The sequence below is a fragment of the Bidens hawaiensis genome, unplaced genomic scaffold, assembly GCF_021521415.1.
Source record: "Bidens hawaiensis isolate Kalapana, Puna unplaced genomic scaffold, B.hawaiensis_p1.1 tig00035113_1, whole genome shotgun sequence".
NCBI classification, from domain to species: Eukaryota; Viridiplantae; Streptophyta; class Magnoliopsida; order Asterales; family Asteraceae; genus Bidens; species Bidens hawaiensis.
The window spans coordinates 140448-211189 of record NW_027496114.1 but is presented as its reverse complement, the minus strand read 5'-3'; the positions used below and the strand labels follow the sequence as shown (position 1 = coordinate 211189).

Genomic DNA, 70742 nt, shown 5'->3' with positions numbered 1-70742 from the left:
ATGCGAGCAACCGTCAACAATCAAGAAGTTCAGTTCTCTTCTGAACAAATACGGGTGGCTTTACGTTTCGGTAATGAGACTCGGGATGACCCGACAGGACTTTGTGGCTCCTTTCCGAGATGGAGCATTTCTACGAATGGGCTATTCTGGTCCATTGGGCGATACACAACGGAGGAAGGGTTTCCTACTTGATCAGTGGCGCTTCCTCATGCACGTAATGATTGTCTGCATGTCTGGGAGGAAGGCGGGCACTGATGGTATGGGTGCGACCATGCAGTCAGCAATGACTGCTCTGACTTATAACAAACGTTATAGCTTTAGTCAGATGGTCTTTTATGAGATCGATAGACAGAGGAGAGCGATGGCTCGTGAAAGGTTCATCATGTATCCAAGATTCATTCAGATGATCATGAATCATGTTGCTCCACGTTGCCTCAACGACGTCCAATAGGATACGTGGAGAGTGTGAGCAAACGTATCTTCGCTCAATGCCGAACATCCAGCGCGAGGAGCAAGCCTGAACTGCGTCCAAGGCATACTCCACTCTTTGGGTACTTAATAAACCCGGGGTATGTGTCAGCTCGTGGGGATGAGTTCAGAGACCCGGCACCACAACAGGCAGGAGCATCTCAAGCTATACGTGCTGCTCCTGTTGTGTCACCGGAGGAGGAAGTGGACCTTGATGCAGAATTCGGAGGTCAAGGATTCTTCGATATGGATCGGGTGGATCCAGAGGAGAACGTTCAGATCCCAGTTGACCGTTTGTCTCGACTGTGCGTGTTACTAGAGCAGCTACGACGGTGGCTGGCTCAGATCTTGATGATGTTATGGATGAGGCGAGAAGGAGGTTGGTGACTCAAGAGAGGATGTTTGGGAAGAGAAAGAGGACAGATGATGATAGTGAGTCAGAAGAAGAAGAGGATATTCACAAGTTGATTAGACGTTCAAGACGGGAAAGGACAGGTGCAGGTATGGGAGCTGGAGAGACTTCAAGATTTGTACGTTTCGCTCCGCCCGCACTGTCAGGTATGTCGATTGTTCCTACATCACTACAGGTCACAAGTTTAAGCGCCACCGATGTACCCGTGGTGGCTACAACATCATCTGTTGGCCTCCCGTCTATCACACTCCAGCTGACGACTCCAGATATCGTATCGTTGCCGCCTCCAACGCTTACTCCGTCGGAGGTTGTTGCACAATTTGTTGAGTCGACAGTCGTTGCAACTGCAGGGTTGTCGGTCACGATACTACCTGCGGTTACGTCCACAGCTGCTTCTGATGTCCCGGTTTCATTCGAAATCCCTGCTGAGTATACTCAAGACACATCTCACATGAGGTTTGATTTCGATGCAACCCTCTCAGACTCGGAGAGAATAGCTGCACTAGAGCGGGTCGTGGCAGAGCAAACAAAGATAAATCTTGTCCAGACCCAGGCTATTCAGCGCCTTGTAGCAGAGAATCAACAACAGTCGTCCCTCCTGGTTGAACATGGGAGAATTATGGATGCTATGAAGGAGTTCTTGGCATCTCAGGGGGAGACAAGCTGTGAAGGCGACGAGTTAAGGACAAAGAAGAGAAATGATAGAGACGATGATCCCAATGCATCGAAAGGTGCAGGTGGTGAGTTGCCAAGAACTACTCAAGCTCTTGGGACTTCCACAGCTCAGGGGGAGTCTGCAGGTGCGGCTGGCAGTTCTGGTGGTGATGAGGTGGTGATGGTTGATGATGAAGAAATGGGAGATGAGTGATTGATGCTTTGAAAGAATTAGATGATGATATGTTTAGTGATGATGTGTTGTTTGATGATGATGTGCTGCCAATTGAGGAGATTGAAAAGATTGGTGCTGAAATAGTGATTGAAGATGATGTTGAAGAGGGTGAAATAGTTGAGGAGAATGTTGAACACGAGATCCCTGAAGTTGAAAAGTCAGATGTATGTCAAGACACAGCAGGTGATGATACAGAATGGGAGGAGCAGCCTAGATGGAAGGAAGGCTATGCTCATTGGTTTATCAAAACTAAGAAGCCTGCTGTTCCAACCATGTTCAAGAAAAGTTATAATATCAAAGGCTATGCTGAATCAAAGAAAGGAATTATCTGTTGGCTATATGATGAACAGTTAAAGTGTTCGTGGTGAAAAGATATGATGGGATCCAATACTTTAAGAGGACGTTGAGATCTCTCAATACATTGCCTGAATGTGAGGTGAAGGATTTGGCTAGATTGGGGTTGATTAATAGAAGTGACGACAACATGGCCAGAGTTATTGGGAAGATCGTGTGGAAAGAAAGTATTAAGAAAAGAAGTTTGAGTTATTAAAGCATAGAAGGGAAAGCTAGTGGAAGATAAAGAAAGGGGAATGAGAGCAGATGGCAAGCCTTGGATGGTAATGAAGTACAAACCGATTCGGTGTCTTAAAGATGTGCCGATGAAGACAATGCCCAAAGATGTGTTAAAGAACCTTAAATGGTGGTATGTTGATTGCCAGACTGCTGAAGCCGTGATGGAAGACGAAGACGAACAAGAAGTGCTAAGAGTGTATGATCCGATGCATCTTGTTAATTTATCGAAAGCTGATCTGCAGGTGTTAAATGAAAAGAAGATATTTTATATTCCTGCTTGGAAAGACGAAGCGAGGAAATATCAGCGAGTAGTCACGGTATGTGTGAGAGAAGGAGTACATGCATGAAGACAAAGAGATTGAAGGTTACAAGACACGTGCTTGAAGATCAAGACATGAAGCTACTGCCAAGGGGGAGTCTGTTGGTGCATAATGTCAGTAGTTCATAGTCTAGTGTCTGTAATCGAGTCTGTAATGTTAATTATGTTTTATATATGTCATAAGCGAAGTTGTTAACAAGTTCGCCTATGCGAACTTGTTAGTCAAGCGAAGTTATGGACAACTTCGCCTGAACATGCCAGGCGAAGTTGTCGTGTATAAATAGTCCAAGGTTACGGCTATTTGAAATAGAATCGTTTGTTCGTGTTAGTTTGTTCGAGTTGTTACGAGAGCTGTAACGTGTGTCTGTAATAGTGAAATCGTATCACGTGTTTGAGTTATTATATAACGTGTGTTCGTTTCGTGTGTTCGTGTGATTCGTGTTCTATACTCGTAACGATCTACGCAGGGATTCCGCACCTGAGTAGATCGAGATATCTCGTGCGATCCATCCAGGGAACCTACATTATTGATCCGATTCTTTCTTATGGTCATAGAATATTGTATTGTAGTCTCCTAGACCAAATTTATGATCCGATTCAGTGGTTCGACCCATCCTCAGTTTTGCCTCCGGCTCGTGTACTACCCCATTTGGTAACACGACCAAAATTTCGAACTGGCCATGGGGTGGCGTGAGGGCATAATTATTGATCCGATTCTTTTTTATGGTCATAGAATATTGTATGGTAGTCTCCTAGACCGAATTTATGATCCGATTCAGTGGTTCGACCCATCCTCAGTTTTTCCTCCGGCTCGAGTACTACCCCCTTTGGCAATACGACCAAAATTTCGAACGAGCCACTGGGTGCCTTGAGGTCATAATTATTGATCAGATTCTTTTTTATGGTCATAAAATATTGTATGGCAGTCTTCTAAACCGAATTTATGATCCGATTCAGTGGTACGACCAATCCTTAGTTTTTCCTCCGGCTCGTGTACTACCCCCTTTGGAAATACGACCAAAATTTCGAAAGGGCCACGGGGTGGCGTGAGGGCATAATTATTGATCCGATTCTTTCTTATGGTCATAAAATATTGTATGGAAGTCTCCTAAACCGACTTTATGATTCGATTCAGTGTTTCGTCCCATACTCAGTTTTGCCTCCGGCTCGTGTACTACCCCATTTGGCAATACGACCAAAATTTCGAACGGGCCACGGGGTGGCGTGAGGGCATAATTATTGATCCGATTCTTTCTTATGGTCATAAAATATTGTATGGTAGTCTCCTAGACCGAATTTATGATCCGATTCAGTGGTTCGACCCATCCTCAGTTTTTCCTCCGGCTCGTGTACTACGCCTTTTGGCAATACGACCAAAATTTCGAACGGGCCACGGGGTGGCGTGAGGGAATAATTATTGATCCGATTCTTTCTTAGGGTCAAAAAATATTGTATGGCACTCTCCATGACCGATTTTTGTTCCAATTCAATGGTTCGACCCATCCTCAGTTTTTCCTCCAGCTCGTGTACTACCCCCTTTGGCAATACGACCAAAATTTTGAACGGGCCACGGTGTGGCGTGAGGAATAATTATTGATCCGATTCTATTTTATGGTCATAAAATATTGTATGACAGTCTCTTAGACCGAAATTATGATCCGATTCAGTGGTTCGACCCATCCTCAGTTTTTCCTTCGGCTCGTATACCATCCCTAATGGCAATACGACAAAAAAATTAGAACGGGCCACGGGGGTGGCGCGAGTGTATAATTATTGATCCGATTCTTTCTTAGGGTCATAAAATATAGTATGGCAGTCTCTTAGACCGAATTTATGATCCGATTCAGTGGTTCGACCCATCCTAAGTTTTTCCTCCGGCTCGAGTACTTCCACCTTTGGCAATACGACCAAAATATCGAACTGGCCACGGGGTGGCGCGAGGGCATAATTATTGATCTGATTCTTTCTTAGGGTCATAAAATATTGTATGGCAGTCTCTTCGACCGAAATTATTATCCGATTCAGTGGTTCGACCCATCCTCAGTTTTTCCTTCGTCTCGTATACCATCCCTATTGGCAATACGACAAAAATTTAGAACGGGCCACGGGGTGGCGCGAGTGTATAATTATTGATCCGATTCTTTCTTAGGGTCATAAAATATTGTATGGCAGTCTCTTAGACCGAATTTATGATCCGATTCAGTGGTTCGACCCATCCTCAGTTTTTCCTCCGGCTCGAGTACTACCCCCTTTTGCAATACGACCAAAATTTCGAACGAGCCACTGGGTGCCGTGAGGTCATAATTATTGATCCGATTCTTTCTTAGGGTTATAAAATATTGAATGGAAGTCTCTTAGACCGAATTTATGATCTGATTCAGTGGTTCGACCCATCCTCAGTTTTCCTCCGGCTCGTGTACTACCCCCTTTGGCAATACGACCAAAATTTCGAACGGGCCACGGGGTGGCGTGAGGGAATAATTATTGATCCGATTCTTTCTTAGGGTCAAAAAAATATTGTATGGCCCTCTCCTTGACCGATTTTTGATCCGATTCAATGGTTCCACCCATCCTCAGTTTTTCCTCCAGCTCGTGTACTACCCCCGTTGGCAATACGACCAAAATTTCGAACGGGCCACGGGGTGGCGTGAGGGAATAATTATTGATCCGATTATTTCTTAGGGTCAAAAAATATTGTATGGCACTCTCCTTGACCGATTTTTGATCCGATTCAATGGTTCGACCCATCCTCAGTTTTGCCTCCGGCTCGTGTACTACCCCATTTGGCAATACGACCAAAACTTCGAACGGGCCACGGGGGTGGCGTGGGGGCATAATTATTGATCCGATTCTTTCTTATGGTCATAGAATATTGTATGGTAGTCCCCTAGACCGAATTTATGATCCGATTCAGTGGTTCAACCCATCCTCAGTTTTGCCTCCGGCTCGTGTACTACCCCATTGGTAACACGACCCAAAATTTCGAACTGGCCACGGGGGGTGGCGTGAGGGCATAATTATTGATACGATTCTTTCTTATGGTCATAGAGTATTGTATGGTAGTCTCCTAGACCAAATTTATGATCCGATTCAGTGGTTCGACCCATCCTCAGTTTTCCTCCGGCTCGTGTTCTACCCCCTTTTGCAATACGACAAAAATTTCGAACGAGCCACTGGGTGCCGTGAGGTCATAATTATTGATCCGATTCTTTCTTAGGGTCATAAAATATTGTATGGAAGTCTCTCTATACCGAATTTATGATCTGATTCAGTGGTTCGACCCATCCTCAGTTTTTCCTCCGGCTCGTGTACTACCCCCTTTGGCAATACGACCAAAATTTCGAACGGGCCACGGGGGTGGCGTGAGGGAATAATTATTGATCAGATTCCTTCTTAGGGTCAAAAAATATGGTTATGGCACTCTCCTTGACCGATTTTTGATCCGATTCAATGGTTCGACCCATCCTCAGTTTTGCCTCCGGCTCGTGTACTACCCCATTTGGCAATACGACAAAAATTTCGAACGGGCCACGGGGTGGCGTGGGGGCATAATTATTGATCCGATTCTTTCTTATGGTCATAGAATATTGTATGGTAGTCTCCTAGACCGAATTTGTGATCCGATTCAGTGGTTCGACCCATCCTCAGTTTTGCCTCCGGCTCGTGTACTACCCCATTTGGTAACACGACCAAATTTCGAATTGGCCACGGGGTGGCGTGGGCATAATTATTGATGCGATTCTTTCTTATGGTCATAGAATATTGTATGGTAGTCTCTTAAACCGAATTTATGATCCGATTCAGTGGTTCGACCCATCCTCAGTTTTTCCTCCGGCTCGTGTACTACCCCATTTGGCATACGACCCAAATTTAGAACGGGCCACGAGGTGGCGTGAGGGCATAATTATTGATCTGATTCTTTCTTATGGTAATAGAATATTTTATGGTAGTCTCTAGACCGAATTTATGATCCGATTCAGTGGTTCGACCCATCCTCAGTTTTTCCTCCCGCTCGTGTACTACCCCCTTTGGCAATACGACCAAAATTTCGAACGGGCCACGGGGTGGCGCGAGTGTATAATTATTGATCCGATTCTTTCTTAGGGTCATAAAATACTGTATGGCAGTCTCTTAGACCGAATTTATGATCCGATTCAGTGCTTCGACCCATCCTCAGTTTTTCCTCCGGCTCGAGTACTACCCCCTTTTGCAATACGACCAAAATTTCGAACAAGCCACTGGGTGCCGTGAGGTCATAATTATTGATCCGATTCTTTTTTATGGTCATAAATATTGTATGGCAGTATTCTAAAACGAATTTATGATCCGATTCAGTGGTACGACCCATCCTTAGTTTTTCCTCCGGCTCATGTAATACCCCCTTTGTAAATACGACCAAAATTTCGAAAGGGCCACGGGGTGGTGTGAGGGCATAATTATTGATCCGATTATTCTTATTGTCATAAAATATTGTATGGAAGTCTCCTAAACCGACTTTATGAATCGATTCAGTGTTTCGACCCATACTCAGTTTTGCCTCAGGCTCGTGTACTTCCCCAATTGGCAAGACGACCAAATTTCGAACGGGCCACGGGGTGGCGTGAAGGCATAATTATTGATCCGATTCTTTCTTATGGTCATAGAATATTGTATGGTAGTCTCCTAGACCGAATTTATGATCCGATTCAGTGGTTCGACCCATCCTCAGTTTTTCCTCCGGCTCGTGTACTACCCCCTTTGGCAATACGACCAAAATTTCGAACGGGCCACGGGGTGGCGTGAGGGAATAATTATTGATCCGATTCTTTCTTAGGGTCAAAAAATATTGTATGGCCCTCTCCTTGACCGATTTTTGATCCGATTCAATGGTTCCACCCATCCTCAGTTTTTCCTCCAGCTCGTGTACTACCCCCGTTGGCAATACGACCAAAATTTCGAACGGGCCACGGGGTGGCGTGAGGAATAATTATTGATCCGATTATTTCTTAGGGTCAAAAAATATTGTATGGCACTCTCCTTGACCGATTTTTGATCCGATTCAATGGTTCGACCCATCCTCAGTTTTGCCTCCGCTCGTGTACTACCCCATTTGGCAATACGACCAAAACTTCGAACGGGCCACGGGGTGGCGTGGGGGCATAATTATTGATCCGATTCTTTCTTATGGTCATAGAATATTGTATGGTAGTCCCCTAGACCGAATTTATGATCCGATTCAGTGGTTCAACCCATCCTCAGTTTTGCCTCCGGCTCGTGTACTACCTCATTTGGTAACACGACCAAAATTTCGAACTGGCCACGGGGTGGCGTGAGGGCATAATTATTGATACGATTCTTTCTTATGGTCATAGAGTATTGTATGGTAGTCTCCTAGACCAATTTATGATCCGATTCAGTGGTTCGACCCATCCTCAGTTTTTCCTCCGGCTCGTGTTCTACCCCCTTTTGCAATACGACAAAAATTTCGAACGAGCCACTGGGTGCCGTGAGGTCATAATTATTGATCCGATTCTTTCTTAGGGTCATAAAATATTGTATGGAAGTCTCTTAGACCGAATTTATGATCTGATTCAGTGGTTCGACCCATCCTCAGTTTTTCCTCCGGCTCGTGTACTACCCCCTTTGGCAATACGACCAAAATTTCGAACGGGCCACGGGGTGGCGTGAGGGAATAATTATTGATCAGATTCCTTCTAGGGTCAAAAAATATGGTATGGCACTCTCCTTGACCGATTTTTGATCCGATTCAATGGTTCGACCCATCCTCAGTTTTGCCTCCGGCTCGTGTACTACCCCATTTGGCAATACGACAAAAATTTCCAACGGGCCACGGGGTGGCGTGGGGGCATAATTATTGATCCGATTCTTTCTTATGGTCATAGAATATTGTATGGTAGTCTCCTAGACCGAATTTGTGATCCGATTCAGTGGTTCGACCCATCCTCAGTTTTGCCTCCGGCTCGTGTACTACCCCATTTGGTAACACGACTAAAATTTCCAACTGGCCACGGGGTGGCGTGGGCATAATTATTGATGCGATTCTCTCTTATGGTCATAGAATATTGTATGGTAGTCCTCTTAGACCGAATTTATGATCCGATTCAGTGGTTCGACCCATCCTCAGTTTTTCCTCCGGCTCGTGTACTACCCCATTTGGCAATACGACCAAAATTTAGAACGGGCCACGAGGTGGCGTGAGGGCATAATTATTGATCTGATTCTTTCTTATGGTAATAGAATATTTTATGGTAGTCTCCTAGACCGAATTTATGATCCGATTCAGTGGTTCGACCCATCCTCAGTTTTTCCTCCGGCTCGTGTACTACCCCCTTTGGCAATACGACCAAAATTTCGAACGGGCCACGGGGTGGCGCGAGTGTATAATTATTGATCCGATTCTTTCTTAGGGTCATAAAATACTGTATGGCAGTCTCTTAGACCGAATTTATGATCCGATTCAGTGCTTCGACCCATCCTCAGTTTTTCCTCCGGCTCGAGTACTACCCCCTTTTGCAATACGACAAAAATTTCGAACAAGCCACTGGGTGCCGTGAGGTCATAATTATTGATCCGATTCTTTTTTATGGTCATAAAATATTGTATGGCAGTATTCTAAAACGAATTTATGATCCGATTCAGTGGTACGACCCATCCTTAGTTTTTCCTCCGGCTCATGTAATACCCCCTTTGTAAATACGACCAAAATTTCGAAAGGGCCACGGGGTGGTGTGAGGGCATAATTATTGATCCGATTATTTCTTATTGTCATAAAATATTGTATGGAAGTCTCCTAAACCGACTTTATGATTCGATTCAGTGTTTCGACCCATACTCAGTTTTGCCTCAGGCTCGTGTACTTCCCCAATTGGCAAGACGACCATAATTTCGAACGGGCCACGGGTGGCGTGAAGACATAATTATTGATCCGATTCTTTCTTATGGTCATAGAATATTGTATGGTAGTATCCTAGACCGAATTTTTGATCCGATTCAGTGGTTTTGACCCATCCTCAGTTTTTCCTCCGGCTCGTGAACTACCCCCTTTGGCAATACGACCAAAATTTCGAACGGGGCACGGGGTGGCGTGAGGGAATAATTATTGATCCGATTCTTTCTTAGGGTCAAAAAAATATTGTATGGCATTCTCCTTGACCAATTTTTGATCCGATTCAATGGTTCGACCCATCCTCAGTTTTGCCACCGGCTCGTGTACTACCCCTTTTTGGCAATACGACCAAAATTTCGAACGGGCCACGGGGTGGCGTGGGGGCATAATTATTGATCCGATTCTTTCTTATGGTCATAGAATATTGTATGGTAGTCTCCTAGACCGAATTTATGATCCGATTCAGTGGTTCGACCCATCCTCAGTTTTGCCTCCGGCTCGTGTACATTTGGTAACACGACCAAAATTTCGAACAGGCCACGGGGTGGCGTGAATGCATAATTATTGATGCGATTCTTTCTTATGGTCATTGAATATTGTATGGTAGTCTCCTAGACCGAATTTATGATCCGATTCAGTGGTTCGACCCATCCTCAGTTTTTCCTCCGGCTCGTGTACTACCCCATTTGGCAATACGACCATAATTTTGAACGGGCCACGGTGTGGCGTGAGGTCATAACTATTGATCCGATTTTTTTTTATGGTCATAAAATATTGTATGGCAGTCTCTTAGACCGAATTTATGATCCGATTCAGTGGTACGACCCATCCTTAGTTTTTCCTCCGGCTCGTGTACTACCCCTTTGGAAATACGACCAAAATTTCGAAAGGGCCACGGGGTGGCGTGAGGGCATAATTATTGATCCGATTCTTTCTTATGGTCATAAAATATTGTATGGAAGTCTCATAAACCGACTTTATGATTCGATTCAGTGTTTCGACCCATACTCAGTTTTGCCTCCGACTCGTGTACTACCCCATTTGGCAATACGACCGAAATTTCGAACGGGCCACGGGGTGGCGTGAGGGCATAATTATTGATCCGATTCTTTCTTATGGTCATAGAATATTGTATGGTAGTCTCCTAGATCGAATTTATGATCCGATTCAGTGGTTCGACCCATCCTCAGTTTTTCCTCCGGCTCGTGTACTACCACATTTGGCAATACGACCAAAATTTCGAACGGGCCATGGGGTGGCGTGAGGGAATAATTATTGATCCGATTCTTTCTTAGGGTCAAAAAATATTGTATGGCACTCTCCTTGACCGACTTTATGATTCGATTCAATGGTTCGACCCATCCTCAGTTTTGCCTCCGTCTCGTGTACTACCCCATTTGGCAATACGACCAAAATTTCGAACGGGCCACGGGGTGGCGTGAGGGCATAATTATTGATCCGATTCTTTCTTATGGTCATAGAATATTGTATGGTAGTCTCCTAGACCGAATTTATGATCCGATTCAGTGGTTCGACCCATCCTCAGTTTTTCCTCCGGCTCGTGAACTACCCCCTTTGGCAATACGACCAAAATTTCGAACGGGCCACGGGGTGGCGTGAGGGAATAATTATTGATCCGATTCTTTCTTAGGGTCAAAAAATATTGTATGGCACTCTCCTTGACCGATTTTTGATCCAATTCAATGGTTCGACCCATCCTCAGTTTTGCCTCCGGCTCGTGTACTACCCCATTTGGCAATACGACCAAAATTTCGAACGGGCCACGAGGTGGCGTGGGGGCATAATTATTGATCCGATTCTTTCTTATGGTCATAGAATATTGTATGGTAGTCTCCTAGACCGAATTTATGATCCGATTCAGTGGTTCGACCCATCCTCTGTTTTGCCTCCGGCTCGTGTACTACCCCATTCGGTAACACGACCAAAATTTCGAACTGGCCACGGGGTAGCGTGATTGCATAATTATTGTTCCGATTCTTTCTTATGGTCATAGAATATTGTATGGTAGTCTCCTAGACCGAATTTATGATCCGATTCAGTGGTTCGACCCATCCTCAGTTTTTCCTCCGGCTCGTGTACTACCCCCTTTGGCAATACGACCAAAATTTCGAACGGGCCACGGGGTGGCGCGAGGGAATAATTATTGATCCGATTCTTTCTTAGGGTCAAAAAATATTGTATGGCCCTCTCCTTGACAGATTTTTGATCCGATTCAATGGTTCCACCCATCCTCAGTTTTTCCACCAGCTCGTGTACTACCCCCTTTGGTAATACGACCAAAATTTTGAACGGGCCACGGTGTGGCGTGAGGGCATAATTATTGATCCGATTCTTTTTTATGGTCATAAAATATTGTATGGCAGTCTCTTAAACCTAAACTATGATTCGATTCAGTGGTTCGACCCATCCTCAGTTTTTCCTTCGGCTCGTATACCATCCCTAATGGCAATACGACAAAAATTTAGAACGGGCCACGGGGTGGCGCGAGTGTATAATTATTGATCCGATTCTTTCTTAGGGTCCTAAAATATTGTATGGCAGTCTCTTAGACCGAATTTATGATCCGATTCAGTGGTTCGACCCATCCTCAGTTTTTCCTCCGGCTCGAGTACTACCCCCTTTGGGAATACGACAAAAATTTAGAACGAGCCACTGGGTGCCGTGAGGTCATAACTATTGATCCGATTCTTTTTTATGGTCATAAAATATTGTATGGCAGTCTTCTAAACCGAATTTATGATCCGATTCAGTGGTACGACCCATCCTTAGTTTTTCCTCCGGCTCGTGTACTACCCCCTTTGGAAATACGACCAAAATTTCGAAAGGGCCACGGGGTGGCGTGAGGGCATAATTATTGATCCGATTCTTTCTTATGGTCATAAAATATTGTATGGAAGTCTCCTAAACCGACTTTATGATTCGATTCAGTGTTTCGACCCATACTCAGTTTTGCCTCCGGCTCGTGTACTACCCCATTTGGCAATACTACCGAAATTTCGAACGGGCCACGGGGTGGCGTGAGGGCATAATTACTGATCCGATTCTTTCTTAGGGTCATAAAATATTGTATGGAAGTCTCTTAGACCGAATTTATGATCTGATTCAGTGGTTCGACCCATCCTCAGTTTTTCCTCCGGCTCGTGTACTACCCCCTTTGGCAATACGACCAAAATTTCGAACGGGCCAAGGGGTGGCGTGAGGGAATAATTATTGATCTGATTCTTTCTTAGGGTCAAAAAATATTGTATGGCACTCTCCTTGACCGACTTTATGATTCGATTCAATGGTTCGACCCATCCTCAGTTTTGCCTCCGTCTCGTGTACTACCCCATTTGGCAATACGACCAAAATTTCGAACGGGCCACGGGGTGGCGTGAGGGCGTAATTATTTATCCGATTCTTTCTTATGGTCATAGAATATTGTATGGTAGTCTCCTAGACCAAATTTTTGATCCGATTCAGTGGTTCGACCCATCCTCAGTTTTTCCTCCGGCTCGTGTACTACGCCTTTTGGCAATACGACCAAAATTTCGAACGGGCCACGGGGTGGCGTGAGGGAATAATTATTGATCCGATTCTTTCTTAGGGTCAAAAAATATTGTATGGCACTCCCCTTGACCGATTTTTGTTCCAATTCAATGGTTCGACCCATCCTCAGTTTTTCCTCCAGCTCGTGTACTACCCCATTTGGTAACACGACCAAAATTTCGAACTGGCCACGGGGTGGCGTGAGGGCATAATTATTGATCCGATTCTTTCTTATGGTCATAGAATATTGTATGGTAGTCTCCTAGATCGAATTTATGATCCGATTCAGTGGTTCGACCCATCCTCAGTTTTGCCTCCGGCTGGTGTACTACCCCATTTGGTAACACGACCAAAATTTCGAACTGGCCACGGGGTGGCGTGAGGGCATAATTATTGATGCGATTCTTTCTTATGGTCATAGAATATTGTATGGTAGTCTCCTAGACCGAATTTATGATCCGATTCAGTGGTTCGACCCATCCTCAGTTTTTCCTCCGGCCCGTGTACTACCCCCTTTGGCATTACGACCAAAATTTCAAACGGGCCACGGGGTGGCGCGAGTGTATAATTATTGATCCGATTCTTTCTTAGTGTCATAAAATACTGTATGGCAGTCTCTTAGACCGAATTTATGATCCGATTCAGTGCTTCGACCCATCCTCAGTTTTTCCTCCGGCTCGAGTACTACCCCCTTTTGCAATACGACAAAAATTTCGAACTAGCCACTGGGTGCCGTGAGGTCATAATTATTGATCCGATTCTTTTTTATGGTCATAAAATATTGTATGGCAGTATTCTAAAACGAATTTATGATCCGATTCAGTGGTACGACCCATCCTTAGTTTTTCCTCCGGCTCGTGTACTACCCCCTTTGTAAATACGACCAAAATTTCGAACGGGCCACGGGGTGGCGTGAGGGCATAATTATTGAACCGATTCTTTCTTATTGTCATAAAATATTGTATGGTAGTCTCCTAGACCGAATTTATGATCCGATTCAGTGGTTCGACCCATCCTCCGTTTTTCCTCCGGCTCGTGAACTACCCCCTTTGGCAATACGACCAAAATTTCGAATGGGCCACGGGGTGGCGTGAGGGAATAATTATTGATCCGATTCTTTCTTAGGGTCAAAAAATATTGTATGGCAATCTATTTGACCGATTTTTGATCCGATTCAATGGTTCGACCCATCTTCAGTTTTGCCTCCGGCTCGTGTACTACCCCATTTGGCAATACGACTAAAATTTCGAACGGGCCACGGGGTGGCGTGGGGGCATAATTATTGATCCGATTCTTTCTTATGGTCATAGAATATTGTATGGTAGTCTCCTAGACTGAATTTATGATCCGATTCTGTGGTTAGACCCATCCTCAGTTTTGCCTCCGGCTCGTGTACTACCCCATTTGGTAACGCGACCAAAATTTCGAACTGGCCACGGGGTGGCGTGAGGGCATAATTATTGATGCGATTCTTTCTTATGGTCATAGAATATTGTATGGTAGTCTCCTATACCGAATTTATGATCCGATTCAGTGGTACGACCCATCCTTAGTTTTTCCTCCGGCTCGTGTACTACCCTCTTTGGAAATACGACCAAAATTTCGAAAGGGCCACGGGGTGACGTGAGGGCATAATTATTGATCTGATTCTTTCTTATGGTTATAAAATATTGTATGGAAGTCTCCTAGATCGACTTTATGATTCGATTCAGTGTTTCGACCCATACTCAGTTTTGCCTCCGGCTCGTGTACTACCACATCTGGCAATACGACCAAAATTTCGAACGGGCCACGGGGTGGCGTGGGGGCATAATTATTGATCCGATTCTTTTTTATGGTCATAGAATATTGTATGGTAGTCTCCTAGACCGAATTTATGATCCGATTCTGTGGTTCGACCCATCCTCAGTTTTGCCTCCGACTCGTGTACTACCCCATTTGGTAACACGACCAAAATTTCGAACTGGCCACGGGGTGGCGTGAGGGCATAATTATTGATGCGATTCTTTCTTATGGTCATAGAATATTGTATGGTAGTCTCCTATACCGAATTTATGATCCGATTCAGTGGTTCGACCCATCCTCAGTTTTTCCTCCGGCTCGTGTACTACCCCCTTTGGCATTACGACCAAAATTTCGAACGGGCCACGGGGTGGCGCGAGTGTATAATTATTGATCCGATTCTTTCTTAGGGTCATAAAATACTGTATGGCAGTCTCTTAGACCGAATTTATGATCCGATTCAGTGCTTCGACCCATCCTCAGTTTTTCCTCCGGCTCGAGTACTACCCCCTTTTGCAATACGACAAAAATTTCGAACTAGCCATTGGGTGCCGTGAGGTCATAATTATTGATCCGATTCTTTTTTATGGTCATAAAATATTGTATGGCAGTATTTTAAAACGAATTTATGATCCGATTCAGTGGTACGACCCATCCTTAGTTTTTCCTCCGGCTCGTGTACTACCCCCTTTGTAAATACGACCAAAATTTCGAAAGGGCCACGGGGTGGCGTGAGGGCATAATTATTGAACCGATTCTTTCTTATTGTCATAAAATATTGAATGGAAGTCTCCTAAACCGACTTTATGATTCGATTCAGTGTTTCGACCCATACTCAGTTTTGCCTCAGGCTCGTGTACTACCCCAATTGGCAATACGACCAAAATTTCGAACGGGCCACGGGGTGGCGTGAGGGCATAATTCTTGATCCGGTTCTTTCTTATGGTCATAGAATATTGTATGGTAGTCTCCTAGACCGAATTTATGATCCGATTCAGTGGTTCGACCCATCCTCCGTTTTTCCTCCGGCTCGTGAACTACCCCCTTTGGCAATACGACCAAAATTTCGAATGGGCCACGGGGTGGCGTGAGGGAATAATTATTGATCCGATTCTTTCTTAGGGTCAAAAAATATTGTATGGCACTCTCCTTGACCGATTTTTGATCCGATTCAATGGTTCGACCCATCCTCAGTTTTGCCTCCGGCTCGTGTACTACCCCATTTGGCAATACGACCAAAATTTCGAACGGGCCACGGGGTGGCGTGGGGGCATAATTATTGATCCTATTCTTTCTTATGGTCATAGAATATTGTATGGTAGTCTCCTAGATCGAATTTATGATCCGATTCAGTGGTTCGACCCATCCTCAGTTTTGCCTCCGGCTCGTGTACTACCCCATTTGGTAACACGACCAAAATTTCGAACTGGCCACGGGGTGGCGTGAGGGCATAATTATTGATCCGATTCTTTCTTATGATCATAGAATATTGTATGGTAGTCTCCTAGACTGAATTTATGATCCGATTCTGTGGTTCGACCCATCCTCAGTTTTTCCTCCGGCTCGTGTACTACCCCCTTTGGCAATACGACCAAAATTTCGAACGGGCCACGGGGTGGCGCGAGGGAATAATTATTGATCTGATTCTTTCTTCGGGTCAAAAAATATTGTATGGCCCTCTCCTTGACCGATTTTTTATCCGATTCAATGGTTCCACCCATCCTCAGTTTTTCCTCCAGCTCGTGTACTACCCCCTTTGGCAATACGACCAAAATTTTGAACGGGCCACGGTGTGGCGTGAGGGCATAATTATTGATCAGATTCTTTTTTATGGTCATAAAATATTGAATGGCAGTCTCTTAGACCGAAATTATGATCCGATTCAGTGGTTCGACCCATCCTCAGTTTTTCCTTCGGCTCGTATACCATCCTTAATGGTAATACGACAAAAATTTAGAACGGGCCACGGGGGGGCGCGAGTGTATAATTATTGATCCGATTCTTTCTTAGGGTCATAAAATATTGTATGGCAGTCTCTTAGACCGAATTTATGATCCGATTCAGTGGTTCGACCCATCCTCAGTTTTTCCTCCGGCTCGAGTACTACCCCCTTTGGGAATACGACAAATATTTCGAACGAGCCACTGGGTGCCGTGAGGTCATAACTATTGATCCGATTTTTTTTATGGTCATAAAATATTGTATGGCAGTCTTCTAAACCGAATTTATGATCCGATTCAGTGGTACGACCCATCCTTTGTTTTTCCTCCGGCTCGTGTACTACCCCCTTTGGAAATACGACCAAAATTTTGAAAGGGCCACGGGGTGGCGTGAGGGCATAATTATTGATCCGATTCTTTCTAATGGTCATAAAATATTGTATGGAAGTCTCCTAAACCGACTTTATGATTCGATTCAGTGTTTCGACCCATACTCAGTTTTGCCTCCGTTTCGTGTACTACCCCATTTGGCAATACGACCGAAATTTTGAACGGGCCACGGGGTGGCGTGTGGGCATAATTATTGATCCGATTCTTTCTTATGGTCATAGAATATTGTATGGTAGTCTCCTAGATCGAATTTATGATCCGATTCAGTGGTTCGACTCATCCTCAGTTTTTCCTCCGGCTCGTGTACTACCTCCTTTGGCAATACGACCAAAATTTCGAACGGGCCACGGGGTGGCGTGAGGGAATAATTATTGATCCGATTCTTTCTTAGGGTCAAAAAATATTGTATGGCACTCTCCTTGACCGACTTTATGATTCGATTCAATGGTTCGACCCATCCTCAGTTTTGCCTCCGTCTCGTGTACTACCCCATTTGGCAATACGACCAAAATTTCGAACGGGCCACGGGGTGGCGTGAGGGCATAATTATTGATCCGATTCTTTCTTATGGTCATAGAATATTGTATGGTAGTCTCCTAGACCGAATTTATGATCCGATTCAGTGGTTCGACCCATCCTCAGTTTTTCCTCCGGCTCGTGAACTACCCCCTTTGGCAATACGACCAAATTTTCGAACGGGCCACGGGGTGGCGTGAGGGAATAATTATTGATCCGATTCTTTCTTAGGGTCAAAAAATATTGTATGGCACTCTCCTTGACCGATTTTTGATCCGATTCAATGGTTCGACCCATCTCAGTTTTTCCTCTAGCTCGTGTACTACCCCCTTTGGCAATACGACCAAAATTTTGAACGGGCCACGGTGTGGCGTGAGGGCATAATTATTGATCCGATTCTTTTTTATGGTCATAAAATATTGTATGGCAGTCTCTTAGACCGAAATTATGATCCGATTCAGTGGTTCGACCCATCCTCAGTTTTTCCTTCGGCTCGTATACCATCCCTAATGGCAATACGACAAAAATTTAGAACGGGCCACGGGGTGGCGCGAGTGTATAATTATTGATCCGATTCTTTCTTAGGGTCATAAAATATTGTATGGCAGTCTCTTAGACCGAATTTATGATCCGATTCAGTGGTTCGACCCATCCTCAGTTTTTCCTCCGGCTTGAGTGCTACCCCCTTTGGCAATACGACAAAAATTTCGAACGAGCCATTGAGTGCCGTGAGGTCATAATTATTGATCTGATTCTTTTTTATGGTCATAAAATATTGTATGGCAGTCTAAACCGAATTTATGATCCGATTCAGTGGTACGACCCATCCTTAGTTTTTCCTCCGGCTCGTGTACTACCCTCTTTGGAAATACGACCAAAATTTCGAAAGGGCCACGGGGTGACGTGAGGGCATAATTATTGATCTGATTCTTTCTTATGGTTATAAAATATTGTATGGAAGTCTCCTAAATCGACTTTATGATTCGATTCAGTGTTTCGACCCATACTCAGTTTTGCCTCCGGCTCGTGTACTACCCCATTTGGCAATACGACCGAAATTTCGAACGGGCCACGGGGTGGCGTGAGGGCATAATTATTGATCCGATTCTTTCTTATGGTCATAGAATATTGTATGGTAGTCTCCTAGACCGAATTTATGATCCGATTCAGTGGTTCGACCCATCCTCAGTTTTTCCTCCGGCTCGTGTACTACCCCCTTTGGCAACACGACCAAAATTTCGAACGGGCCACGGGGTGGCGTGAGGGAATAATTATTGATCCGATTCTTTCTTAGGGTCAAAAAATATTGTATGGCACTCTCCTTGAACGATTTTTGATCCGATTCAATGGTTCGACCCATCCTCAGTTTTTACTCCAGCTCGTGTACTACCCCCTTTGGTAATACGACCAAAATTTTGAACGGGCCACGGTGTGGCGTGAGGGCATAATTATTGATCCGATTCTTTTTTATGGTCATAAAATATTGTATGGCAGTCTCTTAAACCTAAACTATGATTCGATTCAGTGGTTCGACCCATCCTCAGTTTTTCCTTCGGCTCGTATACCATCCCTAATGGCAATACGACAAAAATTTAGAACGGGCCACGGGGTGGCGCGAGTGTATAATTATTGATCCGATTCTTTCTTAGGGTCATAAAATATTGTATGGCAGTCTCTTAAACCGAATTTATGATCCGATTCAGTGGTTCGACCCATCCTCAGTTTTTCCTCTGGCTCGAGTACTACCCCCCTTTGGAAATACGACCAAAACATCGAACGGGCCACGGGGAGGCGCGAGGGCATAATTATTGATCCGATTCATTTGTTAGGGTCATAAAATATTGTATGGCAGTCTTCTAAATCGAATTTATGATCCGATTCAGTGGTTCGACCCATCCTTAGTTTTTCCTCCGGCTCGTGTACTACCCCCTTTGGCAATACGACCAAATTTTCGAACGGGCCACGGGGTGGCGTGAGGGAATAATTATTGATCCGATTCTTTCTTAGGGTCAAAAAATATTGTATGGCACTCTCCTTGACCGATTTTTGATCCGATTCAATGGTTCGACCCATCTCAGTTTTTCCTCTAGCTCGTGTACTACCCCCTTTGGCAATACGACCAAAATTTTGAACGGGCCACGGTGTGGCGTGAGGGCATAATTATTGATCCGATTCTTTTTTATGGTCATAAAATATTGTATGGCAGTCTCTTAAACCTAAACTATGATTCGATTCAGTGGTTCGACCCATCCTCAGTTTTTCCTTCGGCTCGTATACCATCCCTAATGGCAATACGACAAAAATTTAGAACGGGCCACGGGGTGGCGCGAGTGTATAATTATTGATCCGATTCTTTCTTAGGGTCATAAAATATTGTATGGCAGTCTCTTAAACCGAATTTATGATCCGATTCAGTGGTTCGACCCATCCTCAGTTTTTCCTCTGGCTCGAGTACTACCCCCCTTTGGAAATACGACCAAAACATCGAACGGGCCACGGGGAGGCGCGAGGGCATAATTATTGATCCGATTCATTTGTTAGGGTCATAGAATATTGTATGGTAGTCTCCTAGATCGAATTTATGATCCGATTCAGTGGTTCGACTCATCCTCAGTTTTTCCTCCGGCTCGTGTACTACCTCCTTTGGCAATACGACCAAAATTTCGAACGGGCCACGGGGTGGCGTGAGGGAATAATTATTGATCCGATTCTTTCTTAGGGTCAAAAAATATTGTATGGCACTCTCCTTGACCGACTTTATGATTCGATTCAATGGTTCGACCCATCCTCAGTTTTGCCTCCGTCTCGTGTACTACCCCATTTGGCAATACGACCAAAATTTCGAACGGGCCACGGGGTGGCGTGAGGGCATAATTATTGATCCGATTCTTTCTTATGGTCATAGAATATTGTATGGTAGTCTCCTAGACCGAATTTATGATCCGATTCAGTGGTTCGACCCATCCTCAGTTTTTCCTCCGGCTCGTGAACTACCCCCTTTGGCAATACGACCAAATTTTCGAACGGGCCACGGGGTGGCGTGAGGGAATAATTATTGATCCGATTCTTTCTTAGGGTCAAAAAATATTGTATGGCACTCTCCTTGACCGATTTTTGATCCGATTCAATGGTTCGACCCATCTCAGTTTTTCCTCTAGCTCGTGTACTACCCCCTTTGGCAATACGACCAAAATTTTGAACGGGCCACGGTGTGGCGTGAGGGCATAATTATTGATCCGATTCTTTTTTATGGTCATAAAATATTGTATGGCAGTCTCTTAGACCGAAATTATGATCCGATTCAGTGGTTCGACCCATCCTCAGTTTTTCCTTCGGCTCGTATACCATCCCTAATGGCAATACGACAAAAATTTAGAACGGGCCACGGGGTGGCGCGAGTGTATAATTATTGATCCGATTCTTTCTTAGGGTCATAAAATATTGTATGGCAGTCTCTTAGACCGAATTTATGATCCGATTCAGTGGTTCGACCCATCCTCAGTTTTTCCTCCGGCTTGAGTGCTACCCCCTTTGGCAATACGACAAAAATTTCGAACGAGCCATTGAGTGCCGTGAGGTCATAATTATTGATCTGATTCTTTTTTATGGTCATAAAATATTGTATGGCAGTCTAAACCGAATTTATGATCCGATTCAGTGGTACGACCCATCCTTAGTTTTTCCTCCGGCTCGTGTACTACCCTCTTTGGAAATACGACCAAAATTTCGAAAGGGCCACGGGGTGACGTGAGGGCATAATTATTGATCTGATTCTTTCTTATGGTTATAAAATATTGTATGGAAGTCTCCTAAATCGACTTTATGATTCGATTCAGTGTTTCGACCCATACTCAGTTTTGCCTCCGGCTCGTGTACTACCCCATTTGGCAATACGACCGAAATTTCGAACGGGCCACGGGGTGGCGTGAGGGCATAATTATTGATCCGATTCTTTCTTATGGTCATAGAATATTGTATGGTAGTCTCCTAGACCGAATTTATGATCCGATTCAGTGGTTCGACCCATCCTCAGTTTTTCCTCCGGCTCGTGTACTACCCCCTTTGGCAACACGACCAAAATTTCGAACGGGCCACGGGGTGGCGTGAGGGAATAATTATTGATCCGATTCTTTCTTAGGGTCAAAAAATATTGTATGGCACTCTCCTTGAACGATTTTTGATCCGATTCAATGGTTCGACCCATCCTCAGTTTTTACTCCAGCTCGTGTACTGCCCCCTTTGGTAATACGACCAAAATTTTGAACGGGCCACGGTGTGGCGTGAGGGCATAATTATTGATCCGATTCTTTTTTATGGTCATAAAATATTGTATGGCAGTCTCTTAAACCTAAACTATGATTCGATTCAGTGGTTCGACCCATCCTCAGTTTTTCCTTCGGCTCGTATACCATCCCTAATGGCAATACGACAAAAATTTAGAACGGGCCACGGGGTGGCGCGAGTGTATAATTATTGATCCGATTCTTTCTTAGGGTCATAAAATATTGTATGGCAGTCTCTTAAACCGAATTTATGATCCGATTCAGTGGTTCGACCCATCCTCAGTTTTTCCTCTGGCTCGAGTACTACCCCCCTTTGGAAATACGACCAAAACATCGAACGGGCCACGGGGAGGCGCGAGGGCATAATTATTGATCCGATTCATTTGTTAGGGTCATAAAATATTGTATGGCAGTCTTCTAAATCGAATTTATGATCCGATTCAGTGGTTCGACCCATCCTTAGTTTTTCCTCCGGCTCGTGTACTACCCCCTTTGGAAACACGACCAAAATTTTGAAAGGGCCACGGGGTGGCGTGTGGGCATAATTATTGATCCGATTCTTTCTTATGGTCATAAAATATTGTATGGAAGTCTCCTAAACCGACTTTATGAATCGATTCAGTGTTTCGACCCATACTCATTTTTGCCTCCGGCTCGTGTACTACCCCATTTGGCAATACGACCAAAATTTAGAACGGGCCACGGGGTGGCGTGAGGAAATAATTATTGATCTGATTCTTTCTTATGGTCATAGAATATTGTATGGTAGTCTCCTAGACCGAATTTATGATCCGATTCAGTCGTTCGACCCATCCTCAGTTTTTCCTCCGGCTCGTGTACTACCCCCTTTGGCAATACAACCAAAATTTCGAACGGGCCACGGGGTGGCGTGAGGGAATAATTATTGATCCGATTCTTTCTTAGGGTCAAAAAATATTGTATGGCACTCACCTTGACCGATTTTTGATCCGATTCAATGGTTCGACCCATCCTCGGTTTTGCCTCCGGCTCGTGTACTACCCCATTTGGCAATACGACCAAAATTTCGAACGGTCCACGGAGTGGCGTGAGGGCATAATTATTGATCCGATTCTTTCTTATGGTCATAGAATATTGTATGGTAGTCTCCTAAACCAAATTTATGATCCGATTCAGTGGTTCGACCCATCCTCAGTTTTTCCTTCGGCTCGTGTACTACCCCCTTTGGCAATACGACCAAAATTTCGAACGGGCCACAGGGTGGCGTGAGGGAATAATTATTGATCCGATTCTTTCTTAGGGTCAAAAAATATTGTATGACACTCTCCTTGACCGATTTTTGATCTGATTCAATGGTTCGACCCATCCTCAGTTTTTCCACCAGCTCGTGTACTACCCCCTTTGGCAATACGACCCAAATTTTGAACTGGCCACGGTGTGGCGTGAGGGCATAATTATTGATCCGATTCTTTTTTATGGTCATTAAATTTTGTATGGCAGTCTCTTAGACCGAAATTATGATCCGATTCAGTGGTTCGACCCATCCTCAGTTTTTCCTTCGGCTCGTATACCATCCCTAATGGCAATACGACAAAAATTTAGAACGGGTTACGGGGTGGCGCGAGTGTATAATTATTGATCCGTTTTTTCTTAGGGTCATAAAATATTGTATGGCAGTCTCTTAGACCAAATTTATGATCCGATTCAGTGGTTCGACCCATCCTCAGTTTTTCCTCCGGCTCGAGTACTACCCCCTTTGGCAATACGACAAAAATTTCGAACGAGCCACTGGGTGCCGTCAGGTCATAATTATTGATCCGATTCTTTTTAATGGTCATAAATTATTGTATGGCAGTCTTCTAAACCGAATTTATGATTCGATTCAGTGGTACGACCCATCCTTAGTTTTTCCTCCGGCTCGTGTACTACCCCCTTTGGAAATACGACCAAAAATTCGAAAGGGCCACGGGGTGGCGTGAGGGCATAATTATTGATCCGATTCTTTCTTATGGTCATAGAATATTGTATGGTAGTCTCCTACACCAAATTTATGATCCGATTCAGTGGTTCGACCCATCCTCAGTTTTTCCTCCGGCTCGTGTACTACCCCCTTTGGCAATACGACCAAAATTTCGAACGGGCCACGGGGTGGCGTGAGGGAATAATTATTGATCCGATTCTTTCTTAGGGTCAAAAAATATTGTATGGCACTCTCCTTGAACGATTTTTGATCCGATTCAATGGTTTGACCCATCCTCAGTTTTTCCTCCAGCTCGTGTACTACCCCCTTTGGCAATACGACCAAAATTTTGAACGGGCCACGGTGTGGCGTGAGGGCATAATTATTGATCCTATTCTTTTTTATGGTCATAAAATATTGTATGGCAGTCTCTTAAACCGAAACTATGATTGAATTCAGTGGTTCGACCCATACTCAGTTTTTCCTTCGGCTCGTATACCATCCCTAATGGCAATACGACAAAAATTTAGAACGGGCCACGGGGTGGCGCGAGTGTATAATTATTGATCCGATTCTTTCTTAGGGTCATAAAATATTGTATGGCAGTCTCTTAAACCGAATTTATGATCCGATTCAGTGGTTCGACCCATCCACAGTTTTTCCTCCGGCTCGAGTACTACCCCCCTTTGGCAATACGACCAAAACATCGAACGGGCCACGGGGTGGCGCGAGGGCATAATTATTGATCCGATTCATTTGTTAGGGTCATAAAATATTGTATGGCAGTCTTCTAAATCGAATTTATTATCCGATTCAGTGGTTCGACCCATCCTCAGTTTTTCCTCCGGCTCGTGTACTACCCCCTTTGGCAATACGACCAAAATTTCGAACGGGCCACGGGGTGGCGTGAGGGAATAATTATTGATCCGATTCTTTCTTAGGGTTAAAAAATATTGTATGACACTCTCCTTGACCGATTTTTGATCTGATTCAATGGTTCGACCCATCCTCAGTTTTTCCTCCAGCTCGTGTACTACCCCCTTTGGCAATACGACCAAAATTTTGAACGGGCCACGGTGTGGCGTGAGGGCATAATTATTGATCCGATTCTTTTTTATGGTCATTACATATTGTATGGCAGTCTCTTAGACCGAAATTATGATCCGATTCAGTGGTTCGACCCATCCTCAGTTTTTCCTTCGGCTCGTATACCATCCCTAATGGCAATACGACAAAACTTTAGAACGGGTTACGGGGTGGCGCGAGTGTATAATTATTGATCCGATTCTTTCTTAGGGTCATAAAATATTGTATGGCAGTCTCTTAGACCAAATTTATGATCCGATTCAGTGGTTCGACCCATCCTCAGTTTTTCCTCCGGCTCGAGTACTACCCCCTTTGGCAATACGACAAAAATTTCGAACGAGCCACTGGGTGCCGTCAGGTCATAATTATTGATCCGATTCTTTTTTATGGTCATAAATTATTGTATGGCAGTCTTCTAAACCGAATTTATGATCCGATTCAGTGGTACGACCCATCCTTAGTTTTTCCTCCGGCTCGTGTACTACCCCCTTTGGAAATACGACCAAAAATTCGAAAGGGCCACGGGGTGGCGTGAGGGCATAATTATTGATCCGATTCTTTCTTATGGTCATAGAATATTGTATGGTAGTCTCCTAAACCAAATTTATGATCCGATTCAGTGGTTCGACCCATCCTCAGTTTTTCCTCCGGCTCGTGTACTACCCCCTTTGGCAATACGACCAAAATTTCGAACGGGCCACGGGGTGGCGTGAGGGAATAATTATTGATCCGATTCTTTCTTAGGGTCAAAAAATATTGTATGGCACTCTCCTTGAACGATTTTTGATCCGATTCAATGGTTCGACCCATCCTCAGTTTTTCCTCCAGCTCGTGTACTACCCCCTTTGGCAATACGACCAAAATTTTGAACGGGCCACGGTGTGGCGTGAGGGCATAATTATTGATCCGATTCTTTTTTATGGTCATAAAATATTGTATGGCAGTCTCTTAAACCGAATCTATGATTCGATTCAGTGGTTCGACCCATACTCAGTTTTTCCTTCGGCTCTTATACCATCCCTAATGGCAATACGACAAAAATTTAGAACGGGCCACGGGGTGGCGCGAGTGTATAATTATTGATCCGATTCTTTCTTAGGGTCATAAAATATTGTATGGCAGTCTCTTAAACCGAATTTTTGATCCGATTCAGTGGTTCGACCCATCCACAGTTTTTCCTCCGGCTCGAGTACTACCCCCCTTTGGCAATACGACCAAAACATCGAACGGGCCACGGGGTGGCGCGAGGGCATAATTATTGATCCGATTCATTTGTTAGGGTCATAAAATATTGTATGGCAGTCTTCTAAATTGAATTTATGATCCGATTCAGTGGTTCGACCCATACTCAGTTTTTCCTCCGGCTCGTGTACTACCCCCTTTGGCAATACGACCAAAATTTCGAACGGGCCACGGGGTGGCGTGAGGGAATAATTATTGATCCGATTCTTTCTAAGGGTCAAAAAATATTGTATGACACTCTCCTTGACCGATTTTTGATCTGATTCAATGGTTCGACCCATCCTCAGTTTTTCCTCCAGCTCGTGTACTACCCCCTTTGGCAATACGACCAAAATTTTGAACGGGCCACGGTGTGGCGTGAAGGCATAATTATTGATCCGATTCTTTTTTTTGGACATTAAATATTGTATGGCAGTCTCTTAGACCGAAATTATGATCCGATTCAGTGGTTCGACCCATCCTCAGTTTTTCCTTCGGCTCGTATACCATCCCTAATGGCAATACAACAAAAATTTAGAACGGGTTACGGGGTGGCGCGAGTGTATAATTATTGATCCGATTCTTTCTTAGGGTCATAAAATATTGTATGGCAGTCTCTTAGACCAAATTTATGATCCGATTCAGTGGTTCGACCCATCCTCAGTTTTTCCTCCGGCTCGAGTATTACCCCCTTTGGCAATACGACAAAAATTTCGAACGAGCCACTGGGTGCCGTCAGGTCATAATTATTGATCCGATTCTTTTTTATGGTCATAAATTATTGTATGGCAGTCTTCTAAACCGAATTTATGATCCGATTCAGTGGTACGACCCATCCTTAGTTTTTCCTCCGGCTCGTGTAGTACCCCCTTTGGAAATACCACCAAAAATTCGAAAGGGCCACGGGGTGGCGTGAGGGCATAATTATTGATCCGATTCTTTCTTATGGTCATAGAATATTGTATGGTAGTCTCCTAAACCAAATTTATGATCCGATTCAGTGGTTCGACCCATCCTCAGTTTTTCCTCCGGCTCGTGTACTACCCCCTTTGGCAATACGACCAAAATTTCGAACGGGCCACGGGGTGGCGTGAGGGAATAATTATTGATCCGATTCTTTCTTAGGGTCAAAAAATATTGTATGGCACTCTCCTTGAACGATTTTTGATCCGATTCAATGGTTTGACCCATCCTCAGTTTTTCCTCCAGCTCGTGTACTACCCCCTTTGGCAATACGACCAAAATTTTGAACGGGCCACGGTGTGGCGTGAGGGCATAATTATTGATCCGATTCTTTTTTATGGTCATAAAATATTGTATGGCAGTCTCTTAAACCGAAACTATGATTCGATTCAGTGGTTCGACCCATACTCAGTTTTTCCTTCGGCTCTTATACCATCCCTAATGGCAATACGACAAAAATTTAGAACGGGCCACGGGGTGGCGCGAGTGTATAATTATTGATCCGATTCTTTCTTAGGGTCATAAAATATTGTATGGCAGTCTCTTAAACCGAATTTTTGATCCGATTCAGTGGTTCGACCCATCCACAGTTTTTCCTCCGGCTCGAGTACTACCCCCCTTTGGCAATACGACCAAAACATCGAACGGGCCACGAGGTGGCGCGAGGGCATAATTATTGATCCGATTCATTTGTTAGGGTCATAAAATATTGTATGGCAGTCTTCTAAATCGAATTTATGATCCGATTCAGTGGTTCGACCCATACTCAGTTTTTCCTCCGGCTCGTGTACTACCCCCTTTGGCAATACGACCAAAATTTCGAACGGGCCACGGGGTGGCGTGAGGGAATAATTATTGATCCGATTCTTTCTTAGGGTCAAAAAATATTGTATGACACTCTCCTTGACCGATTTTTGATCTGATTCAATGGTTCGACCCATCCTCAGTTTTTCCTCCAGCTCGTGTACTACCCCCTTTGGCAATACGACCAAAATTTTGAACGGGCCACGGTGTGGCGTGAGGGCATAATTATTGATCCGATTCTTTTTTATGGTCATTAAATATTGTATGGCAGTCTCTTAGACCGAAATTATGATCCGATTCAGTGGTTCGACCCATCCTCAGTTTTTCCTTCGGCTCGTATACCATCCCTAATGGCAATACAACAAAAATTTAGAACGGGTTACGGGGTGGCGCGAGTGTATAATTATTGATCCGATTCTTTCTTAGGGTCATAAAATATTGTATGGCAGTCTCTTAGACCAAATTTATGATCCGATTCAGTGGTTCGACCCATCCTCAGTTTTTCCTCCGGCTCGAGTACTACCCCCTTTTGGCAATACGACAAAAATTTCGAACGAGCCACTGAGTGCCGTCAGGTCATAATTATTGATCCGATTCTTTTTTATGGTCATAAATTATTGTATGGCAGTCTTCTAAACCGAATTTATGATCCGATTCAGTGGTACGACCCATCCTTAGTTTTTCCTCCGGCTCGTGTACTACCCCCTTTGGAAATACGACCAAAAATTCGAAAGGGCCACGGGGTGGCGTGAGGGCATAATTATTGATCCGATTCTTTCTTATGGTCATAGAATATTGTATGGTAGTCTCCTAAACCAAATTTATGATCCGATTCAGTGGTTCGACCCATCCTCAGTTTTTCCTCCGGCTAGTGTACTACCCCCTTTGGCAATACGACCAAAATTTCGAACGGGCCACGGGGTGGCGTGAGGGAATAATTATTGATCCGATTCTTTCTTAGGGTCAAAAAATATTGTATGGCACTCTCCTTGAACGATTTTTGATCCGATTCAATGGTTCGACCCATCCTCAGTTTTTCCTCCAGCTCGTGTACTACCCCCTTTGGCAATACGACCAAAATTTTGAACGGGCCACGGTGTGGCGTGAGGGCACATTTATTGATCCGATTCTTTTTTATGGTCATAAAATATTGTATGGCAGTCTCTTAAACCGAAACTATGATTCGATTCAGTGGTTCGACCCATCCTCAGTTTTTCCTTCGGCTCGTATACCATCCCTAATGGCAATACGACAAAAATTTAGAACGGGCCACGGGGTGGCGCGAGTGTATAATTATTGATCCGATTCTTTCTTAGGGTCATAAAATATTGTATGGCAGTCTCTTAAACCGAATTTATGATCCGATTCAGTGGTTCGACCCATCCTCAGTTTTTCCTCCGGCTCGAGTACTACCCCCCTTTGGCAATACGACCGAAACATTGAACGGGCCACGAGGGCATAATTATTGATCCGATTCATTTGTTAGGGTCATAAAATATTGTATGGCAGTCTTCTAAATCGAATTTATGATCCGATTCAGTGGTTCGACCCATCCTTAGTTTTTCCTCCGGCTCGTGTACTACCCCCTTTGGAAATACGACCAAAATTTTGAAAGGGCCACGGGGTGGCGTGTGGGCATAATTATTGATCCGATTCTTTCTTATGGTCATAAAATATTGTATGGAAGTCTCCTAAAACGACTTTATGATTCGATTCAGTGTTTCGACCCATACTCATTTTTGCCTCCGGCTCGTGTACTACCCCATTTGGCAATACGACCAAAATTTCGAACTGGCCACGGGGTGGCGTGAGGGCATAATTATTGATGCGATTCTTTCTTATGGTCATAGAATATTGTATGGTAGTCTCCTAGACCGAATTTATGATCCGATTCAGTGGTTCGACCCATCCTCAGTTTTTCCTCCAGCTCGTGTACTTCCCACTTTGGCAATACGACCAAAATTTCGAACGGGCCACGGGGTGGCGTGAGGGAATAATTATTGATCCGATTTTTTCTTAGGGTCAAAAAATATTGTATGGCATTCTCCTTGAACGATTTTTGATCCGACTCAATGGTTCGACCCATCCTCAGTTTGTCCTCCAGCTCGTGTACTACCCCCTTTGGCAATACGACCAAAATTTTGAACGGGCCACGGTGTGGCGTGAGGGCATACTTATTGATCCGATTCTTTTTTATGGTCATAAAATATTGTATGGCAGTCTCATAAACCGAAATTATGATTCGATTCAGTGGTTCGACCCATCCTCAGTTTTTCCTTCGGCTCGTATACCATCCCTAATGGCAATACGACAAAAATTTAGAACGGGCCACGGGGTGGCGCGAGTGTATAATTATTGATCCGATTCTTTCTTAGGGTCGTAAAATATTGTATGGCAGTCTCTTAGACCGAATTTATGATCCGATTCAGTGGTTCGACCCATCCTCAGTTTTTCCTCCGGCTCGAGTACTTCCACCTTTGGCAATACGACCAAAATATCGAACGGGCCACGGGGTGGCGCGAGGGCATAATGATTGATCCGATTCTTTCTTAGGGTCATAAAATATTCTATGGCAGTCTCTTAGACCGAAATTATGATCCGATTCAGTGGTTCGCCCCATCCTCAGTTTTTCCTTCGGCTCGTATACCATCCCTAATGGCGATACGAGAAAAATTTAGAACGGGCCACGGGGTGGCGCGAGTGTATAATTATTGATCCGATTCTTTCTTAGGGTCAAAAAATATTGTATGGCAGTCTCTTAGACCGAATTTATGATCCGATTCAGTGGTTCGACCATCCTCTGTTTTTCCTCCGGCTCGAGTACTAGCCCCTTTGGCAGTTCGACAAAAATTTCGAACGAGCCACTGGGTGCCGTGAGGTCATAATTATTGATCCGATTCTTTTTTATTGTCATAAAATATTGTATGGCAGTCTTCTAAACCGAATTTATGATCCGATTCGGTGGTACGACCCATCCTTAGTGTTTCCTCCGGCTCGTGTACTACCCCCTTTGGAAATACGACCAAAATTTCGAAAGGGCCACGGGGTGGCGTGAGGGCATAATTATTGATCCGATTCTTTCTTATGGTCATAAAATATTGTATGAAAGTCTCCTAAACCGACTTTATGATTCGATTCAGTGTTTCGACCCATACTCATTTTTGCCTCCGGCTCTTGTACTACCCCATTTGGCAATACGACCAAAATTTTGAACGGGCCACGGGGTAGCGTGAGGGCATAATTATTGATCCGATTCTTTCTTATGGTCATAGAATATTGTATGGTAGTCTCCTAGACCGAATTTATGATCCGATTCAGTGGTTCGACCCATCCTCAGTTTTTCTTCCGGCTCGTGTACTACCCCCTTTGGCAATACGACCAAAATTTCGAACTGGCCACGGGGTGGCGTGAGTGAATAATTATTGATCCGATTCTTTCTTATGGTCATAGAATATTGTATGGTAGTCTCCTAGACCGAATTTATGATCCGATTCAGTGGTTCGACCCATCCTCAGTTTTTCCTCCGGCTCGTGTACTACCCCCTTTGGCAATACGACCAAAATTTCGAACTGGCCACGGGGTGGCGTGAGTGAATAATTATTGATCCGATTCTTTCTTAGGGTCAAAAAATATTGTATGGCAGTCTATTAGACCGAAATTATGATCCGATTCAGTGGTTCGACCCATCCTCAGTTTTTCCTTCGGCTCGTATACCATCCCTAATGGCAATACGACAAAAATTTAGAACGGGCCACGGGGTGGCGCGAATGTATAATTATTGATCCGATTCTTTCTTAGGGTCAAAAAATATTGTATGGCAGTCTCTTAGACCGAATTTATGATCCGATTCAGTGGTTCGACCCATCCTCTGTTTTTCCTCCGGCTCGAGTACTAGCCCCTTTGGCAATACGACAAAAATTTCGAACGAGCCACGGTGTGGCGTGAGGGCATAATTATTGATCCGATTCTTTTTTATGGTCATAAAATATTGTATGGCAGTCTCTTAGACCGAAATTATGATTCGATTCAGTGGTTCGAACCATCCTCAGTTTTTCCTTCGGCTCGTATACCATCCCTAATGGCAATACGAAAAAAATTTAAAACGGGCCACGGGGTGGCGCGAGTGTATAATTATTGATCCGATTCTTTCTTAGGGTCGTAAAATATTGTATGGCAGTCTCTTAGACTGAATTTATGATCCGATTCAGTGGTTCGACCCATCCTCAGTTTTTCCTCCGGCTCGAGTACTTCCACTATTGGCAATACGACCAAAATATCGAACGGGCCACGGGGTGGCGCGAGGGCATAATTACTGATCCGATTCTTTCTTAGGGTCATAAAATATTGTATGGCAGTCTCATAGACCGAAATTATGATCCGATTTAGTGGTTCGACCCATCCTCTGTTTTTCCTCCGGCTCGAGTACTAGCCCCTTTGGCAATACGACAAAAATTTCGAACGAGCCACGGTGTGGCGGGAAGGCATAATTATTGATCCGATTCTTTCTTAGGGTCAAAAAATATTGTATGGCAGTCTCTTAGACCGAATTTATGATCCGATTCAGTGGTTCGACCCATCCTCTGTTTTTCCTCCGGCTCGAGTACTAGCCCCTTTGGCAGTTCGACAAAAATTTCGAACGAGCCACTGGGTGCCGTGAAGTCATAATTATTGATCCGATTCTTTTTTATTGTCATAAAATATTGTATGGCAGTCTTATAAACCGAATTTATGATCCGATTCAGTGGTACGACCCATCCTTAGTTTTTCCTCCGGCTCGTGTACCACCCCCTTGGGAAATACGACCAAAATTTCGAAAGGGCCACGGGGTGGCGTGAGGGCATAATTATTGATCCGATTCTCTCTTATGGTCATAAAATATTGTATGGAAGTCTCCTAAACCGACTTTATGATTCGATTCAGTGTTTCGACCCATACTCAGTTTTGCCTCCGGCTCGTGTACTACCACATCTGGCAATACGACCAAAATTTCGAACGGGCCACGGGGTGGCGTGAGGGCATAATTATTGATCCGATTCTTTCTTATGGTCATAGAATATTGTATGGTAGTCTCCTAGACCGAATTTATGATCCGATTCAGTGGTTCGACCCATCCTCAGTTTTTCTTCCTACTCGTGTACTACCCCCTTTTGGAAATACGACAAAAATTTCGAACGGGCCTAGGGGTGGCGCGAGGGAATAATTATTGATCCGATTCTTTCTTAGGGTCAAAAAATATTGTATGGCACTCTCCTTGACCGATTTTTGATCCGATTCAATGGTTCGACCCATCCTCAGTTTTTCCTCCAGCTCGTGTACTACCCCCTTTGGCAATACGACTAAAATTTTGAACGGGCCACGGTGGCGTGAGGGCATAATTATAGATCCGATTCTTTTTTATGGTCATAAAATATTGTATGGCAGTCTCTTAAACCGAAATTATGATCCGATTCAGTGGTTCGACACATCCTTAGTTTTTCCTTCGGCTCGTATACCATCCCTAATGGCAATACGACAAAAATTTAAAACGGGCCACGGGGTGGCGCGAGTGTATAATTATTGATCCGATTCTATCTTAGGGTCATAAAATATTGTATGGCAGTCTCTTAGACCGAATTTATGATCCGATTCAGTGGTTCGACCAATCCTCAGTTTTTCCTCCGACTCAAGTACTACTCCCTTTGGCAATACGACCAAAATATCGAACAAGGCCACAGGGTGGCGCGAGGGCATAATTATTGATCCGATTCTTTTGTTAGGGTCATAAAATATTGTACGGCAGTCTTCTAAACCGAATTTATGATCCGATTCAGTGGTTCGACCCATCCTTAGTTTTTCCTCCGGCTCGTGAACTACCCCCTTTGCAAATACGACCAGAATTTTGAAAGGGCCACGGGGTGGCGTGAGGGCATAATTATTGATCCGATTCTTTCTTATGGTCATAAAATATTTTATGGAAGTCTCCTAAACCGACTTTATGATTCGATTCAGTGTTTCGACCCATACTCAGTTTTGCCTCCGGCTCGTGTACTACCCCATTTGGCAATACGACCAAAATTTCAAACGGGCCACGGGGTGGCGTGAGGGCATAATTATTGATCCGATTCTTTCTTATGGTCATAGAATATTGTATGGTAGTCTCCTAGACCGAATTTATGATCCTATTCAGTGGTTCGACCCATCCTCAGTTTTTCCTCCGGCTCGTGTACTACCCCCTTTGGCAATACGACCAAATTTCGAACGGGCAACGGGGTGGCGTGAGGGAATAATTATTGATCCGATTTTTCTTAGGGTCAAAAAATATTGTATGGCACTCTCCTTGACCGATTTTTGATCCGATTCAATGGTTCGACCCATCCTCAGTTTTTCCTCCAGCTCGTGTACTACCCCCTTTGGCAATACAACCAAAATTTTGAACGGGCCACGGTGTGGCCTGAGGGCATAATTATTGATCCGATTCTTTTTTATGGTCATAAAATATTGTATGGCAGTCTCTTAGACCGAATTATGATCTGATTCAGTGGTTCGACGCATCCTCAGTTTTTCCTTCGGCTCGTATACCATCCCTAATGGCAATACGACAAAAATTTAGAACGGGCCACGGGGTGGCGCGAGTGTATAATTATTGATCCGATTCTTTCTTAGGGTCATAAAATATTGTATGGCAGTCTCTTAGACCGAATTTATGATCCGATTCAGTGGTTCGACCCATCCTCAGTTTTTCCTCCGGCTCGAGTACTACCCCCTTTGGCAATACGACAAAAATTTCGAATGAGCCACTAGGTGCCGTGAGGTCATAATTATTGATCCGATTCTTTCTTAGGGTCATAAAATATTGTATGTAAGTCTCTTAGACCGAATTTATGATCCGATTCAGTGGTTCGACCCATCCTCCGTTTTTCCTCAGACTCGTGTACTACCACCTTTGGCAATACGACCAAAATATCGAACGGGCCACGGGGTGGCGCGAGTGTATAATTATTGATCCGATTCTTTCTTAGGGTCATAAAATATTGTATGGTTGTCTCCTAGACCGAATTTATTATCCGATTCAGTGGTTCGACCCATCCTCAGTTTTTCCTCCGGCTCGTGTAATATCACTAACGGCAATACGACAAAAATTTAGAACGGGCCACGGGGTGACGCGAGTGCATAATTATTGATCCGATTCTTTCTTAGGGTCATAAAATATTGTATTGAAGTCTCTTAGACCGAATTTATCATCCGATTCAGTGGTTCGACCCATCCTCCGTTTTTCCTCTGGCTCGTGTACTACCACCTTTGGCAATACGACCAAAATATCGAACGGGCCACGGGGTGGCGCGAGGGCATAATTATTGATCCGATTCTTTTTTATGTTCATAAAATATTGTATGGCAGTCCCTTAGACCGAAAATATGATCCGATTCAGTGGTTCGACCAATCCTCAGTTTTTCTTTCGGCTCGTATACCATCCCTAATGGCAATACGACAAAAATTTAGAACGGGCCACGGGGTGGCGCGAGTGTATAATTATTGATCCGATTCTTTCTTAGGGTCATAAAATATTGTATGGCAGTCTCTTAGAGCGAATTTATGATCCGATTCAGTGGTTCGACCCATCCTTAGTTTTTCCTCCGGCTCGAGTACCACCCCCTTTGGCAATACGACAAAAATTTCGAACGAGCCACTAGGTGCCGAGAGGTCATAATTATTGATCCAATTCTTTTTTATGGTCATAAAATATTGTATGGTAGTCATCTAAACCGAATTTATGATCCGATTCAGTGGTACGACCCATCCTTAGTTTTTCCTCCGGCTCGTGTACTACCCCTTTTGGAAATACGACCAAAGTTTCGAAAGGGCCACGGGGTGGCGTGAAGGCATAATTATTGATCCGATTCTTTCTTATGGTCATAAAATATTGTATGGAAGTCTCCTAAACCGACTTTATGATTCGATTCAGTGTTTCGACCCACACTCAGTTTTGCCTCCGGCTCGTGTACTACCCCATTTGGCAATACGACCAAAATTTCGAACCGGCCAAGGGGTGGCGTGAGGGCATAATTATTGATCTGATTCTTTCTTAGGGTCATAGAATATTGTATGGTAGTCACCTAGACCGAATTTATGATCTGATTCAGTGGTTCGACCCATCCTCAGTTTTTCCTCCGGCTCGTGTACTACCCCCTTTGGCAATACGACCAAATTTCGAACGGGCCACGGGGTGGCGTGAGGGAATAATTATTGATCCGATTCTTTCTTAAAGTCAAAAAATATTGTATGGCACTCTCCTTGACCGATTTTTGTTCCGATTCAAAGGTTCGACCCATCCTCAGTTTTTCCTCCAGCTCGTGTACTACGCACTTTGGCAATACGACCAAAATTTTGAACGGGCCACGGTGTGGTGTGAGGGCATTATTATTGATCCGATTCTTTTTTATGGTCATAAAATATTGTATGGCAGTCTCTTAGACCGAAATTATGATCCGATTCAGTGGTTCGACCCATCCTCAGTTTTTCCTTCGGCTCGTATACCATCCCTAATGGCAATACGACAAAAATTTAGAACGGGCCACGGGGTGGCGCGAGTGTATAATTATTGATCCGATTCTTTCTTAGGGTCATAAAATATTGTATGGCTGTCTCTTAGACCGAATTTATGATCCGATTCAGTGGTTCGACCCATCCTCGGTTTTTCCTCCGACTCGAGTACTACCCCCTTTGGCAATACGACCAAAATATCGAACGGGCCACGGGGTGGCGCGAGGGCATAATTATTGATCCGATTCTTTTGTTAGGGTCATAAAATATTGTATGGCAGTCTTCTAAACCGAATTTATGATCCGATTCAGTGGTTCGACCCATCCTTAGTTTTTCCTCCGGCTCGTGTACTACCCCCTATGGAAATACAACCAAAATTTTGAAAGGGCCACGGGGTGGCGTGAGGGCATAATTATTGATCCGATTCTTTCTTATGGTCATAAAATATTGTATGCAAGTCTCCTAAACCGACTTATGATTCGATTCAGTGTTTTGACCCATACTCATTTTTGCCTCCGGCTCGTGTACTACCCCATTTGGCAATACGACCAAAATTCGAACGGGCCACGGGGTGGCGTGAGGGCATAATTATTGATCCGATTCTTTCTTATGGTCATAGAATATTGTATGGTAGTCTCCTAGACCGAATTTATGATCCGATTCAGTGGTTCGACCCATCCCTAGTTTTTCCTCCGGTTCGTGTACTACCCCCTTTGGCAATACGACCAAAATTTAGAACGGGCCACGGGGTGGCGTGAGGGAATAATTATTGATCCGATTCTTTCTTAAAGTCAAAAAATATTGTATGGCACTCTCCTTGACCGATTTTTGTTCCGATTCAAAGGTTCGACCCATCCTCAGTTTTTCCTCCAGCTCGTGTACTACGCACTTTGGCAATACGACCAAAATTTTGAACGGGCCACGGTGTGGTGTGAGGGCATTATTATTGATCCGATTCTTTTTTATGGTCATAAAATATTGTATGGCAGTCTCTTAGACCGAAATTATGATCCGATTCAGTGGTTCGACCCATCCTCAGTTTTTCCTTCGGCTCGTATACCATCCCTAATGGCAATACGACAAAAATTTAGAACGGGCCACGGGGTGGCGCGAGTGTATAATTATTGATCCGATTCTTTCTTAGGGTCATAAAATATTGTATGGCTGTCTCTTAGACCGAATTTATGATCCGATTCAGTGGTTCGACCCATCCTCGGTTTTTCCTCCGACTCGAGTACTACCCCCTTTGGCAATACGACCAAAATATCGAACGGGCCACGGGGTGGCGCGAAGGCATAATTATTGATCCGATTCTTTTGTTAGGGTCATAAAATATTGTATGGCAGTCTTCTAAACCGAATTTATGATCCGATTCAATGGTTCGACCCATCCTTAGTTTTTCCTCCGGCTCGTGTACTACCCCCTATGGAAATACGACCAAAATTTTGAAAGGGCCACGGGGTGGCGTGAGGGCATAATTATTGATCCGATTCTTTCTTATGGTCATAAAATATTGTATGCAAGTCTCCTAAACCGACTTATGATTCGATTCAGTGTTTTAACCCATACTCATTTTTGCCTCCGGCTCGTGTACTACCCCATTTGGCAATACGACCAAAATTTCGAACGGGCCACGGGGTGGCGTGAGGGCATAATTATTGATCCGATTCTTTCTTATGGTCATAGAATATTGTATGGTAGTCTCCTAGACCTAATTTATGATCCAATTCAGTGGTTCGACCCATCCCTAGTTTTTCCTCCGGCTCGTGTACTACCCCCTTTGGCAATACGACCAAAATTTCGAACGGGCCACGGGGTGGCGTGAGGGAATAATTATTGATCCGATTCTTTCTTAGGGTCAAAAAATATTGTATGGCACTCTCCTTGACCGATTTTTGATCCGATTCAATGGTTCGACTCATCCTCAGTTTTTCCTCCAGCTCGTGTACCCTTTGGCAATACGACCAAAATTTTGAACGGGCCACGGTGTGGCGTGAGAGCATAATTAATGATCAGATTCTTTTTTATGGTCATAAAATATTGTATGGCAGTCTCTTAGACCGAAATTATGATCCGATTCAGTGGTTCGACCCATTCTCAGTTTTTCCTTCGGCTCGTATGCCATCCTTAATGGCAATACGACAAAAATTTAGAACGGGCCACGGGGTGGCGCGAGTGTATAATTATTGATCCAATTCTTTCTTAGGGTCATAAAATATTGTATGGCAATCTCTTAGACCGAATTTATGATCCGATTCAGTGATTCGACCCATCCTCAGTTTTTCCTCCGGCTCGAGTACGACCCCCTTTGGCAATACGACAAAAATTTCGAACGAGCCACTGGGTGCCGTGAGGTCATAATTATTGATCCGATTCTTTTTTATGGTCATAAAATATTGTATGGCAGTCTTCTAAACCGAATTTATGATACGATTCAGTGGTACGACCCATCCTTAGTTTTTCCTCCGGCTCGTGTACTACCCCCTTTGGAAATACGACCAAAACTTCGAAAGGGCCACGGGGTGGCGTGAGGGCATAATTATTGATCCGATTCTTTCTTATGGTCATAAAATATTGTATGGAAGTCTCCTAAACCGACTTTATGATTCGATTCAGTGTTTCGACCCATACTCAGTTTTGCCTCCGGCTCGTGTACTACCCCATTTGGCAATACGACCAAAATTTCGAACGGGCCACGGGGTGACGTGAGGGCATAATTATTGATCCGATTCTTTCTTATGGTCATAGAATATTGTATGGTAGTCTCCTAGACCGAATTTATGATCTGATTCAGTGGTTCGACCCATCCTCAGTTTTTCCTCCGGCTCGTGTACTACCCCCTTTGGCAATACGACCAAAATTTCGAACGGGCCACGGGGTGGCGTGAGGGAATAATTATTGATCCGATTCTTTCTTAGGGTCAAAAATTATTGTATGGCACTCTCCTTGACCGATTTTTGATCCGATTCAATGGTTCGACCCATCCTCAGTTTTTCCTCCAGCTCGTGTACTACCCCCTTTGGCTATACGACCAAAATTTTGAACGGGCCACGGTGTGGCGTGAGGGCATAATTATTGATCCGATTCTTTTTTATGGTCATAAAATATTGTATGGCAATCTCTTAGACCGAAATTATGATCCGATTCAGTGGTTCGACCCATCCTCAGTTTTTTCTCCGGCTCGTATACCATCCCTAATGGCAATACGACAAAAATTTAGAACGGGCCACGGGGTTGCGCGAGTGTATAATTATTGATCCGATTCTTTCTTAGGGTCATAAAATATTGTATGGCAGTCTCTTAGACCGAATTTATGATCCGATTCAGTGGTTCGACCCATCCTCAGTTTTTCCTCCGGCTCGAGTACTACCCCCTTTGGTAATACGACAAAAATTTCGAACGAGCCACTGGGTGCCGTGAGGTCATAATTATTGATCCGATTCTTTTTTATGGTCATAAAATATTGTATGGCAGTCTTCTAAACCGAATTTATGATCTGATTCAGTGGTACGACCCATCCTTAGTTTTTCCTCCGGCTCGTGTACTACCCCTTTGGAAATACGACCAAAACTTCGAAAGGGCCACAGGGTGGCGTGAGGGCATAATTATTGATCCGATTCTTTCTTATGGTCATAAAATATTGTATGGAAGTCTCCTAAACCGACTTTATGATTCGATTCAGTGTTTCGACCCATACTCAGTTTTGCCTCCGGCTCGTGTACTACCCCATTTGGCAATACGACCAAAATTTCGAACGGGCCACGTGGTGACGTGAGGGCATAATTATTGATCCGATTCTTTCTTATGGTCATAGAATCTAAGGTCGACTTCGATACTTCCTTGGAATAGAACTATCTCATTCTCCACATGGACTATTTGATTCACACCTAAAGTGTGTACAATTGATAATGTATCTAATGGTGGGCTACTAGCCCATAAGTCGGTTAATAGCCCATTGCTTCATATCAGGAAGCTTCGTAAGGACGAGTGCTCCTTAAAGGAATACAGGGGTTGGTTGTGAAACTTAACTACTGAGATAGTTTCTTGACCATATATTTCATTTAATGTAAGTGTTCTTTGCCACACCACATACTGGACACTAGGATGCAACTCTTCTTTGACGTATCTCAAGACCACACAAGGACTAGTGATTTTGTATGTTGATCAAGACCAGAGTCTTGTCGATGCTTTTATAAGGGAAGATGAACGGATAATGGGATTCTCATATGCATATTGGGTTGCTTTTCCTTACTAACGATGGTATACGACCGGATATTATGTGTTTGTCAAACGAAATCTTGCGTTTGTAATAGTAAGAATCAACACATAATATTAGACCGATTGTTGTGTCAAAGTATGAAGCCATGAGACTGTAAGGCCTCGTTACCGGTGCCTCACATTTGGACGTTGGATTTACTCATTCACATAGTTCTAGTCATCAGAGTTAATAAAAAAACATTCGCGAAATATAAAAACTTTCATAAATATTACATTAATCCATAACTTGTCTTAGAATAAACACCTTGTCTTTCAAAATAACATAATATTAAACATAAACGTCTTCCGATGCCAGCCTCTTATTCAATGCCACGTGTTTCCCTCAAACGAGCTGTTTCATTCTATTCACCTGCGTGCATACTAAAAGTCAGCTACGCTGAGTGAGTTCTAGTTAATAACATAACATACTTTACATACATACATACATACATACATACATACATACATACATACATACATACGTACTTTCATTCATACTTTCATAATTCAAATTCTACTTTACTCTATTCTATTCTGCCTCGGATATTATTAGGGTCCGGTCCCTTTTTCTGCCTTGGATATTATTAGGGTCCAGTCCCTTTTTCTGCCTCGGAGTTATCAGGGTCCGGTCCCTTTTTCTGCCTCGAGATTATTAAAGGGCTCGGTCCCTTTTCTGCCTTGGATATTATTAGGGTCCAGTCCCTTTTCTACATTTCTATCTCTTACATTCATTCATAACATACATACGTATCATCCATAGCTTATACATAACATTATATCTTGACAGCACGTGCAATATCCGAAGATCGTTCACGTACCGACAAGCCATCATTCTTACCTTTCACATAAGCCATACACTTATCACTTAGGATAAATGTATTAACAATCACATCGAGTATGCACACAGCCCCGAAAACATAACACATAAATGGGGCTAGAAACTCACCTGAATGCGGTTACGTTCACCGTTAATAGTTATTCCATTCTTGAGCTGTGCACGGCTAACTGTATAATATTTACACGTATCAATTAACTATTACTACTCATATCGTAGTTTCTATCTTTATATAACCCACAACGAATGGGGGGTCCAGGGGCAGCGCCCCTGGCAGCGGGGTTCTAGGGGCGGCAGCCCCTAGCAGGGTCCAAGGGGCAGAGCCCCTGGCTGGGGTCGAGCTGCCAGGTCAGCTTGGAAAAAATTTTATTTCCATTAACTGTCTTAACGTATTTTTCATTAGGTTTTTAATTTCTTTCTCAGCGAACTTAAATTTTGGCGAACTTAATATTAAGCGAATTTAACATTTAGGGAACATACAAGCGAACTTAGCATGTAGCGAAGTTAGCATTGAACGAACTTATCATCAGGCGAAGTTACAGTTTGGCGAACTTGCTCAGCGAACTTGCTTATAGCGAACTTGTCTGCGGCGAACTTGCTGCAGCGAACTTAGTCAATCAGCGAAGTTGATTAGTTAGGAGAACTTTCTTGCAAGCGAACTTGCTTGCAGGTGAAGTTCGCTTGTAGGCGAAGTTGTTCAGCAGCCACCGCTGTTCGTCCTTAATCCCCAAAGTCATCATCGTTTTACCGAGAAATTCCTGGATATGATGCTAACCGAACCCGTGATCATTCCCATGGTCTCGTTTGGGTAAAACTTGGCCCGGAAAGACATAAAGTTTGAGTCTTTAGGCTCAAAACGTTCAATATTGGTTCTAAGGTTTATCTTAAACGAGCCGTTTATATTTACGGGTTCATCAGGTTCGTTTTAACATCAAGTTTATAACTTTACGTTTCGTTTATACCCGATCTACTCTCGTTCTAAGTTTCAAGGCTAAACGCTAATAAAAACGTAAACTTTAAAGGGTCAAGAACATACCTTTAGTGCTCGTTTGGATCTCGTTTAACTTGCTTATGCACTCTAGATCTTGTATATAGCTCGTGTAATAAAGATCTAATACAACTAATGTTCGTTTGGCCTCAAGTCCCTCTTCTCTCTCTCGGCCGCGTATATGGTGGTGTGTGTGTTTGGAGTGTGTAGGCAAATATGGAAAGATGGAATGAGGATTAGGGTTTTAGGATGGTTTAAGGGTATATTTATATCCCTTAAAGGCCATGGACCTAAGGCCCATTCCCTTTAATCCATTTTAATTAGTCCAAGTCCATGATCTTTTCCTTATTAGATGTTAGTTAATATTATTTAACACACGACAATTTAACGCAACTTTCTTTATTTATTATTAGAATATTTAGGATGTTACAGAGACATGTCACATTAGAGATTACATGTTCATTATCTTCTCATAAAATTTGATGTTGTTATATTGTCATGGTTAATCAACTATCAATATAGCCAAGAATTAAGTATTCCATAAGGACAAAACACATACATATATGACCCCTTCATTCAACCGATTTGTATACAAATGAACTTTCAACTTACACATATCCTCACTAAGCCTATCCATAAAATAAGATATATTTTATTTGTAACAAATTAGACATAGTTAACAACTATGCTCCAACTTGAGAAAAGAATTATATATGTTTATATATTGTAATTTATGGCCCATTGGTTGCTATAGGTTCTCCTAGGGTTTCTTGGTGTATAAATATGTTTTATATTTTTAATATATTAACTACTAAAATTTTACAACTTCTCATTTTCAGGGAAATGTCAGAGAATGATACTGATGGCCACTATGAGAAGAAGAGATACACTATGTTGGTTAGTTCCCAACTTTATGTTTCATTATCATTTAATCATAATACATGCATTATAACATCATACTAATTTTACTACAAAAAAATGTGTGCTTTTTAAGTATAGAACTATGAGAACAACATAAACACATGTACTAGAGATTCGCGCGAGGGGGGGGGGGGGGGGAGGGTTGCGATCATACACACATATATATAAGGAGCTCACGAGTTTTATACTTTATCAATGTAGGAGGAATTTCCCTTTCCTATATATCAAAAAGTATTAAAAAAGATTGCAACAATTCCTTAATATAGATAATTCTTCCAACGAATTGAGCTTGTAATGTTACCGTTTTCAAATTTTTGGTGTAGATTCTTCATTAAACACTTTATTAATTAATCTTGCAATTCTTCATCTTCAATGTTGATGTAGAAATCTTCATGCAACACTCTGTAATTAAACTTGTTAATTTCTCCATTATTGATCTTAAGTGTGTAGTCTTCCTTAAGTGTTTCAACTTGCTTAATTGTGACTAATGATTATCAATCAAGTGTTAATGGACAGTGTGTGACAGTAGCATCAATGATGAGCTAAAACTCTTTTATGTTACATTATCTTAATTAGGTTATTATCAAAATATTTAGGTTGATTAAAGTTTAAACTATTATTTCCCCACAATATATGTTAAAATAAAAAGGCCTAACAGTTTGAGAAACCTAGGAGTCTAGGAGGCCTTTATAGTATGACATATGGGTATTTAAGAAATTAGATTTGAGGATAGTCAAGTTTTTTGCTTTATTTGTTTTTATTTAATGAAACAATTTGGTAGTTATTGTATTATTATATTTTTGAGGTTTCAATATATGAGTTTCTATCATATTGATTGACATATTTCTGTTTTTTCATCATGTAGAAGTCAAACATAGGGATAAGGAAGAGTACCGAAGATCCAAGATGTCAAATGCTAGTATAAATCCAAAATGTCTGACGATGGTCGTGTGTTGTAAATCTGTTTCACTACATTGTGTTATAGTTCTTTTTTGCTTGTTGTTATCGTGGACAAGAAGAGGATTGTAGCTCATTTTTAGTTTATATGTTGTATTTTATTTCATCATGTTTTTATTCTAGTGTGGTACAATTCTTAGAATGCACTACTATAGAAAACTACATTGTGTTTTATTTCATCATGCTTTTATCACTGAATCATAGTTCTTACAATACAATACTGTAAAAAATCACACTTCTGTTTTTTTTTCATTATGCTTTCGTTACATTGTCTTGTATCATCATGCTTTCATTACATTTTTTTTATGAAAAGAGGGTTTATAGACCGTGAAAATTACAATTGAGGGATGAAACTTTTTAGATTTTTTTTTTTTGAAATGACCGCATATTTATTTTAATATAAACACACTTGACAAGAAATTTCCTTTTACAACCAATTAGATGGTGTATATCAAAGTAATATTTACAAATATGTCATTAACTCAATCTTATCCATTAAGGGTATGTTTGGCAAAATTAGCTGGTAGCTGTTAGCTGGAAGCTAAAGGCTGAAAGCTGAAGGCTGAAGGCTGGAAGCTGTTAGCTGTAGCTTTTTAATATTTAGGTGTTTGGCAGAGTAGCATAAGCTTTTAATAAAACTAGTTGGGTTCCCGCGTGGTGCGACGGAATGGGCGCACGACCTAACATCAACCGCATAATCAGTGTTGGTACATGATTCACCTGATGACAATGCATACATAACCTGAATGTAGACGTGTAATTCATGGAAAAGCAGTAAGCTTGTAAATGATGTCGAAAATCAAGAAACAAAGCAGAAATATACAGTAATTTCAAATAGATAATTTTTTAAACCAACATATTTTGATATGAATCCATTTCTAAACATACATTGTTCTAATCTGAAACATGTTCTGACCTAATTCTTTCGACTCAAAAGCGTATCGACACGAATCGAACTAATTTAACCATTTTTGTGTCGACTCTTTTTAACCCTAATTTGGTCTTACACATGACTCAAGTTCATTTGACCTGACTCCTAATTTGGTCTTACACATGACTCGAGCTCACCTGACTCGACTTTTTACCGATCCTACCCGATAATCACGTAGTATGTTAATTTTTTAAAATTAAAGAAGTATGACAATATCATATTCAAATTAAAGAGAATAAAATGCTCGTTTTTATGATGCAATTTGTTTAAACAATTATTAACGTGTGAAAAAGTTATGGCTCCTAAAAAAGTCGTGGGGTAGTTAGTTTTGAATAAGCGTTGAATGTGTAACTATAATATAAATTAACAAAAGTTGATATAAGTTCAAGTACTAAACTTGTAAATTCAAATGTAAAAGCTTGTATACTAGCGTTTGAAAAATGAGTTTTTTCTACCAATCTAAAAGCTTGAAGCTACTTCAACCAAACAAAGCTTTTTATTAAATATGAGTTTTTTTCAAAAAAGCTTAAAGCTTGAAGCTCATAAAAACTCATAAAAGCTCCTTGCCAAACGTACCCAACCCAATCTAATGGTTAATAACATTCTTACACTTCTTAAACAACCTAGGTTTTTTTATTACAATCCAACCCGTTATATGTATACTTTTTTTTATTTAATCTATCTATTTTTATATTTTATTACATGAAGAGAAAACTACACAAATGGTCCATGTGGTTTGACCATTTTACAAGTTTTTAAAAATTGCAAACTTAGTTTAAACATTTATGAGAGAGTTGCACATATAGTCTCCACCATTAATCCATGTCAGATTTTAACACAAAAGTGATATTATGTGCATGAAAATTTCATGTTAGGGAATGATGTATGTAAAATTATACATCATTTGCTTCAAATAATCTCTAAAGTATTATCTTTTCTTGTAAATATCGGCTAAAATAGCCACTTATTGTGTTACTTTCACTTTTCAGGTTTATCTTAGTCTTAACTGAAGAAATAGACGAATAGACGAAGAAAAACAAAGAAAACTAAAGATTTTGTTTCTGGAACCAAACCACGGTCGTGGCCATGTCCTTTACACCCCCTTGGCAACCATTTCAACATAAGACAAAATTGTGATTACGACATCTCAACCACGGGTCATGGTCATATCCTCTACACCCCCGCGGTCAGCTCTTCTGCATGTATTTCCTGATAAGCATTGAATAAATGTAGATATTCAAAATCTCTAATAATATAAATATATACTCTAGTGTTGCAGTATAAAAATCATTGACAAAAATGGACATGTAAGTCTACAAGTTGGTTATCAAGGTTATGAGAATGATAGGGGAATGATAGTAATAACACGAATTTGAACGAAATTACTCCATTTGATCGGGTCAAAGCTTGAGTTTATTGGCATTAAAGGAATGATCAACTAGGAGTTATAGAATATAGGATTGATGCAAAAACAAGTCTAGATACAAAGGAAAAGTCCCAAAACCGTTCAAGAGGTCAAAAATCGTGATTATGCGGAGTTACTGGGCAAGTCGGATGACCATGTCGTAACTGCGATAAGTTTCATGATACTGGTATTGCTTCATATGTCGCGACCCAAATAGATTTTCGGGTATTCTTGAATGCTTCGTGTGTCGCATCGCACAAGGAGTGTACTTTTCACGCAACACCATGAACTGATTGTGCTTCTAGACCAAAGGGGGTAACCGGTAAGAGTTAATAAAGAATTATGGGCCATAGTTGTTGATCTACTTGTTTATGTAACAACAATATGTGCCTTAAGCTCAACTATACTGCAGCCAATCAACCATCAACAAAAATAAACGTGAACAAAAAGTCGTAATAATTGTTAATTAATACTGAATTATATATATAAATATAATAATTATTTATAACATCATCCGGGTCAAACACTGCTCCCTCCTCCTGGGTCAGTCCGACCTTTGACCCAATAAGACATCCGGATCAGGTCTGAAAACATTGATATAGACAAGAGTTTTTTTATATATAAAATAATAATAATAGTAGAGTAAAAATGGTGTTGAATTGTTGAAAGAATAATAATAGTAATAATAAAAGATAGATAGATAGATAGAGTTGGTTTTATGAGCTGAGGTGAGCGTCCCTGCGTCTGCGGATGAATCCAAACCAATCCAATCGTCGAGTCGATACAACGAAACCAAATAATTATTATTATTATTATTATTATTATTATTAATCAATCGTCTAGAACCCACCCTCCCTCCCTCCCTCCATTTCATTCATCCTTGATCTTCCTTCAACAAAAGTCTTCTTGATTTGCAATTAGAACCCACCCACCAAATAATAATAATAATAATCTCTCTGTCTTTATGTTGTGTTTGATTTGAAAGAAAGAAAGAAAGAAAGAAAAGAATTAGCGAGCCAGCGGTGGTGGTGTTGTGTTTGATCCTCAATCAATTCAATGGAAGAAAAAGAATTTATTTTTATTCATTAACCCATCAATCAATCAATCAATCGTAAATACAAGGGATGGATGATGATCAATTCATGATGATTATTATTATTATGCTGAAGCAACCAAACCCAATTCATTAATTTACAGGAATCAATCGGATCTATTCATCTTTATTATATACCAATACCAATAGCAGCAATGGCCACCAAAGCAGCAGCTGCAGAACCAACATCATCATCTTCTTCTTCTTATTTCCTCCAAAAATTCAAGCTTTATCACACAACATCGGTATATCTTTCATACCCTTTGTTTCTTTCTTACTCATTTATCTTCCTAACAACACATTACATTACATTTGTACAGAAATACTATATGGTAGGACGCGACAACACTCGCACACACTGGAGGGTCTTGAAGATAGACAAGGGTGGTCTCCACCTTAACATCCGCGAGGACTCCACCACTTACACAGAACACCAATGCTCCGATCTCTTGACGCGCATCGATGAGGGTAACAAGTCCACAGGCGGCCTCGCTTTCCTCACCACCTGCTATGGCATTGTCGGTAATATATCTTTTTATTCAAACTTTGCATCACTTGTCATTCTTGTTACTGCTTCTTCGTATAGGTTTTATTAACTTTCTTGGACCCTATTACATGTTGCTTATTTATATCCAAACTTCCATCAGTACCAGTTACAACTTTACATAGTTTTTAATTTATTGTGCTTCTTTGTATAGGTTTTATTAAGTTTCTTGGACCGTATTACATGCTGCTTATTACCCAAAGAAGGCACATAGGCTCAATTGGTGGTCATCCGGTATACGCCATCTCTAAGACTGAGATGATCGCGCTATCGGATTTTGTAGCTCATCCTAATTCAACTACTTTTCAACATGAAAACAGGTAATCTTTTATCTTACATAAAACATTCGTGGTTTTGGGTTATTAGTTGCTTAATTGGTAGTTAGATGGAGAATGCTTAAGTTTAACCGAGGCAAGAATCTATTTTTCTGTTAGAATCTAATGTAGCAGGTTACATGCCCTTTTAATAGATATGCTCTTTTCCGTAGATTTAGTTTATATAACACGAGTACATTTATCATTAATGACAATAAATATTAAGTTTTAAATAATGCAACATTACATAAAAATGAATATATTGAAATTGAGACATGTTAAAAACATAATTATGTTTTATAAGTCCAATATTCTTAACAAGTGTCGGTTTGCTTTATGACAGGGCAAATATTTTTTACATAAAATGTTGATTGGTTTTTCTGATATGCTAACAATATAATTACTTTTGTGATGCTCAGTTTATAACAACCCTATGTGGTTACTGGTTATATCACAATAATTTTGAAAAAAAAAAGGAAAGAAAAAAATCTTGATAAGAATTTAGATAGCACGCCTTTGAATGTTTGACCTATTTTATGACAGTTTTATTACTAAAGATGTTTTAAACTAGATATTCTATAATGTCATTGTTTTTCAATCATCGAGTACTTTTCTTGACAGTATAAATGGTTCATGATACTATTTTTTAAAATGTGACTATTTTTTTTAATAATTATACGCAAAAAAATGAATTGACAAAAACTTACCGTTTTTGAAAAGAAAAAACAGAAACAAAAAATTTATGCAAAAGAGGAGACTAGATATAAGAAGTAACAAGTTGTTGGTTGATGCATGCAGATACAAGAAGCTACTGTGCATGCTGGATCTTACAAAGGACTTCTTCTTCAGTTATTCATACCATGTTATGCGCAGCCTTCAAAAGAATACTTGTCGCAACAATGACAACGAGGATGCACTTGTTCTCTACGAGACCATGTTTGTTTGGAACGAGTTTTTAACCCGTGGGGTCCGCAATCTCCTTCAAAATACTATGTGGACAGTCGCACTCGTATATGGCTTTTTTGAACAGGTGATTTGACTGCATATTAGTTTTCTTTCTCTATATTATTGAAAATTTATATATTGTAAAACCAGGACACGCTTTCAATCTCGGGGCGGGACTTTAAACTGACTCTCATCTCAAGACGCTCACGCCATTATGCGGGGACTAGGTACTTAAAACGAGGGGTAAATGAGAAGGGCAGAGTCGCTAATGACGTCGAAACGGAGCAGATTTTGTTTGAAGATGTTCCTGAAGGATACCCTATGCAAATTACTTCGGTTGTCCAAAATCGTGGATCGATACCACTTTTCTGGTCACAGGAAACTTCACGCCTCAATATTAAGCCCGATATTACATGTAGGATTCACTGATATGTTGCATATTTATATGTACTTTTTCTTTATTGACTTTTATCTTTTAGTGTCAAGGAAGGACCAAAACTATGAAGCTACCAGACTTCATTTTCAGAATCTTGTCAAGAGATATGGAAACCCTATCATTATATTAAATTTGATAAAGGTAATGTTAAAATATGTTTTCTGTATAATCCTTTTGAGCCAGATTAAGAGGACTTTATTCTTGCTTCTCAAGTGAAAGAAAATACAAAACATGTGTATATGGATTATAACATATATTAATAAAAAAGCACAAATAAATATCCTTGGGTATGAATGTGGTTGTTCTCATTATATAGTTTTTTTTTCTGTCTTTTTAGGAATTGACATTTGTTTGTCTTTTCAACAGACGACTGAAAAAAGACCTCGAGAGTCTATTCTTCGTACCGAGTTTGCGAATGCAATTAAACGTATAAATGAAGATTTGTCAGAAGAAGGCCGTCTTAAATTTCTTCACTGGGATCTGCACAAGCATTCTCGAAGGTTAGTAGTGTTTTTCACAGTTAAAATGTGCAGGGTCAAGCTGAGTTGATCTGCAAACAACATTTATTTGAAATTTTATGTATATCTTTAATATAGTAATTATTATATAATAACAATACTAATGTAAAACTTTGAAATAAATGAGGTTGTAGCTTTAAAAAAAATAGTTTAGTTCACAGTGAAACATCTAAACACATCACTTTTTTAGTAAGCAGGCTTAGAAAATAGGGGTGTGCGTGGTGCGGTTCAGTGCGGTTATTGACTAAAACCGAACCAAAAACCAAACTTTCGGTTTAATGATTTTTTAAAACCATTTGGTTTCAGTTTTTTCGGGTTTTGGGTGCGGTTCGGTTTTAGATGCGGTTTTATCGGTTTTGCTAATCGAGTCAAAACATTTTGGGCAAAAAAAACACGTGACCCAAGATATTGAAATTGGGCATGATATATATATATATATATATATATATAATGATTAATAGAATATTGAATATTTGGGCTTCAAGTATTAAAAGCTAAGAAAAGATACATTTAAAATCAAAACTAAAAGTACTAGTATTATTAGTTATTAACCATATGTAGCAACCAAATATATTTGTTATTAACCATATGTTAAAACTAAACAAATGGTCGTCGGTAGATTTTGTTTTAATGGTCACGGTTAAGATATTATGGTTATTTCAATTTTTTGGTTATTTTGGTTCGGTTTTTTCGGTTCTTAACAAAATACAAAACCAACATTTCGGTTTTTGCTAAAGTTCAAAACGGAACCGTCGGTTTCTAATTCGGTTTGGTTTTTTCGGTTCGGGTTTTTTGGTTTTATCGGTTTCGACTCGGTTTTTTCGGTTTTGTGCACACCCCTATCAGAAAATGCTTATGGTATGTAGTAAGTTGTGACGTGACATAGATTTTTTTTGTTTTATTTCAGCAAAGGCACAAATGCACTGCTATTTTTAAGCAGATTGACTACATATGCATTGACGCTGACGGGTTTCTTCTACTGTCAGGTTATGCCATCCGAGAGATGGCTTCACTTTGAGTAAGTAGTTTTCATTCAAGGTCATAAAAAACTGTTTTCTAACTTAATAGGTGACAGGAATAATGCTGCTAGCTTTGGACATTTGAACACGAATGACGGTGATGGAAATGGCAAGGAAGACTTAAATCGTGATAAATGCGTGGAGGATAATTGTGCAGCAATGTTTCAGCAAGGAGTATTGAGGACAAATTGCATAGATTGTTTGGACCGTACAAACGTTGCACAATATGCGTATGGTTTGTCTGCTTTAGGACATCAGCTGCATGCTTTAGGAGCCATTAGTTCCTCCAAGATTGACCTCGATTATCCTTTGGCCCAAGAATTAATGGGATATTATGAGCGAATGGGTGACACGCTTGCTTACCAATATGGCGGTTCGGCTGCACATAACAAGGTGTTTTCTGAGAAAAGAGGTCAGTGGAAAGCGGCAACACAGTCGCAGGAGTTTTTTAGAACGCTTCAAAGGTACTACAACAATGCTTACATGGATGCAGAGAAACAAAATGCGATTAATGTGTAAGTTTTCTTACTTTGAACCGTCATTTGGTGGATTACTCTATAATATAGTAATCAAGTTTTGAGATTGTTCCAATCAGGTCACTCATAAAATCTTTTGTTCCAATCAGGTCACAAAAGTTTCTTTTTTGTTCTAATCCTATATATTTTACCTGGATAGCAGGTTTTGTAGGTTTTTTATTTTTATTTTTAAATAGTTTGACATTTCAAAATATTTTTTTAAAAATTTAAAAAATTAGTAAAAATTGAGAAAACAAAATTTAATTGTGAAAAAATGCAAAAAAAAAAAAGAAAAAATTTCGACAAAAAAAAAATTAAGATTTATTTTTTGCAACTTTTCGGTTTTTTTTTTTCAATTTTCCAGATTATTATTTTTTTTTTGCAATTTTTCGCAATTTAAAAATTATTTTTCTCAGTTTTTTATAAATATTTTGCAATGTTAAACTATTTAAAAATAAAAAAACCTACATAACCTGCTGTCCAGGTAAAATATATATGATTAGAACAAAAGAAAACTTTAGTGACCTGATTGGAACAAAATATTTTATGAGTGACCTAATTGGAACAATTTCGAAATTTGGTTACTATTTTATAGAGTTGCTTTTTTTTCTAGACTTAATACAGTGAATATGCAGATTTCTGGGGCATTTTCAGCCACAGGATGGCCGACCCGAAGTGTGGGAGTTGGATTCAGATCAGAATTTGAGTTTAAATACGAACGGGCAGTCAATGGTGGATGACGATAAGAGGTATAATATTTTTATTTTTTTTAATATTTTTTTGTTGAGCTTCATTGCATTTACACTTGGTGTAATATAAGTTTGATGCCATATTGGTTGGTGTAGGTCGTTACACAAGAAATCGTTATCGGATGGCAATATCATGCGTGAGAGCAAGACACATGCTACTACTACTGCAGCAGCATCATCATCTAGCTCCAATGCTGGAAAAAGCTTTGCATGCTCTTCAATGCAGAGTCGATCATCACTTGGAGCTGGAGTTGAAGGAAACAAAATGATTTTCGAGTCTACACCAGACATATCAGCAGTCTGTGAACCTTGCTCAAGGTAGTTTTTTAATGTTAAATCTACTATGTGTGTGTCATATCAGATTTTTAATGTTAAAAACTTAAAATATATTATTGTTTTGTCATATCAGGTGGAGGGAAGGTTTTGAGGAGGACGGATCGTTTGATAATGATCAAAGTGATTCCCATGATTACTCCAATTTCGTTGATTTGGATTGGCTTTCGTCATGCGACGAAGAGTCCCTAGGGAGGTAAGCTTTTATAGTAGATTGCTTTACCAATGTTTAGCTATTAAACAATGTTTTCTCGTTCTTTTGCAGGTCATTCAAATACTCCTCCGAGAAAGTTACCAACGAAATTGTAGAAGAGACAACTCCATCCACCAGCGAATCCAGTATCAAGGTCCGTTTACAATAAATGGTTTTGTTCTCTGTTGAATTTCTTCTAACGCTCTTGCGTTTTGTATTTTAGGGGAGCGGTAGCGGTAGCAAACTTACTGCTGCAACAGATGACAACGACCTGGAATCTTTGGAATATTCGGATAGTTTTCTGAGCTGGGTTAACCATGGAGAGGCTCTATGTCACTGATGAATTAGTTGCTTATAAATAGTTAAATCTTGTTGTTAACTAGTCAAAGCAGTGATTGCTTTTGTATACATACTATATATATATTATATATGTTAGCTATAGGAGCCCTTATATGTATCTATCAGGTGATTCTTTATAATCTTATATGTTTTAACAACAAACTGTTTCTTATGCTGAATAAGTTTGTTTGAAATTAACACCACATCTGATTGAAACAACGGCGCACTATCAATTTCAACAAACTACAGATACTTGGTCTATATCGACAAGATCATATTTTTGTAACCTAGAGATGCAAGAGGTTGGATATCATGTTCCAACCGCCCATCCAAGACTTTTGGTCAGATGGGTTTACAAAATTGAGTGCAAACATTTCCTTGGATCCTGATTCACAAAATCCAACAAGTTTCGCCACTAGTTCAGCACTCTCTTTAACATGTGACATGTTGAGTGGGTCCGTCCACAATCGGTTAACGAGTTGCAGCCGCCTCCTCTGCTTGCCTCCGTCCATTGGTATGTCCCATTTTCGGTACAGCGTCTCCCTTTCTTCCGCACTTAGTTTCGTGTTCACCCTTTTTGCCAGATATTCCCTCTCCTGCTTTAAAGCCTTAATACTGTCACATTCAAAATATAGTGTTAATATACCATATTACAACAGATAACAGGAGAATGAACGAACTAACGAAACACTCACCTTGATGTGACATACCCTGCCGGTTCATCACCCAATAGAGCTGGACTCGCATTTCCAAGATCAGATAGTTGTTGCTCTAACCATGTTAACCTTCTAAGTTCAACTTGTATGTATATATCATCAGCAGGCTCTCCTTTGAATAGCATATAAAACTGCGTCCTGTGTATAACAGACACGTGGCACAAATGCCACAACATTATTATTTGTTTCCTATGATCCTCAAACGCTAGATGTCGTGGCATTGGAGATTGCGCTCCCAAATCCTCAGTCTTGTCATCATTGTGTTCCTCCTCTAGCTCCAACACCTTTTAAGAGTCAATTTGAATCCATTTATACTTCAAGTTGTATTTGTTTTATAACATCCTAAATCTTTTTATTTAAAGAAACATTATGTTTATGCTATAATAACATACTTTCAATATAGAAACATTATTTACATGACAAAAAAAATGCACAAAAACCATTTCATGCATTATTATGTCAAAGAAGAGTGATAATTCTAACCTGGCAGACTAGAAGTTGTTTCTGGTATTGAAGTTTTGCCACACGTTCTTTGAGATCTGTAACGTAAGCCTTGATACTTTGAATATTATCTTCAGCTGCTGTCTTAAACATCATCTGGATCTTTTTGACATTAACAGAACTTTGTGGCTGCTTAGATGCAGATTTAGGAGTGATTTTCTTGTCATCAGCAGGAGTGGCCTGCTTTTGATTAGGTGTAACAACAGAAGAAGTAGCAGGTGAATTATAAGTCTCGGGATCCCTGTTCTCTGTACCCTGAAGATTTGGTAAGCACGGAGAACGTATAAAATTCGGCATATTATTAGTGTTTCTCTTCTTATTCTTTAATGGAGTTCTTGAATCCTCTTCACCACTGCTAACTAGCCTATCTAAGGATTTCTGCACGGATTCAAGCTTCTCTTCCAGAGATACTATTTCTTCACATTTCAACCTGCCTATCTCTTCCTTAAGACTGCCACCGCCGCCTTCTTTATCACCAATATCATCCTTGAGACTTGCAGTCATACTCTTAATATCAGACACCAGTTGAACTATACTTTGATCATTCTCCAATCTGTGAGACGAAAGTAACTCAAGTGTACGGTTTGCTTCTTCACCAAGCCGCTTCTGCATCATCCCAATCTTTCTTATTTCATGCACTAGCATGCATTGCTCTATTGACTGTGTCCCTCTTCTCTGCGTCTTTCTTTCCACATTTTCACTACCAAAAGATAACCGTTTGGCTGGTTGACGAGAGGAGGGTTCCTGGTACAAAGTACTTAAGTGAGTATGTATATGTATTAATTGTAGATAAGAGGAACATTCTGGTAACCAACCTGTAGTTTTGTCACTTCAAGTTGTGATAGTGCAACGTCTCTCTCACGCTTTACCTCGTCCATTTCTCTCTCCATCTGCATTAGGATTCAAGATTTGTCCATTAACACCATATTATAACTCTAATTAGTTCCTTTCAATTATCTTTTTCAAATGATCATGTTTGCTTTCAGTGATAGATGAGGCTAAACAAGAGGCTAATGGGAGAGAGCAATATATCTAATCACTCCAATTGGCTTTCCAAGAGTAAAATGCAAAATGTGTAAGAATAAAAGCAAAGTGAAAAAAAGAATCATACCTGCTGAATTTTCTGCTCCTTCTCCAACAGCAAAGACTTTAAACGATCGCAGGAAGAAGGCTCTGGACTCAACATCTTTGCTTTAAGCCTGTTAACTTCCTTTTGTAAATTTCTCGTCAACTGCTTCTCATCAACAACCTAATGGTAAAAAAAGACATTATTTCATATTGGAGGCAGACTACTCATGTAGAAAACATGATTTATGTATAACATATATCAAATTAAATGTAGCACATAACTACTATGAGATGAACAACAGTTGTATAATGCAGATATAACAAAAAGAACAATATCATACCATATTAATTTTAGCAGTGTTTGTGACTTCCTTCGCACTAGTTGCGAAAGCCAAGGTGTTTCGTGATTGGTCCACATGGCTCAAAGCAGGACTCATGGTGCATATTATTGCAGTCCGTGCATTCCCGCCTAACGAGGACTGCAATATACGTGTCAGTTTAGAGTCCCTGTAAGGTATGTGACCAGTTTTCTTCCCGCTACTGCATAATAATAATGTTATTTATAACATTTTGTTTTAGATGTGTATTTCACCAAGTAACATTTCACAATTTTTAAATATCATCTTCATCCATTACCTCAACTTCCTAATGACATTGGTCAATGTGAGTAGGCTTTTGTTTATGTGGCTGCCTTCCTTCAGTCGGGCACCAGCCACGTTTGTTTGAGATGCACGTTCACTGCCAGCAAGATCCACAAGAGACTGCAGGAATAGAACGAGGTTGAAAACAACATGCGGATTTTGATAATAATCAATAACAAAGGGAAAATTAAAATACTTACCAAACTTGCCAATAGAGATTTTACACGTCCTGATTCATCTTGAAGACTGCTCTCAATAGTCTAATAAAGAAAGTTCTTAGTTAAGCGATGAAATAAAGAGGTCAAATGTAATAATGAGACTCAACTTGCACAAGTATATGCATCCTCATGCATATCAAGTAAGCATACATCATAAAAAGTTTCATTTGAGGATGCATATCAAGTAAGCATACATCATAAACTTAAGTTTCATTTCCCTCACATCGACCATTATAACACAAGACATAAGACTCTTCTATAAATAACAAATGCATGAGAAGATTAAACTTTGCTAACAAAAAGCAAGAAATGAGGGAATTTTGAACCAATTTATCACATATTTACAGATTTGCTCACATCAGATAAGAAATCCAAATAAAAATTGAAGTTTAATCAGCATTAATAAACATTGGTTTAGCATCAATTGGTAAGGCATTTAGGATTACCAGTCTGATTATCTGATGTGATCTTGAGCTTCGGTCGTTTAAAGAAGTTTCACCGACTTGCCTTTGATCTGCAAGCAAGCAGAAGCACATTAAGCTAAGAATATACACATGCACAAATGTACTGATGAAGCTGTCAATTACCTTCACAAGTAGCAATTAAGCATCTAAGATGCATACTATCTTTGATGACCTCCTCACTCAGCTTCTCCACAATTGTACCTTTCTAAATTCAATAAACAAAACAGTGCACTTTTAAATTACAGAAACACAAACATATCGATCAATAATTATAATAATAATAATAATAATACCTCAGGATCATCCAAGAGACGAAGGGCACCAGAATCATGGTTCAAGAGGTCTACCACAGTCTCATTATAGATTTCAATAGCAGAAAACTTCAAAACAAACCTACTTCCAGTCGCCTACAAGTATGAATAAACCGTTAATATCCGATCCAAATTCGCTACAATTTCATTAATAGCGGATCACTTACATTGTTAATATGTGCATATATGTCATTGATGCAATTCTCTGCTATTCCTTTCATCGTGTATGTCTTGCCACTACTCGTCTGACCATAGGCAAATATCGTAGCTACAGTAATTTACAACAGTAGTCATAATTAGAAACTAAATTCAATAATTACAAAAATGAAGAGGCTAGTAACCAGGGGTGTGCAAGAAACCGAAAAGCCGAACCAAAACAAAAACCGACTGTTTGGTTTTATGTTTTTGTAACAAAAACCGAACCGAACAGAATCTCTAAATTTTTATTTTTTTAGTTTCAATTTGAAGTAATTTTTAGAATTTAATAAATATGTAATTACTTAAATACTTTTGGCTAAATGCATAATAATAGTCTATTAGTTAACAATTAACAAATTATTTCTACCTAAATTCATTATTTATTTTTGACACACTTTCTTTTCAGCCTAAAAATGCCAAAAGTCAAAACAAAAACGAAAAACCGAAACTGAACAGTTTTAAAATTCAAAAAACTGAAGTTTTGGTCTTCGGTTTGGTTTTCGCCCAAATCTGCACCGAACCGCACACCCCTACTAGTAACATTATATCCGACAAACTTTCTTTTCGGCCTAAAATTTTCAAGGCTCAAATGCCAAAAACCGAAACAAAAACGAAAACCGAAACCGAACAGTTTTAAAATTCTAAAAACCGAAAGTTATGGTTTTCGGTTTGGTTTTAGCCCAAAACCGCACCACGCACACCCCTACTAGTAACATTATATTCAACAAAAATTCTTTTCGGCCTAAAATTTTCGAGGCTCAAATGGCAAAAACCAAAACAAAAACGAAAACCGAACCAAACAGTTTTAAAATTCTAAAAACCGAAACCGAACCGCAGCACGCACACCCCTACTAGTAGTAGTAACATCTATCTATCTAAGTAAGTATTAGTAATTGTATACCGTTGATTCCTTTGATAGCAGATAGCGCAACATCTCTAGCACCTTGTTCATATACGCTTCGGTTAGGGCACGAAGGATCAAACACTCTATCTGTAACAAACAACAGCAACAACTTATTAGGTCAGAATCGATAACAACATAATAATGTAAAAGTAGAAATTATTTATTATTAGGTCAAAATCAGTAACAACATAATGTAAATGTAAGAACAATAATAATAATAGTAATATACCGAAAGTGTAGGATGAGTTATGGCGATCGTGATTGAGATTGGTGGAGGCGACGGTGTTGTGATCGGTGCAGTCCCAAGCGAAGAGGTCGTAATTAGCTAGTTCTCTCGGTGTTAACGGACGGACTCTCACGGTCACCAGAATCTTCTCCTCCAGGCGTGGAGTGGTGGTGGTTCTTGGAGTTGAAGGTGTGGTTGTTCGGATCTTGGATGCAGGTGTCACCGGTGCACTTATCGCCATTGAATGGAAGACAGTTTGTTGTTGAATCCAGATTATTATTATTATTAGTCAAGTGAAGAAGAACAAGCTGTTGCTGGAATTCAGATTATTATTATTATTATTGTTATTTGGAATGAAGAAGAAGAACTGTAACGGCTTCTTGACTTGAGTTCCGTTGTTTTCAAATTGAAACACGATGGTCACTCATAGTGGTGGGACCAACCACTAATATTTTTATTATATGTTTATTTATTTGGCATAGTAACGCTCCTTGCAAATTACCCAGCCCGTGAGTGAGTGAATATTATTATTATTATTATTATTATTATTATTATTATTATTTCATTTTTTCCCCTAAATAATAAAGACATTCGAACCTACTAGCATTGTATACAGAAATATCTGTAACGTAACGGCCAAAATATGAGTTTGCTCAGGGCCGTCTCTGAGAATTTAAATACCTCAGTCGAGTCAAAATAAAAGGGCTCGCAGGCCTTAACGAAAATTTTTAATTCACTAATGTACATGGATAAAACTTTTATCGACCGATTTATTATAAACAAATTCCATTCTGAGCATGTAATTATCTCATGAACCATTGCAGATAACCTTATTTTTAACACAAAAACAAACTTATTTTTATCTCATGTAGGCTTGCAGCATGAATTGAAATGTTGAATCTAAAAAAGGCGATATAAACATAGGCATAAAACTTGGAAAAACACAAACATATAAGGTTTTCAATTATGGTTCGATTTTACCCACCCATAATCCTAACTAATGGTAAAAAAAAAGAAGTATGAATCTCTAATATATTGCCTTGTGAATTTACACATACAAATAATCAAATGCTAAATTGATTGAATCAATCATCCTTAACAGTTTAGCAGCCCATCTACGTTTGAGGGTGAATCCAACAATAACACCGGCCACAAAGCACACTCCACAAAGCTTCGAGCAAGTCAACACGGACACAGCTCGCCTACAACAACCAAACCAAAGCAATCCTTAATTGCTGTTGCTGTTGCTGCAGCTGCTCTCTCAAACCCTTGTTCCATTGACATTAGACACATACACACAGACAGAGATTTCGTTATGGGCTTTTTTTAATATAATATATATCCTGCTTTAAAGCCCAACTCCTTTTTAGGCCGGCACAACCCCATTTTTACCACTCCACCTACTTTCCACTAGATCTCCGCGTCCGGAACGGTTCCGGCTAGTATCTGATCCGTGGGTACGACCTATTATTGGATAGGATTTCTTTCAGGAGTCGTACCCGGAACCGGAACCGACTTGGAACCGAAACGCCTCGTCGAAAACCCGACCCTACTCGAAACCAAAAAAAACTCGATCAAATACCCGACTATACCCGGAACCGGTTCCTACCCGACCGGTTTTGACTTTTGTTAACCATACGCGGCTCCTGAAAAACCCGTTTCGTGCACACAAACCAGTTTAAAACTCAAAACCGGTTTGGGTTGAAACCATTTTGATTTGCTCAACAAAAGTCAAAACCGGTTTATGATCAGTTTTGGTTCGGGTTGAAACCGGTTTCGATTCTGGTTTGATCGGTTTCAGTTCAGGTTTTTGACCGGTTTCGGTTTGGAACCGATTTTGATGGAGAAAATTACAAATCAGTGTTGAACCTAAGGTTTCAATTGGTTTCAAACTGGTTTGTACATAATCGGTTCGATTTCGGGTCAATTTTCAAATTAACCGGTTTATTTGTCCACCTCTACTTTCCGCTTCTAAATTTTTACCAAAGGATTTACTAAGAGACTTGGTTTGATGGTTATGGTAGACAAATGAAAATAGAAGATAAATTTGTAGCACAAAACCAACACAAAATTATTTATTTCTAGCCAACTCACTATACCAACCGTATAATCAGTATAGCGGTTCATTTAACAAGTGATTTTCAAAACAAATAGTTTTGGGTAACTACGAGTTATGTTATATATATAAATACAGACACACACATACATACATACATACATACATACAAGTTAGTCTGTTAAATTTTATTTTTTCATGCAATCGTGAATTAGATGTTAAGGATGTCATCTCTCAAACATCGTTAGACCATACATATGGATATAAAATAATCTTTGTACGAGTTTTGAAATAGAATAGGTTTCAAACGTTTCTACTTCAAGTTTGTAAACAAACTTTATGGGTTGTTAAATTTACTTGTTGCACATTAAAGACACACAGGAGTAGTTGACATATATAGTGAAGAAAAAGGTGACGGGATTTGTTTCGTATTATGAAAGACAAATTGACGGCCAAACAATGTATGCATTTATTTTAATGGACCGGGAAGATTCACATACAACATAATCTTAATATGAAAACGTAGAAAACAATATTAATCTACCAAAAATGATAAAGTGAGAAACAATACTAACTACAATTTCAATCTATATAAACAATGTTTTATAATAACAAAAAAAACTTAACAATAATAAGAACAAAAGAATCAAATGCAACAACAAAATAATAACAAAAGGAAAAAAACTAATAATAACAACAAAATGTAAATCAAAAAATACTTATAGCGTGTTATGATTGGAAATAAGCAAATATGAACAAAAAAATAACAACAAATACTTACAAAAACAAACATAATAGTAACAACAAGTCTCCTTATTTTCATGTTAAGAAGTATTTGTATTTGATCGAACTCATTCTAATATACACATTTATCATAGCATTCAATATATTTAGAAATGAAAGATATTTATTTTGTCTGTCAGGTTAAGTTAAGAAAAAAATTCATTTTTTCTATGACAAGACCGACAATTATTACTTTCCTCAACTATATAAAATATCCCCTCGATCTCATCGTTCTACCATCCAAGCTTACAATACACTTTGGATTTAGCCGGAGATCGATTTAGCAACACATAACATAATTTTGGTTCTTTCTACGTAGGTAATCTTTAGATAAATTAAATTAATTGAGTTGTGTCTTGTGTGGGCTTGATTATAATTAGCTCTATAATATTAATATTATATATGGTCTTGAGGCTTTGACTTTGTATAGGCCGGGTTGATAGAAAGGTCTACAGATCGATGCAAATATTATATAAAATTATAACTAGTAATTAATAACTATTTGATTTGAGGACATGAGATTGATTGGTTACATATGGACACATGATCAGTCAGTATACCATTTCACATCAACCATCTTAACAACCACATTATTATCAACTAATTAGCAAATGTACCATCTTCACTTTGATGGGATGGTAAAGGCTTAGGCCTTTGGATGAGAGGTCCAGGGTTCGATCCCTGGCACTGACGGTTTATTGTAAATAGTAGGAGGCAAGGTTAAACATTCAAAAAGAAAAAAAAAAAAAAAACTAATTAGCAAATGTGAACTTGTTTACTAGACATTAAATTATGAAATTTAAAACGAATTATATCATATGGAGTGTATTATTATTAACTTGTACAGCATATGTGTTGACTTGTACACTGTATTTAATTTTTATTTTTAAAGCATTTTATTGTAATTTAGATAAGTACAATATCCTTGTACGTATCTTTTATCCAATAATTTAATTTATATAAGTTATATAATTTGTTTTATAAATAATTTGATCTCGTATAAAACATTTTGATTATAGAAAAATTTAAACAGTAATGATGGCGTGGAAAACATATATATCTTTAAGGGTCTTCGATCAAGGGTTAAAGAGAAAATGAGCATTAAAAAATGATCAAAAATTTGATTTTTAGAGGAGTCGTGCTATATATAATTAAGGTTAGTAAGATAATACGTATATTTAAATGGTGAATTTAAAGGGTTTGGAATTTGGATTAGTGATGGTTTACTATAATATAAATGGAAGGTAGCTAGGAGTCAACACAAGACACTGCAAATGGATGTGGATGCGGATGCATGGCGTTGAATTATTTATAACTACAATAATAAAACTATTTATATTATGATCATCAGTTAAATATTATTACACTTTGTAAACCGTCTCTCATGGACTAATAAGTCATATCAAGTTCTTTAGTTGTTGGATGACTTTTTTTCAAACAGAGAACAGTCAAATAGAGCTCTTAATTAAACCGAAAGCATTTTTTATTTATACTTTTACTCCAATTCTATAGCACCATCAATATTTATTTATTTATCTATCTAAATGCATATCAAAATATTATATTTTTTTTTTGAACTGCACACTTATATTAAGAAACTAGCCAGTGGCTAAACCCAAACCAAGAACAAACAACAAGAACAATTACACCAACAAGGAGTAGCAAAAGAAAAAAGAAACAACCCACTAACCAAGTCTAAAACAATCAACAAACACCGATTTGGCCATTCCAGAGCATGTATCTTTGCGCGGTGTTTAATCCAAGTGTACAAGCTAACTTTAATATTATCCAAAATCTTTTCCACTCCGATAACATCACCTCTAAATAATTTGGCATTTCTAGCTTTCCACAACCACCAACAACTAGATAAAACGACCACGTAAATTGCGTTTCTAAGATTTTTGTGCATGGCTCTCACCCCTTTCAAAGCCATCTGATTATTTAATTTGTGATTTAAAGTTTCTTATGCGTTTAACCTGAATTCGCATATATGAATTTCACCAAACCCATATAGTCTTAAATGTGTTATAACATCTCATTTATTTGATATCATTTCATAATCAAACAATAATTTTTGCGAGTCATGGGCCTAACCAAACAGCCTTAAGTGAGTTATAACATCTTATTTATTTGTGAAATAACTTTTTAATTATCAAACAATAATTTTCGCGACCATGGGTCTCATCAAACCCGGATGACCCTTGAACGGGCCGTAAGATCTCATTTATCGTGAAGCATGCTAATCGTCAAACCCTAATTTAGTTTCTCTCCTTTACGTATTCTCTGTCGTTGGTTCATCACCGGTTAACTTCGGATTATCACCATCGTCAACATCCCCTCTCATGCATCAACCACCATCGTCACCTACATCAACCGCCCATTTTCATAAGACAAAATTTGTGTTCGTGTTCGTTAAAAAAATCAAAAATGTGCGTGTTCGTTAAAAAAAATCAGCATGTTCATGTTCATGTTCATGTTCATGTTCGTTTATATTTGTTCGTTAAAAACCTAAAAACCTACACATCTCAATTGAAAGATGTCAAACGTTAAAAAATATATTGAATATAACAAACTAATATATACGTATTAAATCAAAACAAAACCACGTTGAAAAATAATAATACAAATCATTACAAGATATAAAATAACAAAACGATTAAAAACAAACTTAAATAAACACCCGTAATACATGAAGACAAAATTTGTGTTCGTGTTCGTTAAAAAAATAAAAAATGTGCGTGTTCGTTAAAAAAAATCAGCATGTTCATGTTCGTTTATATTTGTTCGTTAAAAACCTAAAAACCTACACATCTCAATTGAAAGATGTCAAACGTTAAAAAATATATTGAATATAACAAACTAATATATACGTATTAAATCAAAACAAAACCACGTTGAAAAATAATAATACAAATCATTACAAAATATAAAATAACAAAACGATTAAAAACAAACTTAAATAAACACCCGTAATACAGGAAGACAAAATTTGTGTTCGTGTTCGTTAAAAAAAATCAGCATGTTCATGTTCGTTTATATTTGTTCGTTAAAAACCTAAAAACCTACACATCTCAATTGAAAAATGTCAAACGTTAAAAAATATATTGAATATAACAAACTAATATATACGTATTAAATCAAAACAAAACCACGTTGAAAAATAATAATACAAATCATTACAAAATATAAAATAACAAAACGATTAAAAACAAACTTAAATAAACTCCCGTAATACAGGAAGACTCAAACTAGTATGAATATATATACAAAAATATTTAACATACAATTATGAATTTACAACTTGCTTTTTTTACTCCACTCCTCTTATAACAAAAGAAAATAAAATAAAATAAAATAACTCTCAATTCGTTCGGCTTCATTGCACCCGTATTTATCGAGTTAAAAAAATTTTAGTCTTCTAAATCCGAAAATATGCTAGCTAAGATAGATAAGTTAATTAAAACAGAATCTATACTTGCACCTTTTGCCACTACATTTTTGGCTTCCGGTTTGGAAGTGTAGTTTTTGTCCATAATGTAGAGAAAAAATGCTAGTTTTCTTTCTCTATTTATATAACTATATATATACAAAAAGAAGTACAAAATATAAGAATAGAGCATAATTAACTATATGAATGGCACTAAATTACAATACAATATCCTAGCTAGAATACAATTACACCATTTTCAACATCACGTTTGTTAGAAATCTATAGGACTGACATAGTTGGAACAAACACCTCTTCTAGGAGGAACAAGAAAGCTGTCGTGGTGCTCATAAGGATCGACGGTCAAAGGCTCGTGCCCGATGTTGCTGGCCATTGTCTTAAAATTCAAGATGACAAGTCAATTATAAGGTTTGTATTCAAAATCGTGGTGTAACATGTATCCCTTTTTCAATGACAAAATAGAATATAGATGAAATAAATAAATAAAAATTAAATATTTTTAATTATGAAAAGAAATAGATGAAATGAACTAAGATAAATATGAGCATGCTGAAAAATAGTTCTTTTGAAATCTTATAGCGGATCTAGTGTAGGTTGATTTGTTCATCAACTTTCTTAACGAATTGCAATTTTTTTTTTCTTTTTTGTGATATGTATTGCCATCCCACAACTTTTTTCTTAGATCCATCACTGCTTTTATTTATCAAGTTTCGTAACGAGTTGTCACCAATTTTCTCTCTTTTTCCTTTTTCATTTTAGAAGTTTTAAATTGGAAACACTAGAAATATAATTAACTAACATTTGGTGACACCTTAAAGTTTCTTGAGTCTTTTAACCACAATTAATAAAGCTAAACTCCAAAGATATATGTCAATCAAATTTATGCTTATATATATATATATAACAAACCTTGCACCCCCAATATAGGTGGTTGGTTTATTTATTTGATTTTACATATATAATGGCACGTAATTAATAACAAATTACACGTTAATTATACGTAGAAGCAACACACATGTATATTATATATATGAATCTTGATTAACAATAATTAGTTAATGCAGTTGTGTTGCAGCTCTTCATAGTCTCTACTGGGGTAAGGACAAAATGCTTCAGCCAGCCAACTCTTCTTCCTCCAACTACTCCACCCCATCTCTTCACATATCTCATCACTGTGATTAATACTGAATGTTGAAATGCAAATCCTCTTGTAAAACCGCGTCGTCTTCTTCATTATTTCTGCTTCTTCGGTTACCTGCTCCACCATTTTCTCCATGCTTGGAAGCTTAAACTTTCCGCCTATCAACCTCGCTAACCATTTGCAACGTATCTCTGAGGTATGCAAGTTTGAAACACTCTCCACGTAGCCCATGAACGCCATGTTCAGTATGTATGGATTAATCGTACCCCTAATATCAGATATAGTTAAAAGTTGATCGATCGTATATATACACTATATAACTATATAAAGAAAAAAGTGGGGACCAGGGAACCGTGTCTTTTTACATGTAAAAAGTTAATAAAACAACATTCATGTTTACGTACTTTTTTTTTAGTTTTTGCATATAAACACATGTAGAAGCTGTTTTAATAAATATTACTAAGCCATGCAATGCATGCAATTACGTGATACCTGTATAAGGGCATCATGCCAGAAGGAAACTCCAGGAAATTAGAAAAGGGTTGGGGTAGGACATCTCTAAGCTTCTTCTTGCCGTCGTAGCCAGTGGCAAGAATCACAAGGTCGGCTTCTAACTTGGTCTTGTCGTCAAACTCTAGACCGTCTTCATAAAACCACCAGTGACCTGATGTCCTTTTGAAGTTGATTTTGCCCTTATCAACCTCTGGGAAGAAGCTGTCAGGCAAGATAGCCATCTGACATGATGCATAGTCTTCCTCAAAAGGGTGGTCAGGTTTAAGTCCATTTTTCACCAATGGTAGCTTCCATAGTATATAAGACTCAATGATCTTTGAAGTTGCTTTTCTCTATATTAACAAATCAATTATAATTAGTATACAATATATATTAATTAGCGAGGTGAATTGTTGTAAAAATCGGATTACAAGGCCTTCGGACATCAACCTTGCCGCCATTTTCCAACTCGGCCACTATTACTAGCCAAGGTCCAACTCGGTCAAAAGTCGGAGTACTCGGGATTACTCAGCCTCCAAGGTCAACTCGGCTACAATTTTTTATTTTTTTGTTATTTATTTTTAGTAAAAAACTAAAAATAACAACAAACACATGAATTTTTTGAATTATGTTTTGTTTTTCATATAAATTATGTTTATTTTGACGTGAATTTTGCTTATCTTAACATATATACAATATCCAACAATTAATTTATGTTATATTTTTCATGTACGAATACTCCGAGTTCCCTACAAGGGGCCCGGCCGCCTAGGGACCGCCTAGCGTTACAACATTGGCGAGGTGGTGACAAAATGAAATTAATAAAAATTTTACCGCGGGTGATAAAAGGTGATACAGGAGGGTCCGGAGAGCGCCTTGATTTGGTCTTTGGTGTAGGAACTGTGAAAACCTAGTTGAATAGAACAAGTAAAATGGCAAGCCCCATATTGAGTAGTGTGGAACTATCCGGTGTGAAGTTCTAACAACCATGGTGCATGATTTGCCTTCATCACCTAATTAATTAAATATATGTTAAGTACCACAATAGAAACAAATGATTGAAGGGTGGTCAAATGGCTTAATTAAGAAAATTTAAGGATATTATACATATTGCATGCAACTAGTCAACTAGTCAATAACATATTGTGGAAGTTTGAATTTTATTAGCCTCACCCCTTCACATATATAGATTCTCACTTAATACCAAAAGGTCATAATAATCAATAAATTGGACCATAGACAATCATGTTTGACAATAAGGCCACGTACACAGATAGTTTTAAGGGATGATTTTTTTTTCTTTTCATCAAAATAGGGTTAAAAGACATGTGTTAATAGTTTATAGGAGCGAGAAAAAAATATTTTGGATTTTAGATAATCAGTCACTAAAAATGACGGAATCTTATGTTTGTAGTTCGTGTCAACACTTGTCTAGTGAGTTAGACATGTCTTTTTATCCCACTTTAATTATGAGTAGGTAATTTAGAGTGGTTAAAAACACTTATATATAGATGGATTATTTTCCAACTTATGGAATTCACAATATAGCTAGCATATATAGATGGATTATTTTCCAACTTATGGAATTCACAATATTGTGAATTCCATAAGTTGGAAAATAATCCATCTATATATAAGTGTAGCAAATCCGTAGCAAACACCAGGTTTGCTACAGATTTGCTACAGATTTGGCCGTAACAAATAGCTCTTTTTGTAGTAGTGCTAATTAGTCCATCAAACATACATATATTAACATGGTGTATAATATATGTTTGTTTTGTATAATTTGTAGACAATTTATTGACATGCATGCATGATTATAAGAAAATATATACCTTGGTTGGCTTGAGCACATTCAACAGCTAGATCAATGGCTGATTTCTTGTAACCAACCACCACCACCTTTTTTCCTTTAAGAAGCTCTGAAGATTCATCTGAGTTGAGTTTGCTGTATTCATGTGAATGCATCACCTTCCCCTTAAAACACTTCTGGTCCCTTGTTCTTCGCATAACTCGGTATGATCGGTACATCTCCATATTTCCCCATACACATCACAATAAACTCGAAACCGTACCACTGCATGCATACATGTACATATTATTATTATTATTATTATTATTCAACCAAACTATGGCTTTTTAAAGATATATATGATAGATAATATATTAATATTGATGATGAAGTTAAACCTGAATATCATTAGAACCATTCGTCTGGACCGCAACCTCCCAAACTGGTTTTTCATATGAGTGGTCAGGCTGGTCAGTGGCTAACCTGATTTCAACAACCCTAGAGTTAAATTTGATGAATTTGAACAAGTCAAAATGGGTAGCATAAGAGTTGAGATACTCGAGTATCTCAGTATGAGATGGGAAACTTGCGTTATCCCTAAGTGGCCAAGGGAAATCAGAGAACTCGTAGTCACAACGAGGTGTCTGAAGCCTGGTGGTGCGGAAGGAACAGTGCTTCCAAACACCACCAATGGAGTCAGTGGCCTCCAGTACAACAGGGTGGTACTGGGCTAGCTCTTTTGCGGCAGCTAGCCCACTTATACCACCCCCGATAATGCCTATCTTGGAGAAGATGACAGCCATTAGTTAATTATTATAAGATATATATGTTTTACCAACTTATATTAATGAGTGAAGGTGATGAGGTATGTATGTATGTTGTATATTTTGAAATTGTGGTGCACTTAAAGGTGGAGGACGTTGTGGTATTTATAGGAGGTTTGCATTAGGCCAGAACGACGTAGTTTTCAAAGGCCATGTAGATTGACTTTTAGCAAATCTTTGAATTGAACAGGTGTGTTCATATTTGAGTTATAACTATATATTGATGCATTTTCTAACATAGACATGTCACATGCATGAATGCTTCTTGAATTCAAAAGCTATGTTTTTACCAGGAAAAATAATATAATTGTGTTATATTAATAATGTTGATTCGTTAAGATTCTCATAAATAAAATAATTAAGGTCGTAACCTTTCTGATTAATTCATTGTTAGCTTCATGGCATCTTCAAGTCCATTTCATGTTAGAATTGAACAAGTAAACAACCGACATATATCCTTGATGTATGTATGTGTGTATCCTTAATTATCACACAACACAATTATTATTATTATTAACATGTGTATCAATAAAACTAATTAACATCGCTTTTCCTTGATGACAAAACACACATATTATCACACAACACAAAACACACATGTATGTGTGCATCCTTAATTATCACACAACACAATTATTATTATTATTATTATTATTATTATTATTATTATTATTATTAACATGTGTATCAATAAAACTAATTAACATCGCTTTTCCTTGATGACAAAACACACATATTAATAGTTGGGACTCGGGAAATATGTTTTATAAAGACAGGATTACAAATTTTTTCATTTAAATATATGCGATTTATGAGCCAGGTCCTTTACAAACATGTCATGTAAATGACACAGCCTGCAAATAAACTTTTTAAAGGACATGATCCATAAATTACATATGTTTAAAAGACAAAATTTGTTATTCCGTCTTTTATAAAAAAAACCGAGTTATAAACATATCAATAAAACTGAATTTTATTTCCTTTTCTTGATTACATCACATGTGAGTACCCTTGATGACACAATATACACATTAATAGTTGGGAAATACGTTTTAGAAAAATTAATTACCGAATCGAACATGTACGTGTATCAATAAAACTGATTTTATTTTTGCTTGGTGACAAAA

At 39.7% G+C, this 70742-nt stretch overlaps 1 protein-coding gene and 2 pseudogenes across 2 annotated transcripts; 1 reads left to right on the top strand and 2 right to left on the bottom strand.

Annotated features, from left to right (window-relative positions):
• The first annotated feature begins 47985 nt into the window (after positions 1-47985).
• On the top strand, positions 47986-53932 carry LOC143587060 (phosphoinositide phosphatase SAC3-like). The gene is made up of 14 exons (XM_077068453.1): positions 47986-48172; positions 48248-48449; positions 48626-48791; positions 49584-49815; positions 49881-50145; positions 50210-50307; positions 50533-50666; positions 51592-51702; positions 51760-52218; positions 52854-52967; positions 53064-53285; positions 53377-53496; positions 53566-53647; positions 53717-53932. The coding sequence occupies exons 1-14, from the start codon at positions 48083-48085 to the stop codon at positions 53831-53833; spliced, it is 2412 nt and encodes an 803-aa protein (XP_076924568.1). The 5' UTR covers positions 47986-48082; the 3' UTR covers positions 53834-53932.
• Positions 53933-53964: 32 nt separating this feature from the next.
• Positions 53965-59350, bottom strand: LOC143587058 (kinesin-like protein NACK2; annotated as a pseudogene). Its single transcript, XR_013144809.1, has 13 exons — positions 59083-59350; positions 58851-58940; positions 57919-58019; positions 57734-57847; positions 57564-57645; positions 57423-57490; positions 56959-57018; positions 56754-56878; positions 56459-56657; positions 56161-56298; positions 55032-55939; positions 54528-54832; positions 53965-54447 (listed from the first exon to the last, which is right to left on the bottom strand). The product of XR_013144809.1 is annotated as a kinesin-like protein NACK2 (transcript).
• Positions 59351-66417: 7067 nt separating this feature from the next.
• Positions 66418-69641, bottom strand: LOC143587069 (putative flavin-containing monooxygenase 1; annotated as a pseudogene).
• Between the last annotated feature and the right edge of the window lie 1101 nt (positions 69642-70742).

Excerpts from the sequence above, each read along its gene's own strand:
- LOC143587060 (XM_077068453.1), top strand. The coding sequence starts at position 48,083 with ATGGCCACCAAAGCAGCAGCTGCAGAACCAACATCATCATCTTCTTCT. Across the intron at positions 53,497-53,565 it reads GACGAAGAGTCCCTAGGGAG|GTCATTCAAATACTCCTCCG; the intron begins GTAAGCTTTTAT and ends GTTCTTTTGCAG. Across the intron at positions 53,648-53,716 it reads CCAGCGAATCCAGTATCAAG|GGGAGCGGTAGCGGTAGCAA; the intron begins GTCCGTTTACAA and ends TTTGTATTTTAG.